At 42.5% G+C, this 72,089-nt stretch overlaps 3 protein-coding genes across 5 annotated transcripts in view; all 3 read left to right on the forward strand.

Moving 5' to 3' along the window:
- Positions 1-101, forward strand: part of LOC110519994 (ATP-dependent RNA helicase DDX18) — a 14,669-nt gene extending 14,568 nt beyond the window's left edge. The window contains exon 14 of the mRNA XM_021596934.2: positions 1-101. This exon is cut by the window's left edge and continues 619 nt beyond it. The gene's annotated coding sequence lies outside the window, so the exon portion shown is untranslated.
- An 11,459-nt stretch (positions 102-11,560) lies between these two features.
- Positions 11,561-30,292, forward strand: LOC110519995 (gap junction gamma-1 protein). Of its 3 annotated transcripts, none has more exons than XM_021596937.2 (3): positions 11,561-11,692; positions 27,274-28,441; positions 28,610-30,292. In XM_021596937.2, the coding sequence occupies exons 2-3, from the start codon at positions 27,310-27,312 to the stop codon at positions 28,621-28,623; spliced, it is 1,146 nt and encodes a 381-aa protein (XP_021452612.1). In that variant the 5' UTR covers positions 11,561-11,692; positions 27,274-27,309; the 3' UTR covers positions 28,624-30,292. The 3 variants fall into 3 exon arrangements, with proteins under 3 accessions (XP_021452612.1, XP_021452610.1, XP_021452611.1); XM_021596935.2 differs by lacking the exon at positions 11,561-11,692 and adding an exon at positions 11,742-11,978; XM_021596936.2 differs by lacking the exon at positions 11,561-11,692 and adding an exon at positions 12,539-12,780.
- A 443-nt stretch (positions 30,293-30,735) lies between these two features.
- LOC110519997 (lactase-phlorizin hydrolase) lies at positions 30,736-50,120 on the forward strand. The gene is made up of 17 exons (XM_021596938.2): positions 30,736-31,402; positions 34,437-34,507; positions 34,655-34,738; positions 35,100-35,193; positions 35,975-36,059; positions 38,026-38,695; positions 38,805-39,456; positions 39,586-41,139; positions 41,962-42,230; positions 42,322-42,612; positions 42,776-42,974; positions 43,242-43,444; positions 43,727-43,833; positions 44,023-44,154; positions 44,402-44,625; positions 44,790-45,026; positions 49,693-50,120. Exons 1-17 carry the CDS (start codon positions 30,799-30,801, stop codon positions 49,902-49,904), a joined length of 5,688 nt encoding a protein of 1,895 aa, XP_021452613.2. The 5' UTR covers positions 30,736-30,798; the 3' UTR covers positions 49,905-50,120.
- The last annotated feature ends 21,969 nt before the right edge of the window (positions 50,121-72,089 follow it).

Below are 72,089 nucleotides of genomic sequence, written 5' to 3' on the forward strand. Positions count from 1 at the left end.
ACTGTAGATTCTCTTTGATATGAGTATGCAGCACTGTACATTGATTTGCATTGTTTTCCTCCTCTACTGGCCGATTTAAAAATAAAAAATATACACCCACACTGTTGGCAAACTTCCCATTTGTATACCGTTTTAAAAAATGTTAAAGTATATTTATGGAGCCCTTTCCGTTATAGGCACAAAATGTATCAACACAGGACTAAGTATTAGTGCACTTGTGACCTTTGATAATTATAGGTAGGGTATTGCAACCAATTTCCATAAAAGGTAAATGCACACTGTTTTCTGAGTTTGAGTAACATCACACAGCATTGAAGAGCTGGTCCTGCCCGCTGAGCGAATGGTTGTAGTGACAGGGGAGTTCCACATGGGGGCAGTGTATTCAAGCACTGGTGTGATGTACAGGTAACTGCCAAAATAATAAACACTTCAGTAAATGAGGGATACAAAGTATTGAAAGCAGGTTTTTCTACCGGTGTGGTTCCTGAGTTAAGTAAGCATTTAACATCCCATCATGCTTAGGGTCATGTACAAAAGAAGCGTGTGAGTAATAATAAGACTAGTTGCAGAGGAACGCTCAGACGTCGCGTTCATCAACCGATGGTTGCGTGCCACATCGACTGCTGTCGGGCACCAGGTTGCTATAACGTGGTAAGCTGATACATAAATTACCTATCCATATTGATCGCAAGTTCTGGCATGCGTCGGCAATGTCTGAGCAGAGGAGCGTGACCGTTATGACTTATGCCCTCGCCCCTAACTGGTTCCTGTTTCATTACATTTGTCTGACTTTTCTCATTGAGGTCACACTCCCATCTCCCTCTACAGTTGCTCTTGTCACATGACGGCTCGCCTTCATCAATGCCATAAATTTGTCATAAACCATCAAATCACTCATGTTTGATGCAACAGTGTTACGTCCATGATACAGTGAGCCTGTGGCATACATGTTTTACATTATACCTACAACATATTTGACTTGCAAGTCAAACTGAGTTTCCATTGACACGAGTAGTTGCTGGGAGAACCTTTTTTTAAAAAAAATGTAGGTAACACTGTTGCTGTGAGTGAACCTTACTATTTACAGTATGTCCATTGGGGAGTGCTTATGAAGACTATGCTATGTAAAGCCTTTAAAAATTGTAATTTTCTTTAAAGTGGGACCAATAAGGACATGGCGCAATAGGCCTACTACTGGTCTGTGCAGTTAAGATTCCAGTACCATGAGGAAAGCTGTTAGGCAGGAAGCATCCTGTTCTGATGGTGCCCACACTCCCTCATGCAGCTGCCAGCCAAATCATGAGACGCAAGTTCAGCCTGTCACTATCTGGCATACAAGGCTTACCAGAAAAGTTTCCGCTCTGCGTACAATCTCAAATGGACACAGTTTAGGCCTCTGTTTTGATTTGTTTTCCTAAGTGTCGTGCTGTAATTCTTTCACAAAGACATGTATGGACCAACTATCTTCAGCCATTATGACAACGCACACTCAAAAGATTGAAGAACATTGTGTAATTTGAATGCTTGAGAAATTCATATAAGGAAGAGTTGAGAGGTAGTTTTTTTTTGGTTTGCCTGGCACATAGTATCATTTCCAATCTCCCAAAATTGCAAAAACCAAGCGTAATCATGTTCTTTAGCTAATTAAAGTAATCAGCTGTTCCACAATGAGATGAGTAAAATTCCTCGTCCTTTTGTGACAGTTTTGTTCCCAGGCCTCTTTTTGTGACAGGTGGCACATCTGCATGTTGCTGCACCAGTTCTACAGAGGCAGCCAATGGAGAACAACCACACTGTCACTGTTACGGCGGCACAGCCAAGCAGCTCCATTAGCTTTACCCATCTGTTCCAGTCAGTTGTCCCCAGATTGAGCAATACAACTTTATGAGTTGCGTCAGAAGGAATGTATTCACTCCACAGTTTTTAGAGCGGTTCCCATGTCAATATGGGAGGCACAATGAGTTGAAATCCCTGGCAGCCGCCATCTAAACAAAGCAGTAGACACTTTACACAACGGCTTGCATTGTATGTCACACTCTCCTGACGTGGCCTTTGACACTGACCACACATTTGTTTACAGCTTGAGACAACTTGTCCTTAACGTGATTTAGGATAGTGTTAAGGACCCTATCAGGTAGGTCAGTGGGACAGTCTCATAATGAGATTCTGTTCATATCATATCGTTGACCTGAAGTATCTCTTGGTGCTGTGAAGTCCAGGTGAAGATGGGTGTTTGGAGCTGTAGGGCAGGGTTGACCTCCATCGAAGGCTTTGTTGGGGTCAAGTCCACCCTCCCATTCCCCAAATGGCCTCCCCTTGAGACTCTGGGTCCTCCTTGTCAAGCTGTACCGCATACTCTTGTCTTGTGAAAGTACCATTCTCTAATGGGATGGGGTGACAAGGAATGGGGGGGTGGTGGTCCTGAGAGGAAACCCTCGTACACAAAAGCACTGTACAACTGTGTAACCAATGTTTATGGATGAAGGCTGTAAAATTGTATAAAACATTTTTGGGGGGCAAGAACAGCTGACTGAAGACTGGACAGCCGGGCATTCGTGCGGTTGAGTCTGTTTCTGCACTGCTGTAACATGGACTCTACAGTAATATGGGCTCTACAATGTGGAGAAACTTTGTTTTGTTCCTTGCTAAAACAAGCACGGTGTTGTAAGGCTTTGGTTGCCTAGACAATGACCCCTCCCCCTGCAGCAGAAGCACATGCAGTCAGGAGTGGCGGAGAGAAGGAAATGTGCATCTTGAATTTTTGTTAACTGTTATTACAATGACTGCAGTCATTTAGATGACCATTAACCGTCATCCAAAATTCCAGGACCGTTACAGCCCTATTGTACTGACGTGTTTTTTTTTTTTTATATCCAATGTCAGGGAGAGCATTTGTGTCTTCTCAGAAATGACCGGATGGCTGTCTTCTGCCAGGCGAGCACACTGAAAAGGGAGGACTTTTGCACAATGCGACCAGTTTGAGAACGGCTGAACATTTAACCAATTGATACTCTGCAACCGCAGTGTACAAGCAACCTCTAAATGTACGAGTGCATTTCACTTTCAAACCGTTTTAATGGAGAGCTGCTATCAGTTTGTTCACTCTTTCATGATATGACTCTTAAAAGGCAGATAAAATAAAACCAGGTTCCCATATAATGTTAACCAACGCTGTATTTGGTTTCGCATTACAATATTTGTGGGGTCCAGGTGTGCTGGTTTTAACTCCACAGTACCGTTATCAACAATTTTGTTTTTTATTGCAAAACAAGACCCAGGACCTGTAGTTGATGCACATCTACAGTATGTCCGCTGATGAGAAATCAAGCAACTTGTAAGAATAAGCAATACAATATTTGTTTGGTAATTAATTGCGCCCAAATAGTATAGCAAAAAAAAATGGATGCCCAGCTTTTATATTATGTTTTAAAATATAAAACATATTGATACAGTTGCTTCTGGTTGTCTCAGTCGTCATTCCTACTTGCACTGGTAAACCACTCGTTTAAAACCACACGAGTAGTATCCAACCCCAGCCCAAAGGCCCTCTCCCACCCGTCATGGGCCAGATGGAAACCATCAATGTTTCCACACAAACACACCCAGTCATGCTCTCTCTCTCTCTCTCTAAGGCATCCTGAGACATTTGCTACTCCGAAGTACATATGAAAAACACGACTATGACTTCCATCTCATTTGTTTTAGATGACATTGCTACCCCTCTAAGTTAACTCACACACACACAAAAAAATGCTTTTAAACCATTTTGATTTGAGTATTGTGTTTTTGGAGCTTCTGTGTCAAAGGTTTAGACATATGACCGTGGTGTAATGAGAACCTTCTATGGGCCCCTCCAACCAGCCTCTCCTCTGGGATTAAATTGTTGATAGCACTGACTAGGCATGAGGGGACCGCCCAGATGGAATAGACACACGCCAGCTGCAGGATAGAAAACATCACTTCGAATCACTAACACACACAGTACCCTCAAGCCAGCCCTGATTGATATTTGATACTGTGATACTATTTGTTTTCCATGCTCTCAATTACACAAATCAAATTTTATTGGTCACATACACTTGTTTAGAAGAAAAAGCAACGCACACCTATTACGACGAGGTACTGGCTAGCGGAGTAGAAAACTTGAAAATAAAAGAGAGCCGCACACTCTAGGAGCTCAGATGCAAAAATGTAATTACCAATGTTTCGACAGCCAAGCTGTCTTCATCGGGGTATAATCACAAACACTGCGGGATGACTCGTTTATATAGTGTCAAAAGACACAGGTGTCTGTAATCATGGCCAAGAGTGGCCTAATATCATTGGTTAATAATCAAATATAAAAATGTTGCCGTAATATTCTTAATTTCACAACATAAGTATCAAAAGTAAAATCATTTTTAAATTCCTTGTATTAAGCAAAGCAGACAGCCACATGTTCTAGTTGTGGGGAGGTGCAACTCAATATTAGGAATGTGTTCTTTATGTTTTGTAGACTAAGTGTATGTGAAAAGTATAAATTAAACACAGGTCTAAAGTTAGGTTTCCGCCCTATGAAGGAATGACTGCGTCGAAAGAGGAGGAAGCAAACATTAGAAAGTACACAAACTATACTGAACATAAATATAAATGCAACACGCAACAATTTTATTGATTTTACTGAGTTACAGTTCAAATGAGGAAATCAGGTGATTGAAATAAATAAATTAAGCCCTAATCTATGGATTTCACATGACTGGGAATACAGATAGGCATCTGTTGGTCACAGATACCTTAAAAGAAATGGGCCTCACAATGGGATTGAGGATCTCGTTACAGTATTTCTGTGCATTCAAATTGCCATTGATAAAAAGCAATTGTGTTAGTTGTCTGTAGCTTATGCCTGCCCATACCATAACCCCACCACCACCATGAGGCACTCGTGGTCTGCGGTTGTGAGGCCTGGTGGACGTACTGCCAAATTCTCTTAACATGACGTTGGAGGTGGCATACGGTAGAGAAATTAACATTAAATTCTCTGGCAACAGCTCTGGTGGACATTCCTGCGGTCAGCATGCCAATTGCATGCGCCCTCAAAACTTTACTAAGACATCTGTGGCATTGTGTTGTGTGACAAATCTGGCATTTTAGCGTGGCCTTTCATTGTTCCCAGCACCTGCAACTGTGTAATGATCATGCTGTTTAATCAGCTTCTTAACATGCGACATGGGACAAACACTACATGTTGTGTTTATATTTTTGTTCAGTGTAGTTTCTGTGGAAGTAGTTACTGGGAGAAGGGGGAGGTAGGGGTAGGGGGCACCAGGTCATCTTTTATTGCCCCAAGTTTCCTGAGCCTTGAAGTGTAGTCTAATCCATTCCAATAGTATCTGTCCTTAATGGCCAGATACTATTATAATCTCCACCCGGCACAGCCAGAAGAGGACTGGCCACCCCTCAGCTTGGTTTCTCTCTCGATTTCTTCCTAAGTTCCTGCCTTTCTCAAGACTTTTTCCTAGCCACTGTGCTTCTAGATCTGCAGTGCTTGCTGTTTGGGGTTTTATGCTGGGCTTCTGTATAAGCACTTTGTGACATCTGCTGATGGTATAAGGGCTCTAAAAATACATTTGCTTTGATTAATAGCTGTCCTTGTTTGTTTTGATGGTGAGTTGAAATAAAGACATACAATAGGTTGATGGGAGAACAAATAACATTTTTTACACCCCCAAAATAATGTACAGTCATTAGGGGGGCCTATACAGTTTGTCAGAGCATAGGGTAGGTTAAACAAAAACAGTCATGCTTGGAAGTGAGGTTGACATACTGATATGTTATAGGGCATCCTAGTTAAATACATTTGCAACCCCAAGATCCAATCAAGGTCAAGCAGCAGAGAAGATGCAACGGGTGCAAATGGAGAAGTAGCTCATGCAAAGTTCAAGAAGTAATATGTACCCACAAAAATAGGGCAATGGACAATGGAGACAGTCAGCGATGGGCAATGGAGACAGTCAGCGATTCATGGTGGTCTGTCGTCGGAGTGGGTTGGGGACAGATATACTGTATCAGCTGTCCTGTCCTCAGTAACAACAGGACACCGCAGGGGCAGTCAAGGAGGAGCAACAAGAAGTCGGGTAGGTAAGACGCACACAAAAAAGTAACACACCCAAGCTGAATATGCAGACAGGGAATAAGTCCCTTTCAGTATGGCTAGTCTTCCGTGCTGCGTTCAATAACGGTATCTTCTCCACAAACTGATGCTCCACTGTGCAGGTAGAGTATCTAGCATTCTAGCCAATATGGAATTGCCAAGTGTCCATGTCACCTGCAATACTTCCGTATTAGGGTCAGGAGTCAGGACACTTAATTCTCAAGTGACATATGCACTGAAAAGCTGCCTGTGTCAATCAACAATTGGCAATTAGGATTGTCATGGATTAACAACATCTTGTAATTTGAGTGAACTATAGCCCTATTCGGACGGGATTAGTTTTACTGGGAAGGCCGGGTAACGTAATTACGTGCACGAGCACAAAACACCACGTCCGTAATTTATCATTTTAATTTGGTTATTATTCCAGACCCAAAAACTTACTGTTTTTCGGCAAACTCCCAGGTCCTCTGATAATACATCCCATGCGAATCGACAAACCTGTTTTGAGAAACTGATATTACAGTTTAACAGGTGCGGCACACAGTTTGGTTAAGAACATGGGAACAAATTGATGCTTAAAACAAAGGGCTATGCACGTAGCCCACAGATGAATGATCTGTTTTGTCATATCATCTTTCCCAGTGCCTATTTCTCTTTAAAAAGATGAAGCGGATGATATTGTGCCAATGAATTGATCAATTGTCAAATATGTCAGTTAATTAAATGTCTGTATACAGTTCATGCTTCTTATTGATATTATTTGGACTTTCTTTGAACTGAAAGCCAATATCAGGCTATCCTTAGACTCATTTAAATATCTTCACGCCCAGGCTTCCATCATAACGATCAATATTGAATGAGAAAAACAAAGAATGACAGGGGGCAGTTTGGTAAAACTAATCCGGTCCAGATCGACATGCTGGGGGTAGTAATTACATAACCAAAGTTCTATAGTAATACCAGTCCCGTGCGAATAGGGCTTATGACTAGTGCATGTTTTTGAAGGGCACACTGTATAGAAGCTCTAGTTTAGGAGGGAAACTTAAGTGATAATCATCTTTGGCTGCCGCCACTTAAACCACCCTAACCCCCTACCATCTGTTCTAGGGATAGAGCTCTCTGTTTCCATGGCAACACAGTACCCCTCTTCCCTTAATGGGTTGTGGGCTCTTTTGTGTGCCCCACCATGCACAATTGCAACTGTAACCCGACCATATTTGGTTTCTGCGTGCGTGCCTGCGTGCGCAAGGTGACGATGCAAAGGGACCTGGACTGAAATAGGAGAATCATCAACCGCCCTGCTGACTACCTCCAACGCCCCTATCCCCCCTCACAAAGCCCGCCCAGGCACCCACCCATCCCCCTTAACCCCTAACAGCCCGCCAGGGCAATGTGTGTCGTCCCCCCCTTGACCCAATACACTAAGCTTTGAGGTGCTACTAGGCGGGAATCTGTTGCCTTATCCCCCAAGCAGTGGTGCATGAATGATTGCAGGGCAGTAAGGACATATGTCCACATTTGAACACATCTGATTGTATCCTAAAGTTTGTTTTACCTTAGAAGAGCCCTCCAAAACAGACTGTACTTTTCCATTCATAACCATACAACAACCAGAGAAAATACACATGTCAAAAAGAAGATTAGTTTAGTCCAAACATACAAAATAGCCTCCCCAAAATAACAACTTCAGTGCAGGATGGCAGTTTGCATTTCTATGTCATTGCCTTAAGCAACTGTTCCTCCCAACCATTGTGTTTTACATGTTAATTTGCAACTCATAGGGATGACCTTAGGTCTTAATGGCAGTGTGCAACTGTTTTAAGGTCCTACTCCAGTCTCCTTTTTAGCTCATTTATCACCTGATTTACTTAACAAAAGCACATCTCAATAGGTCGTCCATGTATCCTCATGACATGGCACAAGTGGGGGAAGCTGATGACAGAGGGAACCAATCAGACCAACTCCTTGTAAGGCCTACGTCATGAAGTTTGCACTTGTGTCCCAAATGTTTTGTTGTTGTTCAAAACATATTTGTTTAGCCATAAGTATGTGTACATTACTCTACGTGGGAAATTATTTTTCAACTGGAAAAGTAAAAAAAAATAGCTGGAGTGTGTCTTTAAGAGTCCATTTGCTTCAATCAGTTATAAACCGAATGCAGCTCTTTGAAACTGAACTCCAAGGTACTACAGTAGACTACATTGACCCACAAACACAGGCACCTGGCTTCACTTCCTCATGTAACTGTGAATGAAAGAGTAATTATGCTGGGAAAGTTGAATCCTGTACTTAATTACTGTAGGATGTTCAGTGATGGAACTGCCAAAAACCAAAAGTTGCATCTGGGCTCCCGAGTGGCGCAGCAGTCTAAGGCAAGAGGCGATACTACAGTCCCTGGTTCGAATCCAGGCTGAATCACATCTAGCCGTGATTGGGAGTCCCATAGGGCGGCACACAATTGGCCCAGCATCGTCCGGGTTTGGCTGTGGTAGGCCGTCATTGTAAACAAGAATTTGTTCTTAACTGACTTGCTTAGTTAAATAAAGGTAAAATAAATAATCACTCCCTGGCACAGAAGGTTGGTGGCACATTAATTGGGGAAGACGGGCTCGTCGTAATAGCTGGAGCGGAATTGTTATGAACGGTATTAAACACATGGCTTCCCTGGCCATGTGGATGAAAAATATGTTTATTGAAAGCAACGCTAATAGGTGGAACCTATTAGCGGAACCCTGAAACGTCAACACAGACATTTTATTGTCCTCAAATAGGCAAATGATTTTCACAGCCCATAAACATCAAAGACCATATTATAGAACAACACAGCAAACAGACATGATCAAAAACACATGGACAGTAGTTGCAAGCACGAGTCAGGGGTATATTCTGTGTAATGATGGTGAGGGGCACCACAAAGCTTTTGCTGAATCATGCCTTGATCTTGCAACGTGAACAGTCTGTCTTGTGCCACTCTGACATGTAACTCATTCTTCCAAAGAATTCGTTATACAAGGCATACACAAAAAGTTGTAATTGATTATATTAATTTCATTATTCAACTGGAACTCAACCTAAAACATGTTTGTTTTGGACCGGAAACCTGAACCATGCATGCCAAACACAGGAGGTTGGTGGTATCATAATTGGAGAGAATAGGCTTGTGGTAATGGCTGGAGCGGAATAAGTGGAATGGTATCAAATACATCAAACACATGGTTTGATGCCATTCCATCCACCCTCGTTCCAGCAATTATTATGAGCCATTCTCCCCTCAGCAGCCTCCAAATCTCGACCGGACACAGTAGCGTCAACTGTATGTCCGTTATTGCTGAATCTGTAAGTGTAAGGACTCTCGCTAACCATTGATGTTGCACAACAATTGATCCAACGTCTTGCAAATTGTATGGTATAACGTCAGCTAGTGTGTTGGTATGGAGATCACCTCAAGAATGTGAGGGGCACATTACATCCAGCAGGGGAGTGTGCCAGGCGATAAATAATTCAACTGCCTCAAAGCACCTCAGCATGACTAAGGGCTTGGACAGAGAAAGGCTGTGCTGAGGGGAGTGTAGTGCAATTCCAATTCCACAGATGTGTTGCCCAGTGACTAAAACAGGTTTAGAGCACCTTTTCTTGAGAAAATGGCGGGGATGGATTTTGTATTAATGCTGTTGGAACACAAGTAGGTGTGAGTTTCATCTCCCTTGACCAGAATACTTAAAGTGTATATCTAGTCAGTTCAGTGACAGTGAGTAGTTCAAATGTTTAAGTCATCAAGTGGTGGAATTGGTGGGAAACACCTGGAAACAGAATTATTCCAGTGAAAATCGGTTTGCAATGTAGCTTAATTCTCAGGGGGATTTTCTCCAAAATGAAGTTTGTTCTGTGCAATATTATTTCCGCAGCTCCAGTGTTATCTTATCCCTGGGACTCATTTCTTATTCTCTGCCACTCACTCCCCAATTCCTTCATTCTCAGCCGATTACATTGACAAAATAGCTATCTACAGCTCCCTAATGGGGAAACTCATGGCAGACATTGCACAAGTGCTCAGGCACAAGTCAGTTAAAGTCTTTCACAAAAGCAGGGTGTGTGTGGCATTGAGGAAGATGCATATCACGAGGGGATGATTCAACAACTAGCCTACACAGGTTATGCGCAGTGGCACACGTGGAACAAGCAACTGTTGGTCAAAGCACTTCTACCTAGTGCTATACTTAAGTAATTTAACATTTGCAGTCGGGACACTCCAATCTGGAGAAATGCATGAGAGTAAACTCAGAGCAAGCCCAATCCAGGGTCTACACATTATCGGCAAGCAACTTGAAAACCTCAAAGTTCTTTGTTCCTGCTGTCCAGTTTCTGCCTCTGTGGTGAAAAGGGGGCTTGTACTATAGTTAACGAGGGGACCTCACATTGGAGTCCATGAATGAATGCAGACTTGTGAAATCTCCCTAAGAAGGGGGACACATTCCATCTCTGACCTGTTTGCAGCACATATGAAACAATGAAGACCATTATGTTGGGCTTTGAGCGCCAAACTGCCTTGGCCAGACATCAAAACTGACATCCACAGTCATGAAGTCCTTTCGGCAAGCAATTTATTGAACACAATACATCTGCTTACTTTGCTATTGTCTACAGAGCGATGTGTAATACTGTGCCCTGTCGGCTTGCGTTCTGTGAATAGAGGAACAACAAAAACCATGATAATTGACTGACTGGTTGGCGACCAAATGGTAGGCTCCCCTGTTAAATTGCTGAAATAATTTAAGAGGAAAATATACAGAATGTTCCCAATCTAGAAGAAATCTAAGGAATTTCTGTCTAGTTGATGATGTCATTGTGTGGATGAAAATACCCAGGAATCAGCATCTCCACCTCACAGAAGACTGTGAAATACATATGATTTACTTCCTGAGTGTGCCAACTGATGACACTGGAGATTTTAAAGGTTATATGGAAGTATTCCCTCCCCTGTCTTGTCAAAGACAGTGTGAAGGAGGAATGGTCTCAAATAACAACTACTCCCGAATGCCCACTCCAACAGGAAGGCTATGTGCAACATAACAGCTGAGGGCTTGTTGCTGTACATCCCACAACAATGAGGATTGTAGCCCATTTCAAATGCCCACATCACCAGCACGCATGCAAAACTCAGCAGACTTTAATCATTAGGAATTTATCATACCATGACTAGGCAGTTGTCACAGCACGTCTAACCGAAAACTCACAAAAAAGAAATTGCCATTATTTTTTCTTAAATCTCTATCATAGGGGTGACTACATTTCATTATGACCAATGTGTACATATTCTACATTTTGGATATATGATAGTTAGAAGATTCCTATTGATAGTGTACATAGTTTGAGATCATAAATCATTCTCTTACTTCCAGGCTAGCCACAGGCTATGAACTCTGGAGGGGAACATTATGTATTGAGAAATTGCACTGCTGTCGTTTAGTTGCAAAGTAAACGGCTACTCGCACGGCTAAATCTGTTTCGGTGGCACTATGTATCAAAGTGTATCTGGAAAAACTCGAAGCTATGACTAAGGTAATGATGAATGAAGAGTGTCGACCATCCTTGTCTCATATTTCACAAGAAGGTCCTGAATAGGGGGGTGGGGTGCGCACGGGGGGAGGTGGATTTGGGGATGTTCTTTGTGTGTCCCGTATAAAAAAAAAATGTTGTAACCGCGACGGAGGAGAGACAGTCACATGCATATATCCAATCCCATGGTGTAACTAGTGAGACGTTTGTATTTTGTGGTGAGAAAGAGGGAAAAGTGTTTCGAACACAGGCTGAATTCAAAGAATTGAGAAACGCAGTCGGCTTCAAGGTAAGATTAATACACGTTTATCAAGCAACAAAACGTTTTTCCATTTTACGAATGTTGTGCGCTTAGCTAGGTTAGTTGTATACATGTACCTCTTGAAGCAATTTTATTTTTCTCCAAATGTACTGCGTTTAACATGTGATATTGATAAGTAGCTAGCTAGTACATCGGTATATTGTTTGATTCGTGCTACTAGAGGTATCTCGCGAAATAGCAAGCTAGCCAATGTACATGGTCTTGAATGGACAGTAGTTTGTTCCTTCATTGTGTGAAAGTGATGGAAGCGACTGAACGTGGATTTCATCACCTAGGGCAAGGGTACTCAACTCTTACCCTCCGAGGTCCGGAGCCCGCTGGTTTTCAGTTCTATCTGAATTGCACACGCCTGGTATACCAAGTCTAAATCAAATCGCTGATTTGTAGGGGGAACAATGCAACAACAAAAAAAATGCAATGGAACTGGCATCGAGGTCCAGAGTTGAGTTTGATCGAACCCAGGCGGTGTCCAATCAGAAACGCATATTTTGAACGAGGTGTAAAAAAAATCATGTTAATTGGGATAATGCTCTAAGAAAACCAACGGTCAAAATCTCACGTCATAATACGTAAGAAATGTATTGGGGTTTTAACCCTTGTAGGATGGTCAAAATTAGGGAAACTAAATCAATGGAGGCAAGAAAAAGGTGGTCGAAAAATCTGGAAAATCGCGTCGCCTAGTCTGGATACTCTGCGAGAATTAAGGCTACACACAGGTTTGACCTACCATTGAACTCGTCACCTTTCATATCAAATAAAACAATATGAGGTAAGATGGATATCGATTTTGAGACATGACAAATAATATTTTCATATTTTAGCAGGGTTGCCAATCTTTGGAGATATCTGAGGTTTCCTATCGCGAATGTCAATGCTGTCACCCCTAGCGGGGGTTTTAGGCACATGACAAGGGTGGAATAGAAATGTTTAAAATTCACAGGTCAGGTGTATTTAAGATTTATTTTAAAGTTGAATAAACACAACTCAACAACTTGGTTTGAAGTTACTATGATATTTTTTTGTGTGCATGAAATTTAGAGAATGGCAACTGGGGGAAATGAATTAGTTAGAAATGTTAATAGAATACAGTAGTTTATTTTACAAAAAAACTTTAGCATTTGGAAACAGAGGCCTGGTAAGCACAACCAAACTGTGATTTTCTGTCTTTCCTTGTCCATAAACTGCTTACAAGGTAAGGAAATCATTATGTAATGTTGTAATTTTATGTTGTCTAACAAGACAGCCTTACAACAGTTATTTCCAGTTTAGCGTTTTGTGCCAATATTAATCTCTCCTTGTTCATTTACAAAAATGTTATTTTATTTAACTAGGCAAGTCAAATAAGAACAAATTCTTATTTACAATGACAGGATACCCCGGCCAAACTCTTAGCCCGGACGACGCTGGGGAAATTGCGCGCCGCCTTATGGGACTCCCAATCACAGCCGGTTGTGATACAACCTGGAATCGAACCAGGGTCTGTAGTGAAGCCCCTAGCACTGAGATGCAGTGCCTTAGACCATTGTGCCACTGAATGTTTTTTGAGACACCAATAAGGAATTAATGTGGGTGAACTGTCCCTTTTTAAAATAGGACTGTTGGAAATTCCACCTAGAGGTACACAATTATATAGAAAAGGATGTGGACAACCCTTCAAATGAGTGGATTTGGCTATTTCAGCCACACCCCTGGCTGACAGGTGAATAAAATCGAGCACACAGCCATGCCACCTCATAGTCAAACATTGGCAGGAGAATGGCCTTACTGAAGCGCTCAGTGATTTTTTTTAAACGTGGAACCGTTGAAGTGCTGTTATTGTGAAGTGGAAAGTCTAGGTGCAACAACGGCCAAGTCTAGGTGCAACAACGGCCACACAAGCTCACAGACCGGGACCACCGAGTGCTGTAGCGCGTAAAAATCTGATTCTAGTGTTTCTTCTGTTGCAACACTCACTACTGAGTTCCAAACTGTCTCTGGAAGCAACGTCAGCACAACAATTGTTTGTTGGGAGCTTCATGAAATTGGTTTCCATGGCCGAGGAGCCGCACACAAGCCTAAGATCTTCATATGCAATGCCAAGTGTCGGCTGGAGTGGTTTAAAGCTCACCGCCATTGTACTTTGGAGCTTTGGAGACGTGTTTTCTGGAGTGATGAATCGTGCTTCACCAAATGGCAGTTCGATGGACGAATCTGGGTTTAGTGCATGCCAGAAGAACACTACCTGCCCGAATACAACTGTAAAATTGGATGGGGGAAGAATAGTGGTATGAGGGTGTTTTTCATGGTTCGGGCTAGGCAACTTTGTTCCAGTGAAGGGAAATCTTAATGCTACGATTCTGTGCTTCCAACTTTGTGGCAACAGTTTGGGGAAGGCACTTTCCTGTTTCAGCATGACGATGCCCCTGTGCACAAAGCGAACTCCATACATAAATGTTTTGTCAAGATCAACCCCCCCCCTTATCTGCAGGGTGCTGAAACAAACTGCGGCTGAGCTGTTGTTGCCCCTAAACTTTTCCACTTCACAATAATAGCACTAACAGTTGACCAGGGCCGCTCAATCAGAGCAGAAATTTGACAAACTGACTTGTTGGAAAGGTGGCATCCTATGACGGTGCCACATTGAGTTACTGAGCTCTTCAGTAAGAGTGGTCTACTGCCACTGTTTGTCTATGGAGATTGCATGTATGTGTGCTCAATTTTATACAGCTGTCAGCAACGGGTGTGTCTGAAATAGCCAAATACACTAATTTGAAGGGGTGTGTGTGGGTGGAGTCATTAACTAGTTTATCAACCATTCCACAAATGTCTTGTTAACAAGCTATAGTTTTGGCAAGTCGGTTAGGACTTATACTTTGTGCATGGCACAAGTAATTTTCCCAACAATTATTTACATTGAATTATAAGTGAAGTAATCTGTCTGTATCACAATTCCAGGGGTTCAGAAGTTTACATACACTAAGTTGACTGTGCCTTTAAACAGCTTGGAAAATTCCAGAAAATTAAGTCATGGCTTGAGAAGCTTCTGATAGGCTAATTGACATAATTTGAGTCAATTGGAGGTGTACCTGTGGATGTATTTCAAGGTCTACCTTCAAACTCCCTGCCTCTTTGCTTGACATCATGGGAAAATCAAAAGAAATCAGCCAAAACCTCAGAACATTGTAGACCTCCACAAGTCTGGTTCATCCTTGGGAGCTATTTCCAAATGCCTGAAGGTACCTCGTTCATCTGTACGCAGCTGTATCGCGTTCATCTGTACGCAGCTGTAGGTACCTCGTTCATCTGTACGCACCTATATCGACATAAACTGAAAGGCCGCTCAGCAAGGAAGAAGCCACTGCTCCAAAACCGCCATAAAAAAGCCAGACTGCGGTTTGCAACTGCACATGGGGACGAAGATTTTAATTTTGGAGAAATGTCCTCTGGTCTGATGAAACAAAAATATAACTGTTTGTTTAGCCATAATGACCATTGTTCTGTTTGGGGGGGGAAAGGGGGAGGCTTGGAAGCTGAAGAATACAATCCCAACCGTGAAGCAAGGGGGTGGCAGCATCATGTTGTGGGGGTGCTTTGCTGCAGGAGGGACTGGTGCACTTCACAAAATAGATGGCGTCATGAGGAAGGGAAATTATGTGGATATATTGAAGCAACATATCAAGACATCAGTCGGGAAGTGAAAGCTTGGTCGCAAATGGGTCTTCCCAAATGGACAATGACCCCAAGCATACTTCCAAAGTTGTGGCAAAAATGGCTTAAGTACAATATAGTCAAGGTATTGAAGTGGCCATCACAAAGCCCTGACTTCAATCCTATAGAAAATTTGTGGGCAGAACTGAAAAAGAGTGTGCGAGCAAGGAGGCCTACAAACCTGACTCAGTTACACCAGCTCTGTCAGGAGGAATGGGCCAAAATTCACCCAACTTATTGTGGGAAGCTTGTGGAAGGCAATGCTACCAAATACTAATTGAGTGTATAAAAACTGAGTTTAAATGTATTTGGCTAAGGTGTATGTAAACTTCTGACTTCAAGTGTGTGTGTGTGTGTGTGTATGTGTATATGTATGTATATATATTTTATTTATTTATATATCTATATATATAGATATATATATTATATATCTGTGTATTGTCCCTACACTGGTCACCTAATCATCCTCAACTCCCAATCGGCTCATTCATCCCCCTCCTCTCCCCTATAACAATGCTGTAAATGAAAATGTGTTCTCAGTCAACTTACCTGGTAAAATAAATAAAACACTAGAATCAGTTACACATTTGGGTTTACAATCTGTTTGGGCAAAATAATGTTGATTAATCAGGTCACCCTTCCAAAATTCATGCTAAACGCGCCTTTTCAGTGTTACAGCCTAATTATCCTAGTGCTAAATTGCCAATGTCCAAACAAGGTGAATTTAATGTAGCTTATGGATCTGGGCTAATGAAAGTGGTGGATTCAATTCGACTTGGGTGGTGTACCTTATATACCAGGGTATTTTGGAAATGGCAAAGTGATGGTTTTTCAATACATTTTCATATTTGTAATACTTTAAGTAAATACTTGCATATTGCGTTCTAAATTTCCCCTGTCACATTATTTTGTATTATGAAGTTTACTGTAGTTCCCCAGAGCAGTTCAGCAGGTCACATGTTTGTTTGTAAATAGCACAAAGGGAGAAAGCAGGAGCAGGTGAGTCTAGCGGCGTATTGACAGGGGTCACGTTTTTTTGTTGTTGGTTAAATGGTGATCGGGGACGTGCAACTATAGTTTCCATTCACAGAAAATACATTAGTGCAACACATTCGGCAGAAATTTTATTTTCATCAGATGACAGAAGTGCAATGCTATTTGGCTGGCAGCCACACAAGTGAGCATACATTGCTTTTTAATTGTATTTTTGTTGTTGCAAAAACGATGCGTGGCCATCATACTTCATAGAAAGAATGTAGCAAGCTACATTTCCTAATGTTTTTCTTAAAGTTAATCTGGCATTTTATCAGAGAAGTGTATGTTGGCTACCCTGAGAAAAGCCCGGGAGAAAGGTACATCAGTCAGAGCATCGTCACGAATTCTCATCTGAGTGGAGAAGTGCAACTGAAGCACAAAATGAGTCTGATGAAATTACAATATAAACCATTTAGATCGCAGTTTACAAAACACAGCAAGATATGTTGTCATACGTGAAAAATTGAAGAATTCTGCGTTAACGCTACCCCTAAGGTTAACTTGCTAGTTATGTAAGTAAGTGGCTGAATTAATAAGGTGATGGGGCATCATATTGTGTTAGCTTTCTGCCATGTTTTCGAAGTCAACGCCCTTTGGATGAGTTATCTTTACAGCTGCCACTGCTATCTTTTGATTTCCTAGAGGGGTTTTTTTCTCCTCTGCTCCTCCCCAATATTTTCCTCTCAGTTCTTGGCCGGTCTGCTTCTCCACCATCTTCTCTGTGCAGAGCAGGCAGGCCAGTTGCCCTAGCAACTCTAGACTCCACACAGACACAGCTTTGTACACATGTTGCTCCAGAGCAGGAACTGTTCTTCCTTCAGACAAGCATGCATCTCAACTTTGTTCATTTGCACAATGTCTCTCGGTCACATTTGCTTGTAACTCACCACAAATTACATTCGGTAGCTGGATTGCCTGTCTTTGCAATTCGTTAAATCATTTTAGTTCTTTAACATATTTTGATAGCAGGCTCAATGGAAATTTGCTATTACTTGTGCTACATTTGGTAGCATTCTGGTATACACCTAATTTCCATTTTTGGGGGGATGCCCACTTGTGTACAAAGACAATAATACTATAAATCCCGGCATGAGACAAGGACGATATGAACATCTGGATACCGCCCAACCCTATATTAAATCAGTAGTAGTATGTGACAGCCTATTATCACATGCTGTCATAAGGAAGCATTTTGGGACAGGTCTGAAAGAAAATGTATTTATTGATGTTTATGTTTACAAAACAGCTTTCAAGTTGCCATGCTGATATTTTGAGTTCATAGACTTTGATCGGCGCTTGAATGAACGTGCCTGTCCAGTCTGCCGTGGCTGCAGTCCACTCTTATCATAAGGGGCATTTCTTTACAAACGCATCCAATCGCCTTGGTCCCGGTCCCTTATTAAACCAATCACAAGCTTCAATCTGCTGCGGTTCACAGTGCTGTGGCAGAAAGATTATGGATGTCCCGGGTGAAGCCGCCGCGGTTACAATGTTTGATGTAGAATTTCAGGCACATATATGCTCTGATTTTCAAAAAGATTTGGAGACACAGTTGAAAAGTTGACTCGCTCAATATACTTCAGCAATAAGGCCCAATGGGGTGTGGTATATGGCCTATATACCACGGCTAAGGGCACTCCGCATTGAGTTGTGCTTAAGAAGGGTTGTTCTTAAGCACAACTCAATGCGGAGTGCCCTTAGCTGTGGTATTTAGGTTATATATCATTAACCCCTGAGGTACCTTATTGCTTTTAAAAACTGGTTGCCAACACAGTAAGGCAAGAAACGACACATCTAAATTGAAAATGTTGCTTTCATAAATAAGTTAATGAATACATTCTGCCAGAAAAGTCTCATTGCTAGACTGGTTGCTATGCAACAACCACAGGCTAGCTAGCAAGCTTACATTAAATGTATGCAAAACATTTTCCTGTGGTTTAAATGTAACCAAAGGAATTCATGTTTCAAACACATTCTCAAATGCCATTGAAATGGCAGCAGCGGTATGAGAACCAGCACATTCTTGAACATGCAATACAGCTTTCCTCAGTACGAAATCCTCATCGACCCACTGTGCTGTCAGACTCATAATGCTCATGGGGCTGACATCGCTGGTCCTAATGTCAGTCGTGAAGCAAGTAGCTCATGGATTTGTTTTAACAATACTGTGGTACTCCGGTAGGGCAACATCTGAAAAATAGCGCCTACTTGGTAGTGTGTACCAGTACTCGACCGGTCGGTGAAAGCCAACATCATCCACGACAGAGAACGGTTGATTGTCAAGGCCAATGAATTCCATTATCTTGACGTTAAGGAATTTCGCATTTTGAGTTGTCTCGCTGAAATGTTCTTACTCTTTCAAATGACTGCTCAACTTGTTGACTGCTCGATCCACACAGTGGACATTGTGGGCTAGGTTAGGAATGCTGTGGTGCACGTGTAACGCTTTATTTTTTGTGGCGTCATTCTGTCATCTACCTACGTTATATACAGTGGGGCAAAAAAGTATTTAGTCAGCCACCAATTGTGCAAGTTCTCCCACTTAAAGACGAGGCCTGTAATTTTCATCATAGGTACACTTCAACTATGACAGACAAAATGAGAAGGAAAAAAATCCAGAAAATCACATTGTAGGATTTTTAATGAATTTATTTGCAAATTATGGTGGAAAATAAGTATGTGGTCACCTACAAACAAGCAAGATTTCTGGCTCACAGACCTGTAACTTCTTCTTTAAGAGGCTCCTCTGTCCTCCAATCGTTACCTGTGTTAAGGAGAAATCTGTCTGAAATCCGATTTTTTCTATATATTACGGAAAAAGCATTATCTGAGTACGGCGCTCAGAGCCCAAAACAGCCAAAAGAAATATCAGCCATGTTGCGCAATCAACATCAGTCAGAAATAGCATTATAAATATTAACTTTTGATGATCTTCATCAGAATGCACTCCCAGGAATCCCAGTTCGACAAATGTTTGATTTGTTCCATAAAGTCCATAATTTATGTCCAAATAGCTTCTTTTGTTAGGGCGTTTGGTAAACAAATTCATAAGCGCGTTCAGGTCCAGCCGAACGTCGACTGCAAAGTTCAAAAAGTTATATTAAAGGACGTAGAAACTTGTCAAACTAAGTATATAGAATCAATCTTTAGGATGTTTTTATCATCAATGTTCCAACCGGAGAATTCCATTGTCTGTAGAAAAGCAATGGAACGAGAGCTACCTCTCACGTGAAATGCGCGTGACTGAGATCAAGGCTGCTGCCAGACCTCTGACTCAATCCCCTCTCATCCAGCCCCCCTTCACAATAGAAGCCTGAAACAATGTTCTAAAGACGGTTGACATCTAGTGGAAGCCTTAGGAAGTGCAAAATGACCCATATCCCACTGTTTATTCGATAGGGGCTCAAAAAGTTCAAAAACTACGAACCTCAGATTTCCCACTTCCTGTTTGGATTTTTTTCTCAGGTTTTTCCTGCCATATGAGTTCTGTTATACACACAGACATTGTTCAAACAGTTTTAGAAACTTCAGAGTGTTTTCTATCCAATACTAATAATAATATGCATATATTAGCATCTGGGACTGAGTAGAAGGCAGTTTACTCTGGGCACGCTATTCATCCAAAAGTGAAAATGCTGCCCCCTATCCCAAATAAGTTAATTAGGGATAGATGTCCCGTCGGGACAATTGTAAATCATGTAGCGCCATGTGTCGATCGCAGATTTTTAGAGAAACAATAAATGCTGGTGTCTTACATAGGCCGAAAGCTTTAAATTCTTGTTAATATAACTTCATTGTCCAATTTACAGTAGCCTTTACTGTGAGAAAAATACCATGCTACTGTTTGAGGAGAGCTCAAAACAACACACATTTTTTCACCGCGACAGGTTTGATAAATTCACCTCTGAAGGTGAAATGTGTACCTAAATCAGAGCAAGATTTCAGAATGTATCAGAGATGACATGAAGTGTTGCTTTGTTAGATGAAATCCTTTTTCATATCCTAAAAAAGGTCCATATAGCATGCACGATTGATTTTGTATTTCTACTTGTTCAGTTTGCAAAGAAAGGAATCTGTGAAAATCTAACCCTAAATCTTGTTTCAACCAGTCAAATTACGTTTATGTATTCCTCAGAGATCCTAGAATGTAACCAGACTTCACTATATCATTAGGAGTGTACTATATCCTATATGACACCAAATTTGGTCAGAGAGCGACGCCTTCATGGTGCGCCGATGACTCGGGCGGTGTTCACTTGTTTTGACTGTTACTTTGTCAAATAAGCACCAATCAGGGTCAAACAAACAAACAAACAAATAGCTAGATAGCCAATGAGCTTGGCTTTACGCAAGTATGTGGAAACCCTGTATCTGTCGCAGAATTTTGCAAGCCTTTTCCTTTTGGACAAAAATTGCAAGAATATGGAGAGTTATGAAAACTTACAATATGGCTACTAATACTGGAAAAGCCAAATCAATGTCCAAGTATACAGATTTGACGATATTCTTGCAGAAAAGTGTAATGTAAATGTACATTTTGGCAAATCGTGAAGGACACCTGGGTGACTTCACACGAATTGTCATGTAGCTTGCTCATACTTCATCTGAAACTTTGCACATACACTGCTGCCCTCCTGTGGGCACCATCGGTATTACAACCTTTCTGGTGCATTTCAAAGATGGTGGTAGAAAATAAATACAAAAGAAACGGTTGTTTTTCTCCCTCGTATTTCTTCTATTGTGTCATTCTCCTGTGTCATTCTCCTACATTCAATTGACATTTCCACAAACTTCAAAATGTTTATTTTCAAATGGTACCAAGAATATGCATATCCTTGCTACAGGCAGTTAGATTTGTTTATGTCATTTTATGTGAAAATTGGAAAAAAGGACGCTATCCCTAAGAAGTAAGCGCATCACAGGATGCAGTGGCCAATTCATTGAAAGCTTTGGTTTGCTTAAAAAGAGCGGGTACTACCCATGTGCTAAAAATAATAATGCTAGAGGGAATTTCGAGGAGTTTTTTTACGAGGTGCTGAATCCCCTATTCTTAACCACTAAGAATGGGCGGCTACAAATCAGACTGTAAACAAATATAAACAGCCTACCTATCAGTCTTGTAATTTCTTTCGCCCGGTCAGAATCAACTTGAAGGAAGAATCTTTTTATTTGTTTCAGTCTTGTGCTGGTGTACGTACTGGGGTGACGTCAGCGTAAATGTGTTAACATATGAGGTGTTGGCAGCTGCATAGTGTGTGGATAAATACTGTTAAAGTTGTAACCACAACTCTGTCCATCGCCGTTGCAATCTACTGGGAAGGCAAAATGTTCCAAAATTTGAGATTTCAACAATGGTGTTTCCTCCAATTCTATCGGGCCCACCACTCGCCATGGTAAAGAATTAGTTCCCTGCTGCGCCTCACAAAATTAAATTTTGAAATTAACTAATAAGATATATAATTTGTATTACAATGTGCACATAGGTTGCCGATGTTTAAACGGAATAGACAGAGATTTACTTTAAAGGCAGGCCTACAACGCAGCGTAGGCGCATAGCCTATGCCTAGTGTTTTTATATAGTACGTTAAAAAAAATGTATTAATTCGGGTTCACAGTGCGGACGGGAACGGTTCGGTCGGATTACATATACCGGTACACCCCTACTTTTTACTATTTTGCTGCGTTTCTGTTTTGCATGTATTTTTGTCCCAGAAGTGGGTTATTTATTTATTGCTGGGTAATTATTTTAATTTCAGATGTTGCGTTAGTGCAGAATTCTGTGTTTTTCACGCATGGCATTCAATTTTAAGTTCCAAATTTAATTAGACTCTCTGTGATTATCAGAAACATCTCATCCATCCTCCAAACTGTCCAAACCATAAGCTTTCTCTCTGCCTGTCTGCAGACAGTGCGGCGAGGGTGTGTGTGTGTGTGGCAGGAGTAGCTGTCAGTGGCATTTTCGTTGCTGGGTTACGTTTTAATCAACAGGAATTTTAAAAGGGAAAAGCTTGACTGAATGGACTGGCTAGCCAAAATAAACAATGACTAGTCAATTAACACAATGAACACTGCTAGGGTTCTTTAACCCATCTGCAAATGAGACTGTGACAGAGAGACTGTGACAGAGAGACTGTGACAGAGAGACTGTGACAGAGAGACTGTGACAGAGAGACTGCCAGGGTAGAGGAGAACGTTGCAGCTAATGCTAATAGCCCACAAACTGCAAGTGCAATACACAGAAAATTGAGATGTATTCACATGAAGGAAAAAGTAGTAGATGGTGTGTCAGGTAAACATGTTTTGGTCTTTATGAGCAGTGTGGCGAAAGTCAAATTTAATTTTATTGGTCGCACACACATATTTAGCATATGTTATTACGGTTGTTGCAAAATACTTGTGTTCCTAACTCCAACAGTGGAGTAATATCTAACAATACACATGCACCTAAAAAGTAAAATAACCTAATTTCGAAATATTAGGTTTTGAGCAATGTCTGAGTGTGTGTTTTATATATTATGGCAAGGTGCTCCATCATGCTGGAAAAGGCTTTGTTCTTCACCAAACTGTTCCTGGATGGTTGGGAGAAGTTGCTCTCGGAGGATGTGTTGGTGCCATTCTTTATTCACGGCTGTGTTCTCAGGCAAAATTGTGAGTGAGCCCACTCCCTTGGCTGAGAAGCAACCCCACACATGAATGGTCTCAGAATGCTTTACTCTTGGCATGACACAGGACTGATGGTAGCGCTCACCTTGTCTTCTCCGGACAAGCTTTTTTCTGGATGCCCCAAACAATTGGAAAGGGGATTCATCAGAGAAAATTACTTTTCCCCAGTCCTCAGCAGTCCAACCCTGTACCTTTTGCAGAATATCAGTCTGTCCCTGATGTTTTTCCTGGAGAGAAATTATCTTCTTCGCTGCCCTTCTTGACACCAGGCCATCCTCAAAGTCTTCGCCTCACTGTCTGTGCAGATGCCCCGATCCCGCAGCTGAATCAACTTTAGGAGACGGTCCTGGCACTTGCTGGACTTTCTTGGGCGCCCTGAAGCCGCCTTCACAACAATTGAACCGCTCTCCTTGAAGTTCTTGGTGATCTGATAAATGGTTGATTTAGGTACAATCTTACTGCCAGCAATATCCTTTCCTGTGAAGCCCATTTTCTGCAAAGCAATGACGACTGCACGTGTTTCCTTGCAGGTGACCATGGTTGACAGAGGAAGAGCAATGATTCCAAGCACCACCCTCCTTTTGACGCTTCCAGTCTTTTATTCAAACTCAATCAGCATGACAGAGTGATCTCGTCAACACTCACACCTGTGTAAACCAGAGAACCATTGACATGATGTCAGCTGGTCCTTTTGTGGTAGGGCTGAAATGCAGTTGAAATGTTTTTGGGGGATTCAGTTCATTTGCATGGCAAAGAGAGACTTTGCAAGTAATTGCAATTCATTTGATCACTCATAACATTCTGGAGTATATGCAAATTTGTGAAATATTTGTGTCATTCTCAACTTTTGGGCACGACTGTAGAAACATCAAGGATGATCAATGGAAACAGGATGCACCTGAGCTCAATTTTGCATCTCTATTTTAGAATAAGGCTGTAACGTAACAAAATGTGGAAAAAGTCAAGGGGTCTGAATTAGAGGTCGACCGATTAATCGGAATGGCCGATTTTCAAGTTTTCATAACAATTGGAAATCGGTATTTTTGGGCACCGATTTGTTTATTTTTAATTTAACACCTTTTATTTAATCTTTATTTAACTAGGCAAGTCAGTTAAGAACACATTCTTATTTTCAATGACGGCCTAGGAACAGTGGGTTAACTGCCTTGTTCAGGGGCAGAACGGCAGATTTTCCCCTTGTCAGCTCAGGGGAACCAATCTTGCAACCTTAACTAGTCCAACGGAATAACGACCTGCCTCTCTCTCATTGCACTCCACAAGGAGTTACGCGAATGCAGTAAACCAAGGTAGGTTGGTAGCTAGCATTAAACTTATCTTATAAAAAACAATCAATCGTAATCACTAGTTAACTACACATGGTTGATATTACTAGATATTATCTAGCGTGTCCTGCGTTGCATATAATCTGACTGAGCATACAAGTATCTGACGGAGCGGTGGTAGGCAGAAGCAGGCGCGTAAACATTCATTCAAACAGCACTTTTGTGCGTTTGCCAGCAGCTCTTCGTTGTGCATCAAACATTGCGATGTTTATGACTTCAAGCATATCAACTCCCGAGATGAGGCTTGTGTAACCGAAGTGAAATGGCTAGCTAGTTAGTGCGCGCTAATTGTCGTTGTGTTGCTGGTTCGAGCCCAGGGAGGAGCGAGGAGAGGGACGGAAGCTATACTGTTACACTGACAATACTAAAGTGCCCATAAGAACATCCAATAGTCAAAGGTTAATGAAATACAGATGGTATATGATAACTACAACATAAAACTTCTTACCTTGGAATATTGAAGACTCATGTTAAAAGGAACCACCAGCTTTCATATGTTCTGAGCGGAACTGAAACGTTAGCTTTCTTACATGGCACATATTTTACATGGAACATATTGCACTTTTAGTTCTCCAACACTTTTTGTTTTAGCATTATATAAACCAAATTGAACATGTTTCATTATTTACTTGAGGCGAAATTGATTTTATTGATGTATTAAGTTAAAATAAGTGTTAATTCAGTATTGTTGTAATTGTCATTATTATAAATAAAAATAAATTGGCCGATTTGATCGGCATCTATGGTCCTCCAATACTCGGTATCGGCGGTGAAAAATCATAATCGGTAGACCTCTAGTCTGAATACTTTCCGCATGCTCTGTACATGTCGCAATGATTTTGCTTTTGTCAAATAAACCTGGGTCAATGGTAACCTGCCTACTGTCATACCTTGTTCATAGACTGCTTACAGGGTAAGGAAACCAATAGTAATTTGGGTGAAGTATACCTTTTAACATTTTTCAAATACATACACTGAATATAAATAGAAATGCAACCATTTCAAAGATTTTACTGAGTTACATACAGTTCATATAAGGAAATCAGTCCAAATTCATTAGGCCCTAATCTATGGATTTCACATTAGGCTCACCCACTGGGGAGCCAAGCCCAATCAGTCAGAATTCGTTTTTCCCAACAAAAGGGCTTTGTGGATGGATTATCTTGGCAAAGGAAAAATGCTCACCTACAGGGATGTTAACAAATTTGGGCCCAATTAGCTTTTTGTGTGTATGAAAGATTTCTGGAATGTTTTTTATTTCAGCACATGAAACATGGGACCAAAACCTTACATGTTGTGTTTATTTTTGTTCGGTGTAGATTCAATGGTTCTAAAGACGTTTCTAGGAAATTTACAGTGTTATACAGAGCAATGAGTGCATTGAACTCCAATCTTATATAGCGCAAGTGAACAGCAAACCTGTTTTTGTTTTTTAAACAAATAAAGCAACACCTCCCGGCACAACACCTCTCATGTGACCTACTTGTGTGTATGTACTGACATATATGTGTAACTGGTTAATGCACACACAGTACATGTTAATGTATGTAAATTTGTAAAGTCTTCTGTAAAAAAAAATGTTTTCGTGTCGGACCCCAGTAAGACCAGCTTTCGCCATTTGCTGTGGCTAATGGGGATCCCAATAAATCAAAGGATCAGCTCTGGAAAATATCTGTGGTGAAAATATCTAATGGGATTGTTCTAAAAAAATATCAGAATTGGGCTGCACTGCTTTGATAACAAGGGAGTGAGCACCAAGTCTAGGTCCAAACGGTTCTTTAAAAGCATCTAACCCCCCCCCCCCCCCCAAGCCATACGACTGCTGATATATATAACTTTATTTAGTAAATATTGTCTCAATTGCATTGTTGGTTAAGGGCTTGTAAGTAAGCACTTCACGGCACATTCCAGTTGGGCCTAGTGATATAGGCCTATTGCATGAGATCCTTGCCCGAACATGTGCCTTCTCAAGAGGGAACTTCTGTTATCCACACTGAGCGGCCTTTGAGACACATTGCTGTTAATGCCACCTGGTGGACATTACTGATATCTTGCTGATGGATCACCACATTTTTGTCCTCTTTCATAGAAAGAGACCTACACTGTCAAACAGAAAAAGGCCTTCATCACCGGAGACACATTTTATCATTTTATTGGTACATGCAGGTGTATAACACATCTACACACTTCAGTTTGTTGGTGTACTTAATGTACTGCTGCCCTACAGGCAAAAGGTCTTATCTTCATATTATTTAGGCAGTTTCCATATTGTAATATTTGTGGGCACTGAATCTGATTTTATCTTTGGCTCTCACACTGTTGCAAAATCTCGTACTGAGGAGGAATCCCTCATCATTCTTCAGCAATGAGCTGCACGCTTCTGGTAGTTGAGGCTGATGTCATTATAGAGCCTGGTTAGACATTTCTTGAGAAATCTAATATTTGAATATTGATTCTAGATACTGCCTCACTTTCAGGTGCTCCTATACAATAGTCTAATTTGCTAATTTTCCCTCCCTCTTTCCCCCATATAGATCTGAAAGTCTCTCTCCCCCCACCCCGGAGGCACCATGAGCTGGAGTTTCCTGACGCGTCTCCTGGACGAGATCTCCAACCACTCTACCTTTGTGGGCAAGATCTGGCTCACACTGCTTATCGTCTTCCGCATTGTGTTGACTGCTGTGGGAGGCGAGTCCATCTACTACGATGAACAGAGCAAGTTTGTGTGCAATACCCACCAACCCGGTTGCGAGAATGTGTGCTACGACGCCTTTGCACCACTCTCGCACATCCGCTTCTGGGTGTTCCAGGTGATCATGATCACCACCCCCACTATTCTGTACCTGGGCTTCGCCATGCACAAAATCGCTCGCATGGACGACGATGAGTACAAGCCCCGCGGGAAGAGGATGCCGATGGTCAGCCTAGGGACCAACCGGAACTACGAGGAGGCGGAGGACAATGGCGAGGAGGACCCCATGATCTCCGAGGAGATCGAGTTGGAGAAGAAGGAGAAGCCTAGCAAGAAGCACGATGGACGCCGGCGCATCAAGCGCGACGGCCTCATGAAGGTGTACGTGTTCCAGCTGCTGTCACGGGCTGCTTTCGAGGTCTCCTTTCTGTTCGGCCAGTACATTCTCTACGGCCTGGAGGTGTCTCCCTCGTACGTGTGCATGCGCTCGCCCTGCCCACACACAGTGGACTGCTTCGTGTCGCGTCCCACGGAGAAAACCATCTTCCTGTTCATTATGTATGCGGTGAGTGCCCTCTGTCTGCTTTTCACTGTGCTGGAGATCCTCCACCTGGGTTATAGCGGCATACGGGACTGTTTCTGCCGCCCTCGTCCTCGCCCCCCAACCCCCCACCAACTGGCCAGCCAGCATCCCTCACAATGTGGCCGCCAGGTGCCCACAGCTCCTCCAGGCTACAACACAGTGCTGAAGAAGGACCCAAAAGGTATGCGATTGGATTACAACCTGGGCGACTCGGGCCGTGAGTCGTTTGGGGACGAGGCGTCGCAGCGGGAGCTGGAGAGGCTAAGGCGGCACCTAAAGCTGGCCCAGCAGCACCTGGACCTGGCCTACCAGAATGAGGACAACAGCAGCACTTCGAGGAGCAACAGCCCTGAGTCCAACGGGACGGCCGTGGAGCAGAACCGCCTCAACTTTGCCCAGGAGAAGCAAAGCAGCACCTGCGAGAAAGGTGAGTAGGCTGTGCCACGCGTCACAAGATGTACATATTCAGTAGTAATTTGCATGGCATATCTATGTTTTAATTTTTATAGTGGATAGAATCAATGAATGGATGTTATGTAGACAATTTTACTCTATACTTCAAACTGACGTTAAACATTTTTCCCCTTGCCTTCAGGTTTACGAGCATAACTTTGTCATTGGCCCACCTGGCCCTCTCAGGATAAATTCTTGCATCTGGGACAGTAGGGGTACCAGGGAGCATTGTGTGGGGACAGGTGTGTATGTGACTTGAGGAGGATGAATCCATCTTTCTTTCAGTGTTGAGTCCAGTGAACGTTCAAGGGAAACATGCCAAACTTAACGAGCAGCGCCTTCCTACCCAGCTATACTTGAGCACATCTGAAGATCCAAAGTGTCCACAAACTAGTTTTCAGAACATTCCTATTCGTCTCAGGGTAGCTGTGCTGTTTTTTTGGGGGGGAATACTAGTGTTTCCTCTTGTTTGTAGTTTTTCCCTCTGCTGGAGTTTAGAGGTCAATCTTAAGTTTGCCTTCAACCTAAAACTGGAGTTTACATTTCAGCCATTCTAAGGTATGGGCAACCCAAGCGTGTCGCAAAAACATGTCAATGTGTAATTTTTTTATGTGTGTGTTTTGTGAGGAATAGGGAACCACGGTGAGTCGGTGTTTGGGGATGTTAACTGGTATGGTAATAGTTGTGTTAGAAGTGATATTATGGAGTGAATAACTGTCTTCCATGTGCAACAGCTTACAATGAGCAAATGGGTAACTATTTTGGGTCAACCACCAGAAACAACAGTTACATTTGAGTTGTAGCACAGCAATATGTAGTTTGCAGAAAGAGAACTAACCTGCTTTCATCATGAACCTCCCCCTTCCCATAAATCTGACTGTTGCCAAGTCTGGGAACTGGAAGCCTATTTTGGCACCTTTGTCCAAAGGATTTAAAAAAAACCTGGGTAATGCTTGAATTCATGTAAATTGTTATCTTGTCTGGTAATGTTAAACATGCTTTTGATACTGATTTCTTCCATTTTGTTAGTTTAACATGGAAAGTGTTTGGACGACATTGCAAGATTAAACCTTTAAGGTCAGGATGGCCAAATTGTAACTATGAAGTTTACTGTTGTCTTTTTGGGATTTCTACATTAACTGAGGGACTCAACAGATTGGGAGTTATTTTCCATATTGAGGACCATCCACGATTTGTGGGTAACGCATCTATGCCATACACCAGTTGAACTCTGGGTCTTGTTCAGTAGGGCACAACATAGCAATGTTTTGAAAGGGAAAATGTAATTAATCTTTCTTATAGGATAAGGTCCTGTTTTGTGCCTACTGAACATGAACCAGAGACCCAAGATTTAAAAAAATATATATACAAACAACGCATTTACTCTGTCGAATAGCATTTTCAGAAAGTAATTCAAGACCCCCACAATTCAGGGTTATTTTTCTATATTGTTTTGTTCAGTGTTTTCTCCTGAAATTAGGACATGTAGATTTGTGGCTCTGTGTTACTTCTCTATGCAATTCAAAATGTATGCTCGGTTCAGTGTTCATTATTGAGGCATTGATGCAAGTAACATTCAAAAGCCTTCAAGCTGTTAATAATGACCCCCATGCGGCAGTCTCGGTGACTGTTGTAAATGTTATCATTGTTATCTTTTTATGGTTGAAACGACCCAATGCCTTGAATGTGATCTTATGCCATCAGTGCACACATTATATCAGCAGTGCCATTAAGTGTCAACTGTCATCTCAAACAATTTGTTTAAATACTTTTGTATGAATAGTATTTTTGTGCTCAATTTCTTAAATAAACTTTTCCTAATAAATCCATGTCTCCTGTGATGGAAAATTGTATTGTTTGTGCTTTTCCTTTAACACATTTCTGTGTTCATGCAAGCGACTGAATGAATCATCAGTATTTGGCAGTACGGCCAGAACCTGGTTTTGAGAAACGGATGTCCGTTTCAAGGTTTCAGCTTGGAGAAGAAGCCTCGTGAGTTATTGGTCTGTCGCATGCATGACCCAGTATTGGTCGGTCGCATGAATGAAGCAAACGTTTCGGGGATGTTGGCAAATTACACCTTATGAGGGCTTGATCCAGATTGTCTGAGCTTCCAGTATATCTATCAAGTACTGTCCAAATAGTGCAGATGAAGGGGAGGAAACAAATATTTTTTTGCAATTGAGCCAAAACCCCTGAAGTTATAAACACAACTGCAATATAACTGACATGCGTTTATCTAGCATGATTACATAAACGATACAAGAGTTCAATACAGTAAACAGCATTGCTATAAAAGGCTTACTGTGCAGTTCACCTTCCACCACCAAGATGAAGAACCTGGTGCGGGTTCTCTATCTGTACCTGATGTGCCTCTATAGCTGTCTGTGTCAGGAAGATGACCCACAGGACTTTATGCTTCTAGCAGGCCCTCTCACCAACCACTTGAGGATGGACTTGAGCACCAAACCCATTGATGCCTTTGACTGCAGTCATCCCCTTCCCTTGGGCTCCAGGGCCTACTTCCAGTATCTCCAGAGTCGGGGAGTAACTCATTTCAAAGTTCCCCTGTCCTGGGCTCAACTTTTGCCCACAGGTGACCCCAGCCAGCCCAGTCAGCCTGCATTGTCTTGCTACCGGAACTTCTTGGAACAGCTAGTGGAAGTAGGCCTCAAACCACTTGTTGTCTTGCATCGCTCTGCTTTACCAGAGGCCCTGAGATCCAGGTATGGGGGCTGGGAAAGCGCAGAGCTGCTAGATGTATTTCAGCAATATGCTGAATTTGTTTTTCTGGCGTATGGAGAACTGGCACACTCTTGGGTGACACTGAGCCACATCGAAGAGCTGCGGGATGAGGTGAATCTGCAGCTGAAACACGCTCTCCATGCCCACGCCGACGTGTACCACCTCTACCATCACCTGTTTCCTGGACAAGGTAAACCCTTAATTAGCATGTGGTAGAAGATGTACATTATTCACAGGGTTTTGAGGAACAGTTTACAGAGATAACAATTAATTTACCTTTATTTTTAAAAGAGTCCAATTGCAAGGGAGCCCTGCATGCACACAATTTACAAAATACAATCACATACAGACACAAAATCACAAACACAGTTAAGAAAAACAATCACGTTCCTCAGCAGAGGTCCACAATCAACATTTTGAACTGCCCGAGAGGCACTAGTACATCCAGTTGTACTAAACTCTGTAGATTTATGGCACAATGGGGTGTAAAGAAACTAAAAGCTGAATTACCTAACTGAGGAGACCAAATGGATTTCCAGAGTTAGCCATCCCTTAGACAGGGTATGGCAACTCCTAAATCTAAAGGTTATTAATGCTGTTAGGTACAGTGGGAGTTTTTTTAATTTTTTAAAGAGCTTTATGAATAAAAGAGGGCCAGCCTACTTTCTGGTAAAGAATGCAGTGGTGTGTTGCACCTGTCGCCCGCAATAAATACTCCTACAGTATGTGGGTTCTTATGAAGATCTTTAGTGCTACAAGGTGTTTGAATTGTTTGGAACCGACAAGTTTTCATAGCAAAGCGGCGTTAGGTTTAGACAGATTTTGTAAAAAATTGTTTCACAAAATATCGGTCAACCAGATGTGAAAGAGGTCAGTGACTGTGCCTCAATTATGTCCCATCCTTGACTTTTCTAGTACTATCATTCATGTTTGCATGTATATTGTTTTCCTTATCAGGAGAGATTATTTCTGGCCAAGTGTTGTGAATGCCGTTAGATAGCAAAGGTTAGGATCTGGGGAAAAGTGAAACACTGCATACTCTCTCTCTCTCTCTCTCGCTCTCTCTCTCTCTCCCTCTCTCTCTCTCTCATGTAGGCGATGATTGCACAGAGATGTCAAAATGTGTTTCAAAAATCGTCAGAGTAATTATTTTAACCTAAAGCATTTAATAAAGACATGTATAGTACAATAGTATGGGGAATGAGAGGGCTACTTACACAGTGTTTGGAAGGGATCACAGCAGTGATTGAAGGACCCAATGCCTGAGTTGAGGTGTTCAAAGGCTTCAGTGCAGGGCAGGCTTTTTCTGGGAAGACAAAAAACTCCAGTTTTGTGAAAACCCTGTCAAACTGCAGCAACCTTATCCTTGTTCATATTAATTATATTTAGACTAGATTAGGAAGGGAATTTCCTCTACCCAGACACAGAGACAACAACTGGTAGACAATAGAACTCACAGGGCTGAGCTTGCTTTATGCATGTTTGCATCATGCAGTTCTATGCAACTTTAGGCCTTGTAAAAAATGTACTCAAATCTGTCGTCACTATTATGTTGAATGATTCATTCCAGTTACTTTTGGATTGAAAACGTATATGCAGCCTAGCCAGCCCAAGTTTGAATATAAACCAAATTTGATCACATTCACGTTTTCGCCTGAAAACACAAATGGACTATAAATACACAACGTTATCAAATGAGTTACCCTGACGAAATGGACAGCGCACATAGGCTGTATGCATCTGCTCTTATTAGTAGCCTACGGTTAATCAGACTGAAAAATTGCTGCATCATTTAAATCATGAGTTTTTGCTTTTGTCTGTCCGGAGTGATTATGTGTTTATCTTTGCTAAATAAATTCCGGAGGAAAGTGGAAAACCTACTTGAGCGCACGCGAAAAAATACGCTGAGTCTGATAATGGATGACGCGATGGAAGCTATCAAATCATTCAGAAATTGATTTCGACATCCCAGAGAAGACAGTCGAAGGTTCTATAAGTTCAGCAAGTAAAGTATTGTTATGTGCACAATTACCTCTGCAAGCTGATTTTAGTTTCCCTTGTCGGTAGAACTTTCCCTCTCGTAGTGTCCTCTAAAAGCAAATTATTGCATGCCCAAAAACACAGTGGTGTTTAAGCCGCTTGAGAACATCCCTGTTTTTTCTAACTTTCTCGTTGAATACGCAGACCATCATCATGATCGATCCAGCTTTTTCCCAGAAGCTTGAATCTGATGTGGGCATTTATATGCTGCCTGCAGAACGATCAATGTTCTTCAGGTCACTGTACCCATCTATCGCCTAGGCCAAGGCTCAGACTTTCCAAAAAGCAGGCCAGGCCAGGAATACAGCTGGCTTGGTGAAAGACTCCTTGTTAACCAGCTATACTTTTGATACCAGTTGGTATTGAACGCCCTCACCTTTTCATCCTTCTTCATGAAACTGATCTCAGGCAGAGGTCGACCCTCACTTTTAATTTGCACCGTGTACCCCAGAGAATGAAAGGGGTTCTTCAACAAAAAGTCGACAACATTGTCGGCAGCGTAGGCCATTCTACCATTCTGTCGGAGAAATCTCCACATTCGCGCTGGTAGCTAGCTAGCAAGGCAAATTTAAATACATATCACTAACTGGACACAAAATAAAGTTCTAAAACCAAGAAATAAATTTATAATATACTTCCTCCGTCTCCTGTAAATTGAAAAAAACTATTTTGAATTGAGTAATATATTTTTAAAAAGCTCAACTATTACCTTTTACTCTTAATCTCTATCCAACAATGTCACCAAGCTTCTCAACACATAGAGCCCCCATAATGATCTGTGGCACAATCCCAATACAACTCACAATGTTAATTCTCTGATACTAATTATATGATTGGATGGAGAACATGTCAGTTTATACTGCAAAAGTTTTGATTGGTTGGAAGACGTCCCCCGGAGGTGGTCATAATTACCATGTATGTTTATGAAAGGTCAATGTAGCCAGAGGACGGAAGATAGCTGTCCTCCGGCTAAACCATGGTGCTACCCCGGACAGTGTTGTTGAAATTCCTGTAGACCTTCATTGCAAAACAGTGTATTTTAATCATTTTTATATAATTAACATAACTATTAAAACATTTTATAAAATTTATCTGAGGAGGATGGTCCTCCCATGGAACTGGATTGCTAACATTGTCACTGTTTTTATAACACATCAGCCCTCTATTCTGTGCTCTCCTCTCAGGCGGCCATGTGTCGATTGGCGTAAGGGCCAGTGATGTTTCCATCCTTTACCAAAGCGAGGCTGCCATTAAGGTATGGGTACAGTACCTTTGACATTTGGACAATTGAATGTGTCACAATGTCAGACTCCAAAGCAAATGTGAAACCTGCACAGGGTTTATACTTTTCCCAAGGCACCCACTGTATTGCTGTGATGGTGATAACATATTTCCCATTCAGGAGTCCCTAGATTTCCTGTCAGTGCAAATTGAGTACAACTGCACCTCTAAATCAAACCTGGCAGAGGAGCTGAGAAGATTACAGGTAGTTTACTCTTCCATTCTCTGATAAAGTGTGTCTTAATGAAAGGAAGAAAAGAGCCTCACATGAAAGTGTATTTTATTACTGTCTTATCTTACCATCAATTATTAAATGTCTAATTGCCAATATCCTTGTAAGTTACTGTAAACCTTGTGTGTGAAACTCATAATGTTTTACCCCAAAATGGAAAACTGTGAATAATGTGAGATTTTGTATATACAGTTTGAAGGTTGAAGAGGCTGAATACAGAATGTCCTAATATGATTTCTCTAATTTAGATGAAAACACACAACCATTCATCTGCAACTCATAATTGTCTCATAAAAGCCAGCCCCTGAATGACGATCCCTTTGTCATGTTTTAGAAGGCCAATGGTCAGATACCCATTGTGATTTACAAGATGAATATCAAAGGCTGTTCCTTCAGTCAATTCCAGCCACTCGGTAACATCCTGCAAGGTAAATCATGTGAAGCTGCATAAATGTACACACGCACGCTTTGTAGACCATCAGATTAATCACTGGTGTCTTGTGTGATCATACCATTCAACCTCAGTGCGATGGTTACAATTGCATTTGCTTACAGACAGTTCACCCATACTCAAGTCTAGTGTCACATTATAGACATCTCTACACTGTCAAATAAACGTGTCGGTGATGACATCTCCAAAACCAGATGGTGGATTCAAATCAAGAGAGTGATTTGTAGTAGTTACAGTGCCAGAGACCATAATTGTATTGATGTTATCTCCACAAAGATGTTATCCAATATAAAATGTCATAGTCCAATTTGATTGTAAAGGCATTATGAAATTCTGACTTGTTGTTATCATGGTCCGGAGTACGCTGCAAAGTGCTAGCTAGTTAAAGGGCAATCTAGTATTGGAACAACAACAAAGTGGTTATCCCACCACTTCTTTGGTAAACAGCTCAGGTATATGACTGGAGAAATGTAACTACTAAATGTAACTACTATGCATGCAAGAATTTACCATAGATGAGATCAAATTACAGTTCAGTTTAATGTTTGAAGCTATACAGTGTTCAAACCCTCCACCTCCAGTCTAGCGGTCTCAATTACCAACTCACTTAAAACTGTGAGCATACCCTTTATAATTAATATATCCTTTATGGATTTTGCAAATATAGATCATATAAAATGTAACCCGATGTTCATATCAAATCATTTTTTGAGGAATTTGAAGAACAACCCCCTGTGTGTGGTCTAAAATCATTACAGTTCTGCGAAATGGGGACCTGCAAATTCTGGGATGTGACATGGTTGACTTGTTTGAGGAGCTGGATTTGGTGGACACTCTGAATAGGTACAAATCCACTTGTTGTTTACATGCACTATTTGGAAATGTAGTAATAGATCAAATAGTCTACTATTAGCATAATGGAATATAAAAAGTCTGAATTAACCTTTTGTCTTTTTTGTATTTTAGTGTGAATTCATACCTCTGTATGTACAGTATCTGCAGTGCCTTCAGAAAGTATTCACACCCCTAGACTTTTTCCACATTTTGTTGTGTTACAGCCGGAATGTAAAATGTATTAAATTGAGATTTTGTGTCACTGATCTACACACAATACCCCATAATGTCAAAGTGGAAATGCTTACAAATTAATAAAACATGAATAGTTTAAATGGCTTGAGTCAATAAGTATTCAACCCTTTAATTATGGCAAGTTACGTTCAGGAGTAAAAATGTGCTTAACAAGTCACATAATAAATAGCACGGAATCACTCTGTGTGCAAAAATATTGGTTAATATGATTTTTAAATGAGTACCCCATCTCCGAACCTCACACATACAATTATCTGTAAGGTCCCTCAGTTTAGTTTAGTTTATTAATTCGACCATTTAAAAAAACAAGAACACAGAAAACTTAAAAGCCATACATGCACAATAATAAAATCATTGAGGATAACACACATTAAAGTCTGGGACTTATTTCCATTGTGGTCCTCTTGAGACAAGATCAAAAACAGTATGGCAATGTAGGGGTTATTCATATGGGCACAGAAGACATCAAACATATTTTTACTTTATTTTTAAAGCTGTCCAGAGAGGACGCTGTTTTTTGTGTTTTTTTTTCAAATGGTTAGCAAAAGAAGGGCACCTATTGGTAGAATTACACTTTGAATGGTGTATCAATACACCCAGTCACTACAATAATACAGGCGCCCTTCCTACCTCAGTTGCTGAAAAGGAAGGAACCCGCTCAGGGATTTCACCATGAGGCCAATGGTGATTTTAAAACAGTTACAGAGTTTAATGGCTGTGATAAAAGGAAAGGGAAAGGGGATACCTAGTTGTACAACTGAATGCTTTCAACTGAAATGTGTCTTCTGCATTTAACCCTCTGGTGTGGGGGGCTGCCTTAATCGACATCCACGTCTTTGGCACCCGGGGAACAGTGTGTTAAATGTCTTGCTCAGGGGCAGAATGACAGAGATAACTGAGAATGGATCAACAACACAGGAGTTACTCCACAATATTAACAAAAGTGAGAGAGCAAATTGAAGGAAGCCTATACAGAATATAAAATATTCCACAGCATGCATCCTGTTTTCAACAAGGCACTAAAGTAATACTGCAAAAAATGTGTCAAAGAAAGTAATTTTTGGTCATGAATACAAAACGTTATATTTTGGGCAAATCTTCAAGTCATAGTCATAGGCAAGGCCTTAAGGAGTTTGAGCTAAGCACAGGCAAAATCCTAGAGGAAAACTTGGTTCAGTCTCTTTTCCAACAGACACTGGGAGCCAAATTCAACTTTCAGCAGGACAATTACCTTAAACACAAGGTCAAATATACACTGGAGTTGCTTACCAAGATGACATTGAATGTTAGAGTGGCCAAGTTATGTATTTGACTTAAATTCGCTTGAGAATCTATGGCAAGACTTGAAAATAGCTGCCTAGTAACAATCAACAACCAACTTGACAGAGCTTGAAGAATGTTTTAAAGAAGAAATGGGCAAATATTGTACAATCCAGCTCTTATAGAGTTACCCAGAAAGACTCACAACTGTAATTGCTGCCAAAGGCGATTCTAACATGTATTGACTCAGGGGGTTGAATACTTATCTAATCAAGATATATTAGTATTTTATTTACCACTTTGACATAAGAGCATTTTGTGTAGATTGTTGACAAAAAATGGCAAATCCATTTTAATCCTACTTTGTAACAAAACAAAATGTGGAAAAAGTCAAGGGGTGTAAATACTTTCTTAACGGCACTGTATTTAATGTTGCCCTTCACCTCTCTTGCTCGGCTAGTCTTTCAGATCACACTGGGGATGCACTGTCAGTAAACTACCAGAGAGTGTGGGATAAGTTTGGAACTCAGACCATTTCTGAGCGGGACATCTTCCTGAATGAGTCTTTTCCTGATGGCTTCCAGTGGGCCACTTCCAGTGAGTCCTTTAAAGTCGAGGGTGGCTGGTCTGAGCATGGGAAGGGTGAGACCATTTGGGACCGCTTTGGCCATGAGCACCAAGTCTTTGAGAATCAGACTGCAGACCTGGCTTGTGACAGTTACCATAAAGTCGACTATGACGTCTATCTTCTGAGAGGTCTACTTGTCAAAACCTACCAGTTCTCTATCTCCTGGGCCCGCGTTTTCCCCTCTGGCCACTGGGGGAGCCACTCTGAGAAAGGTGCGCTTTACTATGACAGCCTGATCAATGCGCTGATAGAGGCGGGTATAGAACCTGCTGTGACCCTGCACCACTGGGATCTTCCCCAGGCACTCCAGGACTATGGAGGCTGGACCAATGTTTCCATTGCAGAAGCCTTTAAAGACTATGCCGACTTCTGCTTCTTCAGGTTTGGAGATAGGGTTAGGACCTGGAACACTTTCAGTAGCCCCTGGGTGATTAGCCATGCTGGGTACGGTACCGGTCAGCATCCCCCTGGAATAAAGAACTATGTGGTTGCCTCCTACCAGGTGAGAGAACTAGCATCACTCTTTTCCCTTTAGCCCTTTGTTGACTTTGTGAATTGTAATGATTATTTCTTTGATGATTTTGATCCTTTGTGTACCCCCCCAAAAAAAGGTGACTCACAACATGCTCAAGTCCCACGCTGAAGCATGGCATGTTTACAACGACAAGTACCGGAAGGACCAGGGAGGCAAAGTAGGCATTGCCCTGGACTCCAACTGGGCTGAGCCTCCAAGCTCCTCTTCCAAGCCTGAAGATGTAGTGGCTGCAGACCGCTACCTGCAGTTCATGCTGGGATGGTTCGCCCATCCCATTTTTGTGGATGGGGACTATCCACCCTTGCTAAAGTCTCAGATTGAGCAGAAAAGGCGGAATTGTTCCCTCTCTGTGCCTGCCATACTCCCGTTCTTCACTGCAGCAGAGAGTAAGCGAATTCGCGGAACGGCAGATTTCCTGGGGCTCAACCACTACACCTCTCGCCTGGTCAATGCCAGTGATGGTGGCTGCGTGCCTGGACCAGAGGGGGTGGGAGACTTCAAAGCTCATGTGGACCATGCCTGGCCTTCTACGGAGTCTGACTCGATACACTCTGCACCCTGGGGCCTCCGTAGGCTGCTCAACTATGTTTCTGCAGAGTATCTGAATGTCACTAAGGTGCCCGTCTACATAACTGGAAATGGAATGCCCACGGGGTACAGCGGGGACGCTATCAATGACACGGAGCGTACAGAGTACTTAAAGGGCTACATCAACGAAGCACTGAAAGGTAAGTCTCTGGAATGTGTTAGACCAGGGGTCACCTAGCCCTGTACAGAAGGAGTGTTTTGAGACTGTTTGTAAGAATGATTGTTTATAAGTATTGTTTACCAGGATGATTTTGGTTGACTTTCAACAGCAATCCATCTGGATGGAGTGGACGTGCAGCGTTTCACTGTGCAGTCACTGATGGATGGGTTCGAGGGGCCAAAGGGCTACAGCCAAAGGTTTGGTTTGCACTATGTCAACTTTGAAGACCCTAACAGGCCCAGAACCCCAAAGCAGTCAGCCTATTTCTACTCTGATATTATCAAGAGAAATGGGTTTTCTGATACAAGAGAAAGAAGTCCACAACAAGAACCAAAGTTTCAAACCGTTGTGCGGCAACCCACTCTGCCCCCGTCCGAGGTTCCCTCCAGATCCAAGGTTGTCTGGGAGAAGTTCTCCAGTCAGTCCAATTTCCAGAGGAAGCTCTACCACTACGGCACCTTTCCAAAGGGCTTCCAATGGGGAGTGACGTCCTCAGCCTATCAAATAGAAGGTGGCTGGAATGTTGACGGAAAGGGTGCAAGTGTATGGGATACCTTCACCCACAAGCCTGGCAGTACTACCGAAGATGCCAATGGTGACATAGCCTGTGACAGTTACCACCGACTAGAGGAAGACCTGTACATGATAAGGGCCCTAAGGGTTAAGACCTACCGATTCTCCCTGTCCTGGTCCAGGATCTTTCCCGATGGTCGGCGCAATTCCTTGAACCAGAAGGGTGTTAACTACTACAACAGGCTCATTAACGGCCTACTAGCTTATAACATAACCCCCATGGTGACACTCTACCACTGGGACCTCCCTCAGGCCCTGCAGGACCTTGATGGCTGGGACAACATCCAGATGGTTGAGATCTTTAACGACTTCTGTGACTTCTGCTTTTCCACCTTTGGGGAGCGAGTAAAGTTTTGGTTGACCTTCAACCAACCCTATACAATTGCCTGGTCAGGATATGGTCTGGGGCAGATCCCACCAAATGTCAGGAAGCCTGGGGATGCACCATATAGAGTCGCTCATAACCTTCTAAAGGCACATGCCACGGTGTACCACAACTATGACAAGAAATACCGCAAATCCCAAGGCGGTCTGGTCTCCATCGCCCTCAACGCAGACTGGGCTGAGCCCAAAGATGTCAACAACCCCCGGGAAGTCATGGCAGCAGACCGTGCCCTGCAGTTTCAGCTTGGCTGGTTCGCTCACCCAATCTTCAAAACTGGTGATTACCCCGACGCCATGAAGTGGCAGGTGGGCAACAAGAGTGAGCTCCAAGGCCTGCCAGGTTCCAGGCTCTCCACGTTAACCAATGATGATAAGGCCTACATCAGAGGTACTGCTGATGTCTTCTGTCTAAATGCTTATACCACTAAGGTGATACGTCAAGTAACTGCCAGGCTTAGTCCTCAGTCCTATTATAACGACCAGGACATTGGAGAGGAGGAGGAGGGTGATTCCCCCACAACTGCCATCAAAGGGCAGAGGGCTGTAGCATGGGGCTTACGGAGACTCCTCAACTGGATCAAGGAGGAGTACGGAGATCCAGAGATTTATGTCACAGAGAATGGAGTTCCAACGGCTTCAAAGACCACAGTGGATGACACTGACAGAATATTCTACTACAAAACCTACATTGACGAGGCTTTGAAAGGTAAGATCTAATGATATATTTCTGTTAAGAGAATTGTGTTCTCAATGTTCATAAACCAATTCAATTTAACTACTCAGTCTGCTCATCAGGATTTGTAAGATACGGATTGAAATTAAGCAGACGGAGGCCCAGCTAACATAGTCAAAAAGGCTTTATTCACGAGAGCGCTGGTCTGTTGTACAAAACCATTCCTATTTATACTGGCTTCTTACGCACATATTTTCACACAAAAACAGCCTATGCACATGGGTACACACATAACAGTAGGTATCCTACGCACATACTGTACCACTACCCAGCCGACAAAGATTAGGAAGACCTTGGGACCTTGAGATGTACTCCCTGTCCTTTCCCAAATCTCTAGTCAGGTCGGCACCGAATTTTGCTCAAAAATCTTGTCTGTGTAATAAAATACCATAAAGACATAAACATTAGCTATATTGTTTTACCCTAATTCTGACTAGATCTACACATGTATTGATTATAATTTTATACAATCTAATCAATTCCATACAATTATATGGTTTCAGGGTGGAATATTCTAATCATTCAATTAACAGATAAATCCCATTAACAATTTCCCTACAAGTTGCTCATTTCACATTCAAGAGGTGGTGGGAGTTTGGGGGGGGGGGGACGTTGTACTATGTCACTGACTATAATGCCTTCTAATTGCATTGAGGAAATAGTACAGACTGAGCAGAACACCAAGGGGCAAGCAAATGCAACTTACTTTGCTAGGGATTTCCGACATTTGCTGTAAAAAAATAATTTAAAAAAAGGTAATCTTCCAAAAGTAAATCTTCTCTCTTGTCCCCTTAGCCCATGACCTGGATGGTGTGAAGGTGAGGGGTTACAGTGTCTCGTCTCTTATGGACTCTTTTGAGTGGCTCAATGGGTACACAGTGGGCTTTGGTCTCCACCATGTGGACTTTACTCACCCAAGCCGACCCAGGACGCCCAAACGTTCAGCACACTACTACTATCAAGTCGTGAGGGACAACGGTTTCCCTCAATCGGAGGATGGTACACCCATTTATGGAAACTTCCGTAAAGATTTCATCTGGAGCACAGCAACAGCATCTTACCAGGTGACTGCTCACTGAAAACAATTCCGAAAAGTCAAGTGCCAATAAAAGCACCACGATATGTTTACCGTGTCATTTTATATCTCTTGTCCAGATTGAGGGGGGCTGGAGAGCAGATGGAAAGGGCCTCAGTATCTGGGATAAGTTTGCTCACACTCCTCTTAGAGTGTTCAATGATGACACAGGAGATATTGCCTGTGATAGTTATCATAAGGTGGAGGAGGATGTGGCTATGCTGAGGAGGCTGAAGGTGACCCACTACCGCTTCTCTATATCCTGGTCCAGGGTGCTCCCCGATGGCACCACCAAAAACATCAACGAGGCTGGCCTCAACTACTACCGTAGACTGGTTGACGCACTTCTCATTGCCAACATACAGCCTCATGTGAGTTTGGTGGCCATGAAGACATGCTCATGACTGGGATAATATGTAATTTACTATATCAAAGGGAGTTAATTACACATGCACTTTGAAAAACCTGAATTGACACATTAAACCCCTGAGGTAAATAATTGTTTCCTCTCTTCATGAATGTTCCTCTCTCCAGATTACCCTCTACCACTGGGACCTCCCTCAGGCTCTGCAGGATGTGGGGGGCTGGGAGAACGACAGCATCATTGACCGATTCAGAGAATATGCTGATTTTATCTTCACTCACCTTGGAGACAAAGTGAAGTTCTGGATCACCATCAATGAGCCTTACAATATTGCCAATATTGGCCACGGCTATGGAGCTGCCGCCCCAGGTACTACCTCTTTAATTCAGACTAAACAAATACTCATTTGGCTTGTATTTGCCAAACAATTGTTGACTGTTTTCAGCGTGTGTCTGTTGTAACAGGAAACAATCGTATCGTTGATATGCTAAATAGCTTCGAAATACAATAGCTTTAAAAAGAGATTCTAAAGCTAAATTTTTTTTATTTAGACCTCTTAAAAGAACTGTAGAAAGAGATCGTATTTATTTAAGTGTCTTCAGGATGCAGTTAAAACAATAATCCTTCTATGGCCAGGCATCAGCTTCAGACCTGGCACATTGCCCTACATAGTGGGCCACAACCTCATCAAAGCCCATGCCGAAGCCTGGCACCTGTACAACGATAACTACCGCACCAAGCAGGGAGGCATTATCTCCATCACCATCAACTCAGACTGGTCAGAGCCACGGAACCCCTACAAGCAGGAGGACGTAGAAGCTGCACGACGCGTTGTTCAGGTACAGTCTAATGCTTCACATTGCATCAGTCATCAAAGTTCTCTCCACTACATCAGTGAAACTTTAGTATCCTGCGTAAAACATAATCGTGTATGTAGAGTTCCTGTACTGCATGTACCACATTTCGCATATTTGGCACAAAAGGCCTCAATAATGGTACAAACAAACATCATACTCAAGAGTTACATGAAGAGTGACCACATTATTCTTCTGTCGTTTCCCAGCTTTAAAGCCCCAATGTTCTTATTCAGTAACACTATTGGTTCCTTTCTCCTGTTGCAGTTCTATATCGGCTGGTTTGCCCACCCTATATTCAATGGAGACTACAGTGATACAATGAAGACAATCATTCGAGAGAGGAGCCTAGCAGCAGGCCTATCTAAATCACGGCAAGATAAATGTTTATTAGTAGCGCTAATTTTAAAAAGCCATAGAAGAATTTGCATTCATTCTGAGGAAATTATATGACTCAAACCCTAAATATAAAATAAATAATTAGTGATTCACAGATAAAATGCTCTGAACTGGCTATATGATACACATATGGTCAACTGGCTATGAACTTCTTTTTTTTACAGGCTTCCTGAGTTTTCCCCTGCAGAGATCCAGAGGGTCAAAGGTACATATGATTACTTTGGGTTCAACCACTACACAACTGTCCTGGCATTCCCTGTTGAGTATGGGAACCTACAGCATTACGATGCAGACAGGTGAGAAATCAGCCACAAGAGCCTACACTATACAGGACATGACTGAAAATATGTATTCATGGTTAGATCAACAACTGGAGATGTGTATATAACTATATGAAGTCAACCTGTAAGGGCTATGTATCGTTTATGAATCTATTATAGTTCTTCTGTACGTCCTTGTTTCAAATTGAAGTCCTGTTCCATTTCCAAACCCATATTTTTCATAGTTCAATGAAATATTCTGTCATTTTAATGTGTGTATTAGGGGCGCTGGAACGATTGCTGATCGCACCTGGCTGGACTCTGGCTCTGGCTGGCTGAAGGTTTCCCCATTTGGATTCCGCAAGATCCTCAACTTCATCAAGGAGGAGTACGGCGACCCACCCATCATCATCACAGAGAATGGGATATCGGCACGAGGGCCAGTGGATCTGAACGATGTCCACAGGATTCACTACTATGAGAATTACATCAATCAGGTCCTCAAAGGTAATATGCCACAATAGCAATTCACTATTTATATATTGACAGTATGAAATATAATTTACAAGTGAAACACCATCTTTAATGTTTTGGAAAACATTCCCACAACCTAATGAAATGTTCTGTGAACCTTTATAGAGCCAAATTTGGGTTTTCTCCTCTCTTTTCAGCATATTTGCTGGATGGGGTGGATATTCGAGGCTACACAGCCTGGTCTCTGATGGACAATCTAGAGTGGGCCACTGGCTTCTCAGAGAGATTCGGCCTGTTCTATGTGAACCGTTCTGACTCCAAACTTACACGAGTAGCCAAGAACTCTGTTGCCCGCTATGCCACCATCATCACCTGCAATGGATTCCCTGACCCCACTCTGGGGCCTCACGAGTGTTTGAATCCCGATCCCGAAGGTAGAGTGACAACATTGTCTATCTCAGTGGATGCAACACTGTTGCACACAGTGCATTTCAGATGGAAAAAGCACATTTAAAGTGATTGATAATTCTGTATGTTTTACACACACACCATATCACACAAACATACCTGCGAACCATAAAAGTTATCACACAATATTAAAAGACAGAAAGTGATTAGAAGGGTTTTTATAAACTCCTTAAAAGTATTTTTTAAAGAGGAGTTTACCCATTTTGAACTTTGCACTGCTTAAGTGGAGTGGTCATTGTAAACAAAAGGATGCCATTATGTTATCAAAGCACAAGGAGAGATACAGAGTGGCAGACAGGCTCGTGGTCAAAGCAGGCAGAGTGGTCAGGCAGGCAGGTACAGAGTCCAGAAACAGGCATGGGTCAAAAACAGGTGGACTAGAAAAAGGAGAATAGCAAAAAAGGAGTACGGGAAAAACACGCTGGTTGACTTGACTAAACATACAAGACGAACTGGCACAGAGAGACAGGAAAAACAGGAATAAATACACTGGGGAAAATAAGCCACATCTGGAGGGGGCGGAGACAATCACAGGAACAGGTGAAACAGATCAGGGCGTGACATGTGTTTTATGTTCATATCTGGCATATTTTTTTTTGTGTGTCAGAAAACCTAAAGTATTTACTACTCTATTCCCATAGAGAAAGTAGTCCTGAGATTAATAGATAAACAGTGGCTTGCGAAGGTATTCAACCCCCTTGGCATTTTTCCTATTTTGTTGCCTTACGACCTGGAATTAAAATAGATTTTTGGTGGGGTTGTATCATTTGATTTACACAACATGCCTACCACTTTGAAGATGCAAAATATGTTTTATTGTGAAACAAACAAGAAATAAGACAAAAAAACAGAAAATTTGAGCGTGCATAACTATTCACCCCCCAAAAGTCAATACTTTGTAGAGCCACCTTTTGCAGCAATTACAGCTGCAAGTCTCTTGGGGTATGTCTCTATAAGCTCGGCAGATCTAGCCATTGGGATTGTTGCCCATTCTTCAAGGCAAAACTGCCCCAGCTCCTTCAAGTTGGATGGGTTCTGCTGGTGTACAGCAATCTTGTCAAGGATCCCTCCGGAACTTTCATTACGCAAACCTGGCCTCTATTCCCAGTGATTAGTAATTGTATAAGTGTGCCCTAGGTTTACCAGTGTCCAGTTGATTATTGTTACTATATCCGTTGGTGCGTGTGAGTGAGTACCTGTGCTGTGTGTTTTGGCTTTCGTGCCATTGTGGATTGTGCAGATGATTACGGGTCTCGTCACGTGTGCTAATCATTATGCGCGTGTGTTATTTATTCAAGGTACTCCTCTCTCTTTTGTTTGGGTTTCAACCCTGTGTTTTTGTATAGTGTTTGTTTGGTCTTTGTTCACGTGTCTTTACACGGCACGCCGTAATTTGGGTAAATTAAAAAACCCTATTATGCATTCCTGCGCCTGTCTCCCGAATGATTCATACCAATGTGACAGAATAATCAACCATTAAGGGAGACAGCGGGAATGACCCGTACGACGACGCTGCGACTGGGCCATCCGTCGCAACTTCGGCAGCTGCAACTTCGGCAGCTACAACTGGCCCGTCCGACGTCACCACAATGGGTCGGTCCGACAACGCAACTTCAGCAGCTGCAACTGGCCCATCCGACGCCGCCACAACCGTTCCGTCCAACGCCACTGCTACTGGTCCGTTTGATGCCGCCGAAACTTCGGCAGCGGAAACTGGTCCATCCGACTATAACGTAACTTCGGCAGCTGCATTGGGTCCTGATCGACCCGCACTGCGTTCCTGTGATCACCCTCGAGGCCGGTGTCGTTGCGCTGTTGGTGTAGTACAGTCACGGATCCCTCTGGAACTTTCATTATGCACACCTGGCGCCTATTCCCAGTGAATAGTAATTGTAAACTCAGCAAAAAAAGAAATGTCCTCTCACTGTCAACTGTGTTTATTTTTATGTGTAAATATTTGTATTAACATAATAAGATTCAACAACTGAGACATAAACTGTACAAGTTCCACAGACATGTGACTAACATAAATTGAATAATGTGTCCCTGAACACATTATGGGGGGTCAAAATCAAAAGTAGCGGTCGGTATCTGGTGTGGCCACCAGCTGCATTAAGTACTGCAGTGCATCTCTTCCTCATGGACTGCACCATATTTGCCTGTTCTTGCTGTGAGATGTTTCTCCACTCTTCCACCAAGGCACCTGCAAGTTCCCAGACATTTCTGGGCGGAATGGCCCTCACCCTCCGATCCAATAGGTCTCAGTCATGCTCAATGGGATTGAGATCCGGACTCTTCGCTGGCCATGGCAGAACACTGACATTCCTGTCTTGCAGGAAATCATGCACAAAACAAGCAGTATGGCTGGTGGTGTTGTCATTCTCTGCAGGGTCATGTCAGGATGAGCCTGCAGGAAGGGTACCACATGAGGGAGGATAATGTTTTCCCTGTAATGCACAGCGTTGAGATTGCCTGCAATGACAACAAGCTCAGTCTGATGATGCTGTCACACACCGTCCCAGACCATGACAGACCCTCCACCTCCAAATCTATCCCGCTCCAGAGTACAGGTCTCTGTGTAACCCTCATTCCTTCGATGATAAACGCGAATCCGACCATAACCCCTGGTGAGACAAAACCGCGACTTGTCAGTGAAGTGCACTTTTTGCCAGTCCTGTCTGGTCCAGCGACGGTGGGTTTGTGCCCATAGGCAACGTTGTTGCCGGCGATGTCTGGTGAGGACCTGCCTTACAACAGGCCTACAAGCCCTCAGTCTAGCCTCTCTCAGCCTATTGCGGACAGTCTGAGCACTGATGGAGAGATTGTGCGTACCTGGTGTAACTCGGGCAGTTGTTGTTGCCATCCTGTACCAGTCCCGCAGGTGTGATGTTCAGATGTACCGATCCTGTGCAGGTGTTGTTGCACATGGTCTGTCACTGCAAGGACGATCAGCTGTTCGTCCTGTCTCCCTGTAGCACTGTCTTAGGCCCTGGCCGCATCTGCAGTCCTCATGCCTCCTTGCAGCATGCCTAAGGTACGTTCACGCAGATGAGCAGGGACCCTGGGCATCTTTCTTTTGGTGTTTTTTCAGAGTCAGTAGAAAGGCCTCTTTTTCGTGTCCTACGTTTTCATACCTGTGACCTTAATTGACTCAAATGATGTCAATTAGCCTATCAGAAGCTTCTAAAGCCATGACATCATTTTCTGGAATTTTCCAAGCTGTTTAAAGGCACAGTCAACTTAGTGTATGTAAACTTCTGACCCACTGGAATTGTGATACAGTGAATTATAAGTGAAATAATCTCTGTAAACAATTGTTGGAAAAATCACTTGTCATGCACAAAGTAGATGTCCTAACCGACTTGCCAAAACTATAGCTTGTACAAGAAATGTGGGTAGTGGTTGAAAAATTAGTTTTAATGACTCCAACCAAAGTGTATGTAAACTTTTGACTTCAACTGTAGCTTTTTCCTTAATGGCCAAAAAGATCAATTTTAGTCTCATCTGACCAGAGTACCTTCTTCCATATGTTTGGGGAGTCTCCCACATGCATTTTGGCAAACACCAAATGTGTTTGCTCATATTTTTCTTTAATCAATAGCTTTTTTCTGGCCACTCTTCCGTAAAGCCCAACTCTGTGGAGTGTACGGCTTAAAGTGGTCCTATGGACAGATACTCCAAACTCTGCTGTGGAGCTTTGCAGCTCCTGCATTATCTTTGGTCTCTTTGTTGCCTCTCTGATTGATGCCCTCCTTGCCTGGTCCGTGAGTTTTGGTGGGTTTGTTGTGGGGGCATATTCTTTCCATTTCTTAATAATGGATTTAATGGTGTTCCGTGGGATGTTCAAAGTTTCTGATATTTTTTTGTAACCCAACCCTGATCTGTACTTCTCCACAACTTTGTCCCTGACCTGTTTGGAGAGCTCCTTGGTCTTCATGGTGCCGCTTGCTTGGTGCCTTTCAGAACAGGTGCAAATATACCGAGCTCATGTGACAGATCGTGACACTTAGATTGCACACAGGTGGACTTTATTTAACTAATTATGTGTCTTCTGAAGGTAATTGGTTGCACCAGATCTTATGATGGGGCTTCATAGCAAAGGGGGTGAATACATACTGTGTACACGCACCACTTTTCCATTTATATATATATATATATATATATTTTTTAAACAAGTTATTTCTTTCATTTCACTTCACAAATTTGGACTATTTTGTGTATGTCCATTACATGAAATCCAAATAAAAATCAGGTTGTAATGCAACAAAATAGGAAAAATACCAAAGGGGATGAATTCGGCGCATGTGACATATACAATTTTTATTTTTATTGTGCTAACCCTAAATTTGCTCCAGGGGTGCTGTACTACTATGGCTGACCCTGTAAAACAACACATTTGACAGCACCTATCCCGTGTATGCGACAATAAATCATGTATTTGTTTTGCAACAAAAGGACTATCTCCTTAAATGTTTCCTCGTCGTGTTGTGATGCGTTTTCATAAAAGTAATGACGCCCTTTTTTTTGTTAACAAGGAAGTTCAGAATGGGGAAATGCTCTTGATTGTCAATCTTACCACCTTACACCTGAACATGTCTAATTAATTTCGATGAATTTATTCTCTTACCCCAGGAACGAGTGCACCCTCCACCACCTCGCCTATCTTATCAGTCGAGAACGTGAGCTTCCTCGGTATGGAGCTGTCATCGGGCAGTGCTGAGATAGCCCTCTACAGCGTCTTTGCTCTCTCCGTTACGGGTGTCCTCTCAGTCATCGCTGTAACCTATCTGTACCGGAAGTCAGACAGATCCTCTGTGGAATCTGTGAGGATGGAGGCACTCTGAACACATAAAGAGTGCGAGAAGGCTCTGCCCCATCCAACATAAATCTCTCATTGTCTCTGTTTTTTAAATAATCTGTCAATACTCTACCTGAAAAGTGCCTGTCTATTTGTGGTATAGGAAAATTTGTTGTAGCTTATATATCTGATGAATCATTAGTGTCTGCACCAAACGTTGCCTTCGCTTGTTATTTTAAGAAATAAAGGACTAACTTTTGAAGCATTTCCAGTCTATGGTCATTATCATCAGTCGTCCAATAGAGGACGCTGTTTTATCAGATTCTCTGGTCTTTAGATTAGATTGGGTGTTTATAATACAGTTGTTCCTCCTTTAATGTATATACTCGATTTCATCAACGCAATCAGAAGGCATTTTAGTCAGTAACATTCTACAAAGTCCCAGGTCCCCCTCCCAACACCAATAAAGGTGCAATGCAAAAAATGTAGGCATTTATGTCTACAAAATATATTTATTAGTCAAGCAACTAAACAGCTAAACCATAATTTAAAGGTCAGACAGGATTGTGTCGAGGCACAGATCTAGGGAAGGGTACCCAAACATTTCTGCAGCATTGAAGGTTTCCCAAGAATGCAGTGGTCTCCATCATTCTTAAATAGAAGACATTTGGAACCATGAGAGTCTTCCTAGAGCTGGCCGCCCAGCCAAACTGAGCAATCGGGGGAGAAGGGCCTTAGTCATGGAAGTGACCAAGAACCCGATGGTCACTCTGACAGAGCTCCAGAGTTCCTCTGTGGAGAGGGGAGAGCCTTCCAGAAGGACAACCATCTGTGCAGCCCCTCACCAGGTGGTAGAGTGGCCAGACGGAAGCCACTCCTCAGTAAAAGACACATGACAGCCCGCTTGGAGTTTGCCAAACGGCAGCCAAAACACACTCAGACCATGAGAAACAAGATTCTCTGGTCTGATGAAACCAAGATTGAACTCTTTGGCCTGAATGCCAGCGTCACGTCTGGAGGAAACCTGCCACCCTATGGTGAAGCATGGTGGTGGCAGCATCATGCTGTTGGGATGTTTTTCAACAGCAGGGACTGGGAGACTAGTCAGGATTGAGTTAATGATGAACGGAGCAAAGTACAAAGAGATCCTTGATAAAAATCTGCTCCAGAGCACTCAAGACCTCAGACTGGGGCGAAGGACAATGGCCCTAAGCATTCAGCCAAGACAACGCAGGAGTGACTTTGGGACAAGTCTCTGAATATCCTTGAGTGGTCCAACCAGAGGCCGGACTTGAACCTGTTCAAACATCTCTGGAGAGACCTGAAAATAGCTGTGCAGCGATGCCCCCCATCCAACGTGACAGAGCTTGAGAGGATCTGCAGAGAAGAATGGGAGAAACTCCACAAATAAAGGTGTGCCAAGCTTGTAGCATCATACCCAAGAAGACTCGAGGCTGTAACAAAGTACCGTGCTTCAACAAGGTACTGAGTAAAGACTATGAATACGTATGTAAATGTACTAAATCACCACAATATCTCTGGGAAAGCGAGTGATAAGCTCTGTTTGTATACTATCCATAGGAACAAAAAAAAATTGTATGATGAGATCCCTAGGGACGATATTAAATATTTCCTTACTTGAAAATGGTATACAAGGTTTACATGATGTAAATAATGATGATTGTAAAACCGAGGGTATTGTCTTGAAATTGGCCGCATTAAAGAAAGCATCTAGAATAATGTGTATTTTAAAATAATCTGTAATACTAAAAATACATTTAATGAATAAACCATTATAAATGTGTATAAATGCTTAAATGCTTAAGACATTATTATAAATGCTAAACGTTCAAATTAATTGTATAATTGTTCCAAAATACTTATTATTAATAGTTTATTATATTATTAATAGTTTGTTATATAATATATAATAAACTATTCAATAATGTTTGTTGCCAAAGTATTACCAAAGTGACTCGTGCTATTAAGCTCATTATCAATTTTGTCACTGATACCTGTACTTGGCATACCCGTGTTTTGGGATATTTCCAACCTAAACTGTGTTTATCCCTCCTAATTGGTTTCAGAGTTCCAGTTGTGTACTTGTAAGCATGCATACAGAATGTGTGTTTACACTGTAGTAGCGCTGCAAGTCTATTATTTCGACCTCTGCAAATGTAGAGGGCAGTAATATTTGACATGTGTACATACAGTATATATGATATTATAAATACCTCACATGCGACTCGTAATAAGCCTAGGCCTAGCATCGTCTGGGTTAGGGAGGGTTTGGCCGGCAAGGGATATCTTTGTCTCATCACGCACCAGCGACTCCTGTGGCGGGCCGGGCGCAGTGCACGCTGACCAGGTTGCTAGGTGTACGGTGTTTCCTCCGACACATTGGTGCGGCTGGCTTCCGGGTTGGATGCGCGCTGTGTTAAGAAGCAGTGCGGCTTGGTTGGGTTGTGTTTCGGAGGACGCAAGGCTCTCGACCTTCGCCTCTCCCGAGCTCGTACGGGAGTTGTAGCGATGAGACAAGACAGTAACTACTAACAATTGGATACTACGAAATTGGGGAGAAAAAGGTGGTAAAAATAATAAAATAAAATAAATAATACATTTAAAGAATAAGACACAAGGCCTATTCAAATTTGTATCTGATGCCATAAAGTTGAGTTACAGGCAATCAATAAAGATCTGAGAATGGAATTGTAAATTTATGAATTGAATTACTTTGTAAAATGAATGGATTCACATAAAAGACATGAAGCTTAAGTTACAAGGCAATAATTACAATAACAAAGCAAGGCATGATCAGAGAGAGAAAGAGAGAAATCATAGCCTGAAAGGCCATGCACCAAAAGAAAGGGGTAGTGGAGAGAAAGAAAGAAAGAGTCTCTCACCATAGCAGATCAGGAAGAAAAATAAGAAACAACAATGAATCCAATACCCTTTTTTAATGTATTTTTTATTTAACTAGGCAAGTCAGTTAAGAATAAATTCTTATTTACAATGACGACTAGGGCATAAGCATCTGGGTTGTTTGGATTCAAAATCTGAGTTGTTGACCAATAGTATTACTGTAAAGTTAACCTCCAATCAGATATTAGTTATATGATTCCTAAGACAACACAGAGGAAATTATTGCATACAGTTGATAAGAAGAGTCACTTCAGGGGTCGGGTTGCCCTACACAAATATATTTACTTCTGAGGCCCTTCAGAGCCACTCAAGGTTGCAACTATCATTACAAGCACCATAAACCATTGCATCATTGGAGAACTGCTACATGTAATGATTATGTAGCGAGCTGTGTGTGTGTCAGAGTTCAAGTTAGTAAAAAAACACCATTATAAAAGGCGAGCACTGTGTGGACTTCCACTATAACCCAGATGAGATCCCTAGGGAGGATTCCGTCTCTGTATCTGCTGTGTCTCTATGGCTGCCAATGTCAAGTGGAAGATGACCAACAAGACTTCATGCTTCTTGCAGGACCCCTGACCAATCACTTAGTAAGGGACCTGAGCACCAAGCCTTTAGCCATTCAATCAGGGATTGATGCCTTTGACTGCAGTCATCCCCTTCCTGTGGGCTCCAGGGCCTACTTCCAGTACCTGGGTAACTCACTTTAAAGTGTCCCTATCCTAGGAACACCTTTTGCCCTAGCCTAGGCAGCTGATAGTGGGTGCTAGATCTGCACCATCGTCTAGGATTGATGTGCCCAGCTGGTAATACACTTGTGTCTCCCTTGGAGTGGCTCATACATAAAGCATTTGCCGTTAGGCTGCGAAGGCATAACTTCCCTCAACTAGCTTTAATGGCGGGCCGTCTGAAAAACAACTGGAAAAATGTGTGCTGTCTTATTAAAACACAATTTTCCACCACCACCATGCTTTTCCAGCCTGAATGGAGGATGCTTTATGTACGAGATGGTCCACAGGGGACATGAGTGTATTACCGGTTGGGCACACCTATCCTAGACAATATTGCAGATCTAGCGCCCACTATCTGCGGCCTAGGCTACTTTTGCCCACATGTGACCCCAGCCAGCCCAGTCAGTCTGCATTGTCCTGCTACCAAGGTAAGAGGTGAATATTTAAAGAGCGTATGGAGGACACAGGGCCAACATGTATTGCCTATTGTCTTTTATCACATTTTAGAATTCATAGAGATGACAGATGTGTCATACTCAGGACGTTAACAGTACATAATATGAACATTTATAATGCTATTTATTTGCAAGGGCCAAAATACACTGAACAAAACTATAAACACAACATGCATAGTGTTGGTCCCATGTTTCATGAGCAGCAATAAGAGATCCCAGAAATGCTCCATACCCACAAAAAAAACAATTTGTGCACAAATGTGTTTATATCCCTGTTAGTGAGCATTTATCCTTTGCCAAGATAATTCATCCATCTGACAGGTGTGGCGTATCAAGACGCTGATTAAACAGCATGATCATTACACAGGTGCACCTGTGTCTCAAGTTTTGAGGGAGCGTGCAATTGGCATGCTGACTGCAGGAATGCCCACCAGAGCTGTTGCCAGAGCATTGAATCTTAATTTCTCTACCAACGTCGTTTTAGAGAATTTGGTAGTACTCCAACCGGCCTCACATCCGCAGACCACGTGTACGGCGTTGTGTGGGCGAGCGGATTGCTGATGTCAGCATTGTGAACAGAGTGCCCCATGGTGGCGGTGGGGTTGTGGTATGTGCAGACATAAGCTATGGACAATGAACACAATTGCATTTTTCGATGGCAATTTGAATTGCACAAAAATGCCGTGAAGCCCATCTTTTTTAAGGCGTCTGTGACCAACAGATGTATATCTGCATTCCCAGTCATGTGAAATCCATAGATTAGGGCCTAATGAATTCATTTAAATTGACTGATTTCCTCATAGAAACTGTAATGCCGTAAAATCAATGAAATTGTTGCATGTTGCGTTTATATTTTTGTTCAGCTTATGGCTCTGGCTAGGGCTGTGTCCTACTCATGGACCTTATTAAGTTTGCCGACAACACATCAGTGGTCACAGAAAACAATGATACAGCCTATAGGGAAGAGGTCAAAGACCTGGCCGTGTGGTTCCAGGATAACAACCTTTCCCTCAACGTGATCAAGACAAAGGACTACAGGAAAAGGAGGACCGAGCACGCCCCCATTCTCATCGACGGGGCTGTAGGTGGGCAAGTAGAGCTTCAAGTTCCTTGGTGTCCACATCACCAACAAATGATCATGGTCCAAACACACCAAGACAGTTGTGAAGATGGAACGACAAAGCCCTTTCCCATTAAGGAGAAGGAAAAGATTTGGCCTGGGTCCTCAGATCGTCAAAAGGTTCTACAGCTGCACCATTGAGAACATACTGACTGATTGCATCACTGCCTGGTATGGTAACTTCTCGGCCTCCGACCGCAAGGCACTACAGAGGGTAGTGCGTACGGCCCAGTACATCACTGGGACCAAGCTTCCTGCCATCCAGGACCTCTATACCAGAAGAAAATTGTCAGACTCCATCCACCCTAGTCATAGACTGTTCTCTCTGCTACAACACGACAAGCGGTACCGGAGCGTCAAGTCTAGGTAGGTTCAAGAGGCTTCTTAACAGCTTCTACCCCCAAGTGATAAGACTCCTGAACAGCTAATCAAATGGCTACTCAGACTATTTGCATTGCCCCCACCCTTTTTTTTACGCTGTTGCTACTCTCTGTTTACCCCTACCTACATGTACATATTACCTCAATGTCCTTGACTAACCTGTGCCCCCGCACATTGACTCTGTACTGGTACAGAGTGGTATATACAGTGCCTTGCGAAAGTATTCGGCCCCCTTGAACTTTGCGACCTTTTGCCACATTTCAGGCTTCAAACATAAAGATATAAAACTGTATTTTTTTGTGAAGAATCAACAACAAGTGGGACACAATCATGAAGTGGAACGACATTTATTGGATATTTCAAACTTTTTTAACAAATCAAAAACTGAAAGATTGGGCGTGCAAAATTATTCAGCCCCCTTAAGTTAATACTTTGTAGCGCCACCTTTTGCTGTGATTACAGCTGTAAGTCGCTTGGGGTATGTCTCTATCAGTTTTGCACATCGAGAGACTGAATTTTTTTCCCATTCCTCCTTGCAAAACAGCTCGAGCTCAGTGAGGTTGGATGGAGAGCATTTGTGAACAGCAGTTTTCAGTTCTTTCCACAGATTCTCGATTGGATTCAGGTCTGGACTTTGACTTGGCCATTCTAACACCTGGATATGTTTATTTTTGAACCATTCCATTGTAGATTTTGCTTTATGTTTTGGATCATTGTCTTGTTGGAAGACAAATCTCCGTCCCAGTCTCAGGTCTTTTGCAGACTCCATCAGGTTTTCTTCCAGAATGGTCCTGTATTTGGCTCCATCCATCTTCCCATCAATTTTAACCATCTTCCCTGTCCCTGCTGAAGAAAAGCAGGCCCAAACCATGATGCTGCCACCACCATGTTTGACAGTGGGGATGGTGTGTTCAGTTGTGTTGCTTTTACGCCAAACATAACGTTTTGCATTGTTGCCAAAAGGTTCAATTTTGGTTTCATCTGACCAGAGCACCTTCTTCCACATGTTTGGTGTTTCTCCCAGGTGGCTTGTGGCAAACTTTAAACAACACTTTTTATGGATATCTTTAAGAAATGGCTTTCTTCTTGCCACTCTTCCATAAAGGCCAGATTTGTGCAATATACGACTGATTGTTGTCCTATGGACAGAGTCTCCCACCTCAGCTGTAGATCTCTGCAGTTCATCCAGAGTGATCATGGGCCTCTTGGCTGCATCTCTGATCAGTCTTCTCCTTGTATGAGCTGAAAGTTTTGAGGAACGGCCAGGTCTTGGTAGATTTGCAGTGTTCTGATACTCCTTCCATTTCAATATTATCGCTTGCACAGTGCTCCTTGGGATGTTTAAAGCTTGGGAAATCTTTTTGTATCCAAATCCAGCTTTAAACTTCTTCACAACAGTATCTCGGACCTGCCTGGTGTGTTCCTTGTTCTTCATGATGCTCTCTGCGCTTTTAACGGACCTCTGAGACTATCACAGTGCAGGTGCATTTATACGGAGACTTGATTACACACAGGTGGATTGTATTTATCATCATTAGTCATTTAGGTCAACATTGGATCATTCAGAGATCCTCACTGAACTTCTGGAGAGAGTTTGCTGCACTGAAAGTAAAGGGGCTGAATAATTTTGCACGCCCAATTTTTCAGTTTTTGATTTGTTAAAAAAGTTTGAAATATCCAATAAATGTCGTTCCACTTCATGATTGTGTCCCACTTGTTGTTGATTCTTCACAAAAAAATACAGTTTTATATCTTTATGTTTGAAGCCTGAAATGTGGCAAAAGGTCACAAAGTTCAAGGGGGCCGAATACTTTCGCAAGGCACTGTAGCCTCTCTACTGCTATTTTACAGCCGTTCTTTAAATGTTTGTAATATTTTTTTTAACTTAACACTTCTTTTTCTTAACTGCATTGTTGGTTAATGGCTTGTAAGTGTAATATTTGTGTTGTGGAGAAATGACCAGGCAGGAGACGGGAGTACAGTTAGTTTTCGTTTAGTCAAAACCTCCTTAACCATCTCAACTCACAGGTCAACCTTTTGAGGTGCCCTTCGCTGTCGAATAGGATATCTCCGCTCCTCCTGGGCTTCCTGTGGTGGGCCAGGTTCGGGTGGAAGGTCAGGCTCTGTCTCTCCCGTACGTCTACAGTCAGGAGAATAGTCCTGGGGGTCGTTATTGTTCTTGTTCTCTCTGCATGTCTCTGCTGGGGCGTTGGACCGTAGCAGATGATCCACATGAACATTGACCTGGCGATGACCAATTTGGACTTGGTAAGTCAAAGGTCCTCTGCGTTGCAAGATCACACCTGAGTTCCACAGGCGCTTGGGGTGTCTGAAATGATGTACCATCACCATCTCTTCCTCTTTGAATTCTCTGACAGTCTTTGAGTGTCTGTCATGAGCTTTCTTCTGCTGTAGCTGGTGCTTTGCCACAGTGTTTGACAAGTCTGGTTTCAACAATGTCAGGCGGGTACGTGGTTGGCGTTTCAGAAACAGTCCAGCTGGTGTACATTCCGTTACTGTGTGTGGTGTGTTACGGTAAGTAAACAGGAACCGCAGAAGCCTTTGGTGGGTGGGCACAGACTGAACCTCGAGTCTAGTCCAGGCCTTCTTAAAGGTTTGCACGGCTCTCTCCGCTGCTCCGTTTGATGCCGGATGGTAAGGTGGTGACAGGATGTGCCTTACTCCATTGTTCTTGAGAAACATTTCAAAATCGTTTGACATGAACGGAGGGCCATTGTCCGATACGAGCTCCTTGACCAAAGGATGCAAACAGGTGTCTGAGAAGATTGATGAGAAGATTGATGGTCTTCTCAGCTGTGGTCAGTTGAGTAGGGAACACTTCCATCCACTTGGAATGGACATCAACGACAACAAGGAAATGTTGCTTGTCAATTTCGGCGTAATCCACATGGATGCGTTCCCAAGGTGTAGCAGCCCAAGAGGCGCAGCAGCAGGCTTGTTGCGAACAGCTTCACAAGGTGAGCAGTGGCCTACATGCTGTTGAATGTCCTGATCCAGTCCAGGCCACCAAAGATAACTGCGAGCGTGTGCTTTCATTCGAGTGATCCCTGGATGTCCCTCATGCAGGTCAGATAGCAGTCTCCTCTGGAATTTGTGAGGTACCACCACCATTGATCCCCACAGAACACACCCTTGGTCAGTGGACAACTGGTCTTTCTTGTCGATGAATGGACGAAGGTTATCGTCATTTACGAAGGTTGGCCAACCACCTAATGTTAAGTCCAAGACTTTGGAAAGCACTGGGTCTTTCCTTGTTTCCTCTGCTATGTCAGAAGCAGATATGGGCAGTTCATCAATGAGAGAGATCTGGAAGACTGCTCTATCATCTTCACTGTCAGAGTCACTATTGCATGGTAGTCTTGATAGTGCATCGGCATTTGCGTGATCACTGGATCGTCTGTACTCAATCTCGTAGTCGTAGGCTAACAATATCAGAGCCCAACGTTGCATTCGAAGTGCAGCAAGGGTTGGTATAGCTGATTTTGGTCCACAGGATGGCCAACAGAGGCTTGTGATCTGTCAGCAGTTGGAACTTCCTTCCGTAGAGGTATTTGTGAAACTTCTTCACTCCGAATATTATGCTCAGGGCTTCCTTCTCAATTTGAGCATAATTTTTCTCACTTGGTGACAGAGTCCGTGATGCAAATGCAATAGGGTATTCTTCACCTGACGGTAGAACATGTGAGATGACGGCTCCTACTCCGTATGGAGATGCATCACACGCGAGTCTCAGCTTCATCTCTGTGTTATAGTGGGCAAGCCACTTGCTCTTTAGCAGACGCTGTTTGCAAGTCTTGAATGCTTCTTCGCATTGTGGGGACCAATTCCACTTTGTATCGGCCTGCAGCAGTTGGTGAAGCGGATGCAACAATGTGGACAAGTTTGCCACAAACTTTCCGTAATAGTTCAGGAGCCACAAAAATGACCTCAGCTCTGAGATATTTGTGGGTGCTGGTGCATTTACGATTACTTCCACCTTGCTGTTGGTTGGGTGTAGGCCTTGTGCATCAATCTTGTATCCGAGATACCCCACTGAGTCCTGGAGGAACTCACACTTGCTGCGTTTCATTCTCACTCCATATTTCTCCAGTCTTGACATCACTTTGTCCAGCACTACAAGGTGCTCTCCAATGGTTGGTGCTGACACGAGGATGTCGTCCATGAAGCACACAACATGGTCTATACCGTCCAAGATCTGATCCATTGTTTGTTGGAATATCGCTGGAGCTGTCGAGATTCCATAGGCCAAGCGATTGAATCTGAATAGCCCCTTGTGTGTATTGATGGTCAGATACTGTTCTGACTCCGGATCCAGCTTCAGTTGCTGTTAAGCGAATGCCAGGTCCAGCTTACTGAAAACCTTCCCACCAGCTAGCGACTCTTCGAGTGTTCTTCAGACAGACTCTTGTGGATCACCATGATGGTGGCATCCTTCTGCTGTGCTCTCCACACACTCATCATCCAGATTCTTAGTGGTAGTGTAAATGCTGCACAATGTAGGACAAACATTGTCAGTCTCTGTAATCCGAGAAAGGGCATCTGTTACAACATTCAGTTTTCCTTGCGATACTCAATGGTGAAGTCAAACCTCTGCAGTCTGTTAGACCAGCGAATAAGACGGCTGTTGGTCTTGCTGGTGCCAGAACTCACCTTCGCCTCCAAGGAGTAGCTTCATTTTTCCAAAGTCCAGACCACCGCGAGGAACTCCCTTTCAGTCGTTGAATAATTCATCTCGGCTGAATTAAGGGTACGACTTGCATAGGCAAGAACTTCTTCTGTTCTAGGTCCTGTTTGTTGAGCCAAGACAGCTCCAAGTCCTGTTTGACTTGCATTCATGTACACCGGCCCTGGGCAATTCCAGTCTCCAGTCCCCATCCCTAGCAAACACACCTGATTTAAACTTCTTGCCTTTTTAACTGAGATCATGATTCGTTGATTATTGGAGTCAGGTGTGTTAACTGCGGCAAAAGTGTGACACCAAATCAGGCCCCGAACACTGCAGTTGCCCAGGCCTGGTGTACACAAATGCAAGTCAAAGCATTCAGGTTAGGATGTCTAAGCACTGGAGGAGTGATGAGACTGTTTTTAAGTGCTTCAAATGCACTTATGCATGCAGTGGTCCATTGGAATTTCACCCCCTTCATCTTATGGTGGTTGAGTGGTTTGGTGATCTTTGAAAAGTCAAGCACAAACCTGTGGTACCATCCAGACATGCCCAGGAAGCACTGAACAGCCTTGAGAGATTTGGGAATTCCTGCACTGCTGCAACTTTGGCTGGATCTGCATGGATACCTTCAGCATTAACCACATGACCAAGGAATTTGAGTTCTGGCAATCAAGCATGATGGTCTTGTAAGTATACAAGAAAACCTTGCTTTCATATAATAAAAAAGCTTGAAAGGTATGGGAATGGGATTAGTGAGGTGTGTGAAGAATCCAATACTAAAAATCACATTGTTGTGGGAGCACCTCCGCTAAGAGTATGAATTAGGCTGTTTGAGAAGGTTTGAATCCTAAGCGATCTTCATACACATTGTTTGAAGTACAATAGACCAACTTAGCTACTGTAGTAGGTCAAAGCTGTGTCCTGGAAAACCTTGGTAGCGCATGGGTGGAGTAGGCATCGTAGGCTTCTTTTACGGCTTCAGACCAATGACTATTTCTCACTTAAAACATTTGTTTTTTGTTTTTAATTCAATAAAATCTCTAGTGGAGTTAAACTTTGAGTCAGAAAAGTTGTTTTTGTATGGTGTTGTTGTGATACACAAAAACAACTAAATGCATAAGTGATATAGTATAGGAAATGTACTTTGTTAGAAATATAATGCAACCCTACCATTCTCTTCAGAAGAGGATGCTGTCATGTTGAATTGCGTTTTATACATGTTTTTTTTTTTAGAACAAATCAACAAAAAATAAGGCTACTAAATATCTAAGTTAAGTAAATATGTACCAAAAAGCTGGTTGGGTGATTAAACCACAATAAAATCATGTTAGATTGAATTTTGAGAAGAATATCCCTTTAATAAGAAGTTTAAGAATTGACATGGTGGCTATATTATTATTATTATTATTATTATTATTATTTATTTGTTGTTGTTCTGGTGCTGTTTAATTTTCTTTTTTTATGATGCCTTAGTGGAGTGGGTGGGTATGAGTGATGGGTGGGGGGATAAAGGACTGGGGATGTTGTATTGATATCAATGGCTCCATGTTCTCAAATTTGAAAACTTACGAATAAAGTTTTTTTTTTTTTTAATCGAAAAATAATTGACATGGTGGCTAAGATTTCCAAATATCTGTAGTGCAGCACTGTCACTGCCCACTGAGCAAAAACTGCTTGAATCATCATTGTTTCCACATAATTTCAACAAAACGTTGATGTGATGATGTTGAATCAAAGTAGAAATATTATTGGATTCGAAAAAAATAATAACGTAAGGGAATTCCGGGCTTTTTTCACCAAACTTTTAAACCTAATCCAATGACATGGTGATTTTTGTCTAATTTCAACAAATGTAAATCAAAACTAGACGTTGAACTGACGTCTGTGCCTAGTGGGTTTGTATCATGAGATGTAAAGGCTAAGCTTTTGTTGCATTTTTCACTTCTATGGTCATTGTCATCAGTCATCCAGTAAGTGGCAGTGCTACATCAGTTATTCTGTGCTGTGGATTGGAAAGGCTCAGATACTGCACACGCCATAGCTCAAGGGAGATGCAATTCACCTCTTCATCATGTTGCCTTTGGAAAACATTGGGTGTACTCTTACTTGATGTGACGTGGTGTGTATAGGGGAGAATTGCAGGTGCATTTCTTCCTGTAAAGTCACATTGAACATTTACCAATTTTTTTTGATATGTCTCGGGAAATCTTGATATCCCTGTTGTTCATATAATAGATTCATGCCACTGACATTTTTTTTGCATTTCGATTGGTCAGTATATTTTGCTGAGTACATACATGCTCTTCAATAACACAATGTAAAATCAGTAGGGCAGCCACACATGGCAATTGTACACAAAAACCCTGCCACATTCTTCTACCCCAAGGGTGACACCTGCATCAACTAGGAAGATAACAATAGCTTGTTTTGTGGTTTTAATCAAATACTCAGTGGGTGTAAGTGGCCCCTCTCTGCCACAGAGATAGAGTGATGGTGATTGCAAAATGCCACATGCCAGCATCACTCCCTAGTTGGCACTTCTCTTTGAAGCTGCTTCACAAGTACACAAAGCACACTGTTTTTCTTATTGCATTGTAGGCTGTAAGGGAAAAAAAGTTGTATAGTTGTGCTAGATATTTTATACAATAGCTCTAAGACAAGTGTGCAGCGCAGATCATTTTTGCTCCCTGTACCGAGTTGAATGTCTCACACACACCCTTTCCAGGAAAGCGGCCGATGTCTTCCCACTTGAAATGCTAGAGCAGGAAAACATTATTGTAAAGGAATGGTGTGGGGTGGGACATGGAATGAGAGCCTCAGGAATATTTTCACTTCATTAATGGCAACATGATACTGGAAGAATGTTTCCAGCTGGGGCAGGGCGATCAAAACACAGAGCCTTTAGGCTACAGATGTGGGATCTTAATTTGAGCCAGTTTGCTACAGCGGGAAAATAATCCTGCAGCAACAGGAAATGTGAATTATTATGTGGATTATAATTAATGGACATTTTTTTCGATCTTTGTCATATGAAGAGAATTTAAAGATAAAACGTATTGGTGCTAATTGTCCGTTGGACATGAACATTACACAACATGTTGGAAATCGCAAATTCAACAATGAATGGTTTGGAAGGAATCAGTGGCTAACTGCAAGCGTTGCAAAGCTATCACTAGCCTGCTATTCAGTGGAGTGGGTGTGTGGTCCAAGTCTGGGTTTAGGGGACTCTTTTCCAAGCTTAAAATGATAAACATTCAACACCATGGGCCAGAAAAGTTTGAATACATTGGCCATGCTCCCAATCCAGCATGACTTCTGCCGTGTTCGAAACAACTTGAAACTAGGATTCAGACTTCAGTGAGCTCCGACTGGGAAAATACATTTTGAACAGTTATCCAACTCCAAGTCAGGTACTCTGGGCTCTTTCTAGAGCTCCGACCTGAAGATCACTGACGTCATGACTCAACCTTGTTTTTTTCTTAGAGTTCCCAGTTGTCTTGAAAGCACCATAAATCCAGAGAATGACAGACTTTGATGACAAAGTTTGACAACAACATTTGCCCACAAGAAGAACCGCCGTGCCACATTCCTGTTCAAGTGAGCACAGCACAACAAGGTGATTCAAAAAATGTATTGTATGCTGCTGCATAAATGATGTAATATGGCAGGGAGATATGTATACTGTAGCTAATAAAGTAATACTAAGTGTATGTTGTGTAGTAAGCTGTTAGTAGCCCATGTGCCTCACCCCAATAATCATAACTACTGTTCTGACTTGGTGGTGCACATGTAGCCTATAGCCTGTTTCAGGGAAATGTAATCATCAAATATTGTAGGAGGTTTCATTATCTGTTTATATGCCCCTGTAATGGGTGCGTGCTGGTGGCATGGAAGTCAGGCGTAGGAGAACAAACTTGGTATAAACGGAGTCATTTAATAAGTGCTCACAAAACTCAGAAAACCAAAATATACAAAATAATAAAAGTGGGTACAAAACCAGTCGCACACCAGAACATAACTTGCACATAACATACAATCAAACAATCACCGACAAGGACATGAGGGTTAAATGCATAACATGTAATTGGTGGGATTGGAACCAGGTGTGAAGGAAAACAAGACAAAACCAATGGAATAAAAAAATGTCTAGAAGGTCGGTGATGCCGACCGCCGAACACCGCCCGAACAAGGAGAGACTTTGGCAGAAGTTGTGACAGTCCCCTTTATTTATCCTACGGTTCTGACTTGGTGTACAGGGAGAATACTGTAAGAATGGACCATGTCTGAATTCTGTCACTGTACATTTAAAAAATGCTGAACAAATAGTAATATTGACTATGTCTGTCCTCGCTTGCTCATGAATGTCTTAATCAAAATTACGGATTGCCTCTTATCCACTCATCGTCCCCTTATGCCATAGTTTGTACATCTCAATTGTCAGTAGAAACCACATTTGTTTAAGCTAGTCAGCCATATCAGCAAGGTTTTTTCAAAAGGCTGAGTGAACTATTTCACTGCCAGACAAGGCTCCGCTGATAGCCAGGTGTAGCAGTGGTAAGGATTCACTCCATGGTACTGAAAATGAAGCTCTGCTCTTGGGAGAGCTTTTTGTAGGCCCTAACAGTTTGTTGGAACAGTTTGTCACCGTTAAAGTTGAGTTGATGTATTGTTTAGTGTTGTGTTGTGTTGTGTAGTGGATTTTCTGGCATGTTAAAAAAAAAAAAAAAAAAAATTGGTTTGCCCCGCTAAAATCACCACTGAAAAGTTTGAAACAAATGTAGCATGAATAGTAAGATGAAATGTTTTCTTCTAAGCATCTCGAACGAATTCAGCTTGTAAATGTTAGTTGTAGCATTGTTGTGTCTGGTATCCATAGCAACGTTTGATGTGGGAATCCAGGTTGGGCAGCTTGATGCTGTGTGTACATTTTTGCAAGACTCAGTAGAGGCACTGATTGGGGAGCGTAAAGGGAACAGTGAGCTGAGGTGTTCTATAAAGCTGATGCTTTATCTAAGACCCTGTTTATACCTAATATTTAAGTGCCAACTGTGCAGTTTGTGGCCATTAGCCACATTACACAAAACTGGACTTGACTTGAGAAGTGTAGGCAAACAAAATATGAATTGTGATATCATGTGTAATCAGATCTTGCCTTACATTTCGAACGCAATTTCTCAAAACTCTACCACTGTTCGAAGCACAACTTGTAAATCCTTCATCCATCCAGGCTCCATTACCCTCAGCTGAATTCAATTCTCATTTCACTTTCAGCAGAGAGCTACAGTATTTTCAGAAAGGTGTGAGAGTCACGCCCTGACCTTAGTATTCTTTGTTTTATTTTTTATTTTGGTTAGGTCAGGGTGTGACATGGGTGATATGTGTGTTTTTGTCTCATCTAGGGTGTTTGTACTATCTATGTTTTTTTGTAGATTTATGGGGTTGTTTCCATCTAGGTGTTTATGTAGGTCTATGGTTGCCTAGATTGTTTCTCAATTAGAGGCAGGTGTTTATCGTTGTCTCTGATTGGGAACCATATTTAGGCAGCCATATTCTTTGGATATTTGGTGGGTTATTGTCTATGTGTAGTTGCCTGTGTCAGCACTCGTTATCATAGCGGCACGTTCGTTTTGTTGTTTCTGTTTAAGTGTTTTTCGTGTTCTTCATTAATAAAGAAGAATGTATTCTAACCATGCTGCGCTTTGGTCTACTCCATGCGACTATCGTGACAGAATAACCCACCAACAATGGACCAAGCAGCGTGATAACGGACAACAGCAGCAATCAAAGGACTTCTGGACTTGGGAGGAGATTCTGCACGGCAAAGGACCCTGGGCACAGCCAGGGGAATATCGCCTTCCCAAAGCAGAGCTGGAGGCAGTGAAAGCAGAGAGGCGCCGGTATGAGGAGGCAGCACGGCGACGGCGGCGCGGCTAGAAGCCCGAGTGGCAGCCCCAAAAATGTATTGGGGGAGGGCACATGGGGAGTGTGGCGAAGTCAGGTAGGAGACCTGCGCCAGCTCCCCGTGCTTACCGTGGAGAGAGAGGGTGTGCATAGCCCCGTGCGGTACATTCCAGCTCCTTGTATCGGCCGGGCTAGAGTGGGCATTGAGCCAGGTGCCATGAAGCCGGTTCTACGCATCTGGTCTCCAGTGCGTCTCCTCGGGCCGGCATACATGGCACCAGCCTTACGCATGGTGTCCCTGGTTGGCCTGCAAAGCCCATTGCAAGCTATTTCACTTCGCCGCACTGGCCTGGCTACGGGGAGCATTCAACCAGGTAATTTTGGGCAGGCTCGGTGCTCCAGATCTCCAGTGCGCCTTCTCGGTCCGGTCTATCCGGTGCCATCTCCACGCACCAGCCCTCCGGTGGCGTGTCCTCGGCCCAGTACCACTAGTGCCGGCACCACGCACCAGGCCTACAGTGCGCCTCGTCTGTCCTGAGCCGCCAGAGTCTCCCGTCTGTTCTGAGCCGCCAGAGTCTCCCGTCTGTCCTGAGCCGCCAGAGTCTCCCGTCTGTCCTGAGCCGCCAGAGTCTCCCGTCTGTCCTGAGCCGCCAGAGTCTCCCGTCTGTCCTGAGCCGCCAGAGTCTCCCGTCTGTCCTGAGCCGCCAGAGTCTCCCTTCTGTCCTGAGCCGCCAGAGTCTCCCGTCTGTCCTGAGCCGCCAGAGTCTCCCGGTCTGTCGTGAGCCGCCAGAGTCTCCCGGTCTGTCGTGAGCCGCCAGAGTCTCCCAGTCTGTCCTGAGCCAGCCAGGAGCTGCCAGAGCCGTCAGCCAGCCAGGAGCTTCCAGAGCCGTCAGCCAGCCAGGAGCTACCCCTCAGTCCGGAGCTGCCCCTCAGTCCGGAGCTGCCCCTCAGTCCAGTGGGGCCCTTTAGTAGGGTTGCCAGTCCTAGATCCTCCCCTTTAGATTAGGTTTTGTAGATTAGGTTTTGTCCGCACCTTTGTGGGGGGTATTGTCACGCCTTGACCTTAGTATTCTTTGTTTTATTTTGGATTTTGGTTAGGTCAGGGTGTGACATGGATGATATGTGTTTTTGTCTCATCTAGGGTGTTTGTACTATCTAGGGTTTTTTGTAGGTTTATGGGGTTGTTTCCATATAGGTGTTTATGTAGGTCTATGGTTGCCTAGATTGGTTCTCAATTAGAGGCAGGTGTTTATCGTTGTCTCTGATTGGGAACCATATTTAGGCAGCCATATTCTTTGGGTATTTCGTGGGTTATTGTCTATGTGTAGTTGCCTGTGTCAGCACTCGTTATCATTAGCGTCACGTTCGTTTTGTTGTTTTTTGTTTGTGGTCTTCATTAAAAAATAATGTATTCTAACCACGCTGCGCTTTGGTCTACCCCACATGACGATCGTGACAGTGAGTCATTTAATTTGTTCTGATGACTGCAGCCCTGTTAGCTTTCTCACGACTTGCTTGCTGGACTAGTGACCAGACATCTCCTCTCACATGTTTTCTTCCTCAGTTTGTGTGTCCAGTTACTAATTTTAAGGTTGAATAAATAGTGTTACATTAGTTTGTAAGATAACTTTAGGATATTTACTGTATTATTAAATTAATTTTGTTTGACAACGCAACCAAATATCAACACTTAACAAAGATATCTAATGTTTGGATAGTTCCATAGATTATTCCTTAATACTATTCTTTAACTTCTAATTTTGATTGAGATGGAGGTGTGTATCCAACATATACTGTATATATACTCCACGTTGTCTCTATACTGATGTTTTTCCTGTTTGGAATGCAGATGGAATTTAGTTTTTTACATTTATTTAACTAGGCAAGTCAGTTAAGAACAAATTCTTATTTTCAATGACGGCCTAGTGCCTGTTCAGGGGCAGAACGACAGATTTGTACCTTGTCTGCTCGGGGATTTGAACTTGCAACGGTTACTAGCCCAATGCTCTAACCACTAGGCTACCCTGCCGCCCGGTTACTAGCCCAATGCTCTAACCACTAGGCTACCCTGCCGCCCTGTTTGTATTCTGCTATATTCCCAGTCACTTTGCCCTGGTTAAATGCGGTGGTTTCAGTTTTACCGAATGCTGCCATGTTCCACAATTTCTGGTTAGGGTATGTGTTGATAGTCACATAGTCACACACAACATCTCCTATACACTTCCTGATAAAATCACTTACTGTTTCGGTACATTCATCAATATTATTCTCGGAAGTTATCCGGATCATATGCCAGTCCGCGTGATCAAAACAATCTTGAAGCGTGGATTCCGATTGATCAGACCAGCGTTGAAAAGCCTTAGCACGGGTACTTCCTGTTTGATTTTCTGCCTTTAGGAAGGGAGGAGCAAAATGGAGTTATGGTCAGACTTGTCGAAAGTAGGACGGGGGAGGGCCTTGTAAACAACCCGGAAGTTGGAGTAACAGTGGTCTAGAGTTTTAGCAGTGTGAGTACTACAGTCGATATATTGATAGAATTTAGGTGGCCTTTTCTTCAAATTAGCTTTGTTAAAATCCCCAGCTGCAATAAATGCAGCCTCAGGATATATGGTTTCCAGTTCGCATAAAGTCCAGTGAAGTTCCTTGTGGGCCATCGTGGTATCGGCTTGAGGGGGGATGTGCACACCTGTGACTATAATCTCTTGGGAAATAATATGGTCAGCATTTGAGTGTAAGGTATTCTAGGTCGGGTGAACAAAAGGACTTGAGTTCCTGTATGTTATCACAATTACACCATGAGTTGTTAATCGTGAAACATACACCCCAGACCTTCTTCTTCCTGTCGGAGCAATGAACTGAGAATTCAGATGGCTGGACCGACTCCGACAGTATATCCCGAGAGAGTTTCCGCGAAAGAGTATGTTACAATTCCTGATGTCTCTCTGGAAAGAAACCCTTACCCTGATCTCATCAACTTTGTTATTAGCAAGTACTATACTCGGAAGCAGTAGGTGGTGTGCTAGTCCTAAATCGGTCTTCTAGTCCTAAGTTGGACTAGAAGACCGCTCCGAGTGCTCATTTTTTGCTGGCGTTGATTTGGGTCGGCCTCTGGAATCAGTTCAATAGCGCTGGGTGGTGCGAACAAAGGATCTGCTTTGGGAAAGTATTCCTGGTCGTAATGCTGGTAGTGCTGGTGAGTTACCTCCGCTCTGATATTCAATAGTTCTTACTGGCTGTATGTAATAATACCATACAATTTTCTGGGCTAACAATTTTTAAGAAATAATACATTAAAAAATAAATAGTTTCCTAAGAACTAGAAGCGAGGCAGCCCTCTGTCAGCGCCATCTTGACAATGTGTTGTGACAAGGTAGGGTTGTTAGACAGAATATAGCCCTATTTGGTAAAAGACCAAGTCCATATTATGGCAAGAACAACTCAAATAAGCAAAGAGAAATGAGTCCATCATTACTATAGAAGATGAAGTTCAGTCATTGTGGAAAATGTCAAGAACATTTAAAGTTTGTTCAAGTGCAGGCAAAAAACACATCAAGCACTTTGATGAAACTGACTCGCATGAGGACCGCCACTGGAAAGCAAGACCCAGAGTTAACTCTGCTGGAGAGGATAAGTTCATTAGCGTTAACTGCAAATCAGATTGCTGCCCCCTAAAAATGCTTCACAGAGTTCAAGTAACAAACACATCTCAACATCAACTGTTCAGAGGAGACTGTGTGAATCAGGCTTTCATGGTCAAATTGCTACAAAGAAACCACTACTAAAAGACACCAATAAGAAGAATAGACATTAGACCGGTGTAAATCTGTCCAAATTAGAGATTTTTGGTTCTACCTGCTGTGTCTTTGTGAGACGCAGACTAGATTAACGGATGATCTCCGCATGTGTGGTTCCCACCGTTAATCATGGAGTAGGAGGTGTGATGGTGTGGGGGTGCTTTGCTGGTGAGCTAGGTAAATCTGCTTGTTGGACCACAGAGTGAAGGATCTGCTTGTTGGGATGAGTTGGACCTCAGAGTGAAGGAAAAGTAGCCAACAAGTGATCAGCATATGTGGGAACTCCTTCAAGACTGTTGGAAAAGCATTCCAGGTGACTACCTCATGAAGCTGGTTGAAAGAATGCAAAGCTGTGCAAAGCTGTCATCAAAGCAAAGGGTGGCTACTTTAAATAATCTAAAATATTCAATATATTTGAATTTGTTTGACAGTTTTTTGATTACTACATGATTCCATATGTGTTATTTTATAGTTGTGATGTCTTCACTATTATTCTATAATGTATAAAATAGTAAAAATAAAGAAAAACCCTGGTCGGTGTGTCTAAACTTTTCACTGGTACTCTATATTGGGTAAAATGTGTTCATTAATGTTTTATATACAGGCAGATTATATACAAGCATATTTACCTAGCTCGGCGGAGACCCTAGAAACCTCAAGAGTTAACCAATCCTGTGAACGGATAAGGCAACTCAAATGTCTATACTTCAATAGCAAATGTAGATAAGACGTAAGTTTATGAAGTAGGGCCTGGTAAACCAAAAGGTCATTAGCAAAGTCCAGCCAACCTTTTGATACAGGATGCAGATCAAAGGGATATGCTGGGGATTGTGTAAATCTGGCCTGGTTTTGCTAAAAAAAGACTAAGGGCTATATTAAATCAGTTCAGCTTTAGCCAACATTTGCATACCGGTTGTTCTGGTGGCGTCGGAGCTTAGGTGGAACTCCATTAGAGCTGTCAAATCCACAAGTGGCTCTTCGCATTACACCTAAAGCGAACATTGCCATTGGATGCATGCCATAGGCGTGTTATTCAGAACAGGCTGATTCGTCCCCTACAATAATTTATTTCAAATCAATAAATCCCCCCCCCCCCCCCCCCCCTATTCCCTCTGCCCTGTGTCAAAATGTGTTGAAATGCAGGAAGGTAGTTGTTTTGCGCTCCCATTCTCAGTGGATCAGAGCACTGTCAACCTGGCTCAGATTGAAGAGGAAAAGACAATGCGTTTGTGTTGGTTTTCCCATTGGCTGGAATAATTTTTTGGGCTGCTCCATCGAGTTTATGTCACGACTTCCGCCGAAGTCTGGTCCTCTCCTTGTTCGGGCGTTGCTAGGCGGTCGGCGTCGCCATCATCGATCCACTTTTCATTTTCCATGTGTTTTGTCTTGTTTTTCCTCACACCTGGTTTCAATTCCCTCAATTACTTGTTGTATATTTAACCCTCTGTTCCCCCATGTCTTAGTGTGGGATTTTTATTGTAGTGCTTGTGCACGTTCCCCGTGAGCACACAACGGGTTATTTTTGTGCCTATTTATCTTGTTGTTCTGGATGCCATTGGTTTTGCATAATAAATAACTGGTTATCACCCAGTTCTGCTCTCCTGGGCCTGACCTCTCTGCCGCCAATTACGCCCTGTGACACCCTGTGTAACTTTACTTGGACTAAGAAAATACACTTTATGACACTGTCACAAAACATTCTGACAATAATAATCCTATAAATCAGACAGGCCTGTCACGTAAATGCCCTTTTGTCAATCATCAGTCAAAAATATGGTGTCTTGTCCTGCTCCTGAAATCTGCTCCTGCATTCATCCAATGTCATCAGCAACTGAAGATTGGAGTAGGAACATGTCTGACATCAATGTGTGAGCAATTACAATGACAATAATATGGCCATTTTCCTGTTATATAACATCCACATATTATTTACGAGTAATAACGCAATATATGTCACAACAGGTCTAAAAATGTGTTGTGACAGTGTTATGACCATAATATAACAGATTATGACAAGTTATGTCAGTTGTTGACATATTATGACATGGCTATGACTGTGTTATGACGTGTCATGATGCTGGGTGTCAAGTAAATGAACACCCCCACCTCTGTGTCATGGTTTAAACAATTTACTTCCCATGTGGCTGCGCTTGTCATCCCAGGACAGTCCCGTATCTCAGCCCCTCTTCAGATGTCCCAACTTTTCTGTCTCCAAAAAATATATATACTTTTGTTAGCAA

This window comes from Oncorhynchus mykiss, chromosome 3, assembly GCF_013265735.2.
Source record: "Oncorhynchus mykiss isolate Arlee chromosome 3, USDA_OmykA_1.1, whole genome shotgun sequence".
Taxonomy (NCBI): Eukaryota; Metazoa; Chordata; class Actinopteri; order Salmoniformes; family Salmonidae; genus Oncorhynchus; species Oncorhynchus mykiss.

Excerpts from the sequence above, each read along its gene's own strand:
- LOC110519995 (XM_021596937.2), top strand. The coding sequence starts at position 27,310 with ATGAGCTGGAGTTTCCTGACGCGTCTCCTGGACGAGATCTCCAACCAC.
- LOC110519997 (XM_021596938.2), top strand. The coding sequence starts at position 30,799 with ATGAAGAACCTGGTGCGGGTTCTCTATCTGTACCTGATGTGCCTCTAT. Across the intron at positions 43,445-43,726 it reads CTGCACGACGCGTTGTTCAG|TTCTATATCGGCTGGTTTGC; the intron begins GTACAGTCTAAT and ends CTCCTGTTGCAG. Across the intron at positions 44,155-44,401 it reads CAGCATTACGATGCAGACAG|GGGCGCTGGAACGATTGCTG; the intron begins GTGAGAAATCAG and ends TGTGTGTATTAG.